Source organism: Pocillopora damicornis, chromosome 11 (assembly GCF_964200805.1).
Source record: "Pocillopora damicornis chromosome 11, jaPocDami1.2, whole genome shotgun sequence".
Taxonomy (NCBI): Eukaryota; Metazoa; Cnidaria; class Anthozoa; order Scleractinia; family Pocilloporidae; genus Pocillopora; species Pocillopora damicornis.
In genome coordinates, this window is record NC_142680.1 from 9693303 (window position 1) to 9764860 (window position 71558).

The window sequence follows — 71558 nt, forward strand, 5'->3', positions numbered from 1 at the left end:
AATAATATGTTTTCAAATTCGAATCTATTTTGTTATTGATAATCTGCTCCTGCAAGAACGGAGTGATATCTCCACTTCAGTGATGTCCATAATGTCTTTGGCCTCCGTATAATTTACACTTCTTAAAGCACTTTAAGCACCATCTCATTTCTTCGTATCTCTCTGCTTTAAGGACCTCATCAAGTTGTTAGCAACGTTTAAATAGAAAAAGGACAAGCGTGTATATTTTATATTTATCACTAAACGGCAACGTTTTTGAAAACGGTTTTATATACATACGAACAAGGCTATGTAAGACGACTTGAAGTGAAAGTGAAAGACAGAACTTCAAAACCACTTTCGACAATTATACAATATATATAAACTTTTGATATACAATACGTATACACTGGCGGCATACTGGATTTAAAACGACCATTTACATTAAAATTAAAATTAAAATTAAAAAAAAAAAAGAAATTTGATTGTGACTGTCGTTCTATTTTCTTAATCTACTGTTTTGTTGGCGAAGATCTGATATCAGGAATATACGATCCATCGCAACAGTTTGGTTTATATAACGAGCTTCCCGTTTCTTCCTATTCAAAACGATACCTGGCGAGCATTTATTGATAACAAACGAGTCTTAACGGGTCAGCTTTATATATACAAATATGATTTTACCTCGAGAACAATTTAACCCCATGGACAGCAAAATGCTTGTCTGATTGTCTGCTTTACTGCTTCTCTTACTTCTCTAATCTTCCAGCAGTAAAGAAATGGGTTTAGAGATGAGTTAAAGAACACTAAAGACGAAACTATTCCAAAAGTAACGTAAGAATGGGATGAATGTGTTTTGCTGTAAACTATATTAATTTGTATTACACTATATGGTAGGAAACAAACAACCAAGGCTAACTGAACCCACAGTGCACTGTACACTCCCTTTTTAAATCGCACCAAGTTCAGTACGTTTGGTTGCCTCGTTTTTTGTTGAAGATGATCTCCAACCTGAGCGTGATGTCGACGAAGAACGCGGAAAATCTTAACGTACGAGGCGACTGAAATTAATAAGCAGGGCGGCAGAACTATAACGCTACACCAAAATGAAATCTGGGGATCCAGAAAATAGCAAAAAGCAGCAACACCAGGTATAACCCAAAAAGTAGCTACAATGATATATGTGCGCCTCAAAGTTACAATTTGTTTGTATCTTAGCCCCAATAACAAGGCGAGAAGTCTGTCCACGCTTATGGCCATAATCGTCAACAAAGACGCTCCACATAATATATAGCCTGTTACGTACCCAGTGTCCCATGCGTATCGACAAAGACTCCAGTCTTCGTAAACTAACGTCATATAGTAAATAGCAGAAAGAGGCTGGCTAAGAAGTCCAACCAAAAGGTCAGTTGTTGCAAGACAACGATACAAAAATTTGGACGGCGGATGAAGTGAAGATTCCTTGTGAAGGGCAACAAGGATAAGAAAATTTCCAAGAAATGCAGTTATGGAAAGGAGAATATTGACAACTGCGAAACAAAAAGATTGTTTTTGTAATTCACCAACCAAAAGAGGGGAACATGCCAGTTCTTGAAAAGTTTTCGTCTGCGTTCCAACTACCGTTAAATTTGTTGCTGCAATCATCAGTTCTGCAGTCGTTTCGAATTTCTAACAGGATTTCTGTGATTAAAACCGCGTGTAGTTCATCTGTGAAGCACTCGTCCGCCCACGATCACTGAAACTTTAATTTTTAAAGGAATAATTTCATAAAGATTTCCATAACAGGTTTCATTATTTTTATATAATAAAACATATTTAAAAATACGCAAACAAACTGTATGAGGTGTCAAAAAGAAATGAAAATGTTCCCTCAAAATTCTTTCTTGTGTCTCTTGTGGACATAAAAAAGCGGTGTGATCTTACTGATATCTGTCTAATAGCAACTTGATAGCGCTAAAAATTGTCCGTATTTAGTCCAGATGAATTTTAATTCCTAGATGAAGTGATGAAGTATGTTTAAAACACCATTTGTGTGCAGTTGAGTATTGAACCATTCTCAGTCTCAAGAAATAGAAAATAACATTTTAAGCTGGCGACGTGAAATCGCTTCTCTCGGATTATTTTAATAGTTTTCTCCGTAGTCTCTCGCTAAATCATATATAGTACACATATTCTCAAATACTCACGTTGTAGTAACTCAGTGAGGCTGGAGAATCAAGATTATTGTCCTTACCGGCCACCCATGCCACAATCTTGAACCTTTCGCAGGGAAAAAGGAATGACTGATAAGATATTCGTGTATAAGAGGCGCTCAAGTATGATAATTCATAACGTAGCACAAGAACACAAGAAAGTCATTATCCTTAACTTGTTTAATTGTTTCTCTCATAATGATTTCATAATTATTTCCTGGTCTGAACTGTGAGTTTAGTAGTTTCCAGAAAAGCAAACGGAAAAAGAAACCTTTTTCACAATGCTATGATCATAATTAGGCAGTCTCCTTCATTGTCCCAATCAAATGTATCTCTATGCAACAATAACCTGAGTAATTATTTCTCTTCTGCCATCACTTTAATTGCCTACTTAATGTGAGAAAGTTTTTTAGAGTTTTAACGGAAAATTCAATATTATAGATAACCGGTGGTAATAAATCTCGTCATTTGCTTCGAAAAGCGACCATGGTATTTCCTTTTGTGCTGGTTTTAGGACACTCATCCTCAAGCTCTCTTGACTCATTATAGGTTTTCAACTTTTCGTACCGCTCCAATCAAAGGTATCGAAATACGACAAAGATATCTTTCATTTCCACTGTAAAAGATGATGATTTCTTAAGGAAATGAATTACGAGATTTATTTGCCAGCGGTTACCTAGAATATTGAGTTTTTTTAGTATTAAGTCTTGAAAGCTTTCTCATATTAAACAGGCAATTAAAGTACCGACAAAGGTTGAACGATTTCCAGTTTTTGCTTCAGAATAATTCATTTGGTCGAGAAAACGAATAAGACCGTTTACCCACGATCATAGAATGATGTAGAGTTAGGGTAACTCTTTAAATAGGTTAATTCTTTGTAATTTTCTTGCAATTACTGAACTCATTGTTCATCAGGAAATAAGTATTGAATCAGCTTGAAAGAAAGGATGAAATAATTCAAGCATATTGGCTTTCTTGCATTATAGTGTTCCGAAAGTCAGTCGAAGCAACAAAAACACAATTTGGAAAAACTCTTGACCAGGTTTCAACCGGAGCTTGATAGATACCTTGATATTTCTGCCTCCACGGGTTAAAAAAGAAAATTAGTTATTCTTTGAAATTAGAACAGACTCTTAGAAATTTGATTTTATATAAGTTTATTTCCTCTTTTTTTTTTTTTAAGAGGAAGAAGTTTGATGGGTTGGATATCTTCATTCTTTAACGAAGTCCTTGCATATTACATTTCATCATTGCTTCAAACGGATTAACCTTATCTATAGCATCTTTCGCAATTCAAATTGTCCTATGGATACATTCTTCATTTGTTACAGACTAGGATGTCCCAAGCAACTTTCCCAGATCCTCTTGGCCGCTCGAGGGCAGAAATTGTTATGGAGGTAGCAATTGCGATCCTGATTTGCCTCACCGCCATATTTGGTAATGTGCTGGTAGTTTACGTTATGAATAAATACTATGAGAGGCGAACCACCACCTTTCACAATCTTTCACTGACTGAAATCTTTACGGTGACCCTTTACACCGTAACTTGAAATTTGACCCAGGAATGGTGTCATGTCACCGCAACATCACGACTTACTATGGGTGTGGCCTCTATGTTAAATATCGCCTCAATTGTCATGAACAGACACATAAAAGTCGTCCATCGAGCCTTGTATATCAAGTTCTTCCCCAGAAAGAGTAGCTTGGTTGTACTGTGGTCTCGTCTGGCTGTGTTCTCTCATAATCGCCACGCCTCCGTTGTACGGATTGGGAAAGCTGTAGTTCGACTCGAGTTCCCTTCTTTGCAGCTTTGACTTATCTTATGTCCTAGCAACTACTGGAGGGACCTGGGTCATGTTAACATCTGCGATATTTTATTGCTATTGGGAAATTTACAGGCAAGTGAGAAAAAAGTTCTGATAACGTTAACACCAATGTCACACAAAATAAGGTTGGTACTCCCAGGCTTCATCATACCGACATTAAAGTTTTGAAGAGTTGTTTCACAGTGGTTTGTTTCTTTTTAATTACCTTGGCTCCTCCATGCTTAGGCGCTCTTTTAACCGCTGTTGGAGATTATCCACCTGCTGAGGTGCATAAGGTAGCTCCGTATTTTATTTTCTCCGGGAGCCTGGTTAATCCAATCATCTATGGGATCATGAATCCGCAGTTTAGAGATGCCTTCAAAACGGTATTCAATTGTTGTTCATGTGGCATCGATCATTCAAATCAGTCCCATGCAAGAATTTCAGCGGTAATGATACATACCAAGAGCAATGAAGGTCGATGACCAGTGAGAGGAAAATTACTACTGTAGAACCGAAGAGCAATAAAAGTAGGATACTGGCATGGTAACAAGCACACTGACTCTTGACTTTTCTCAATGATTGCCATACAATTTCGTCGTTTTTTCAATCGAGGTTTGACGGCACGCGCGATATCTTACTCCTACTGGAAAAATTGCCAAAAAGTGAAAGAAAGCACAAACAATATCAAAACAAATGACGAGCAAAATGGTGTCGGTACACCAATGATCTATCGTACCGATATCAAACTTTGAAGACTTGTTTCAAGGTGGTTTGCTCGCTGTTAACTACATGGGGTCCTCCATCCATAGTTTCTAATGTAGCCATTGCTGGAGATCATGCTCCCCATGTAGCACCTAGAAAAGCATTGTGTTTGAACTTCCATAGTAGTCTGTTAAATCCAATCATCTATTGGATTATGATTCCGCAGTTTAAAGAAGCTTTCAAAAAGGCACTGAGGTGTTGGTGTTATGGCAACTATGATGCACATCATAATCATGCTAGAGATGTAGCTGAAGTAATGTATACTTTTTTACTTTCAGTCGTGATTCTCAATTTCGTCTCAGAATTTTTTCTTTGTCCCACGCTCGTGACAAGACGAAAAAACAACTTTCTCTTTTTCTTTACCGAGCTCAAAACTTACCATCTCTCTTATTTCTATCTACAAACATTACGCTATCGACATATCTGAATCCTAGCAGTATGCAGGCGCGTGTCATATGAACTTCGGAATAGACCTCGCTCACCGTGGAGTCTCTGTGGCTCAGTGGTTAGAGCATTGGAGCGCTCGTAACAAGACGAAAAAACATCTTTCTCTATCTCCTTGGTAGTTCCAGTCGACTGAATCCCTTTAAATGAAAAACTTGTGTTAGTTTTTGAACATATTAGTAGAAGCTAACAGGTATAACAAGTTACCAGTTAGGCTTATTGGCAATCAAGCCATTGCAACATCTATCTTAGCAAGATAGGCGAGTATCTGAGAAACTGGCTGAGGGCTTTTTACTAGAATAGAGACCAATTCTGCTCAGTTGCAGAACTGAAAGAAATGTGTCGTATGTATTTTGACCAAATGTCTCTGTCTTTTTCATCCAGTGTTAATGTCACAACATGGACAGTTGGATATGCCATTTTCTATCATGCAAATTTGATGTTTACAAGGTATGAAGGGGGGGGGGGGGAGGCATTGTCTCTTAGCAGGCTAAAGAGGCCAAACATTCTGGAGTGAAGGAAGATTTGACCTTAACTAACGGTCAGATACCTCACACTACCAATCACGTTCTCCACCACACTGTTACCAATCAAATATTTGCAATTGTGGTAGAAATAAAAAATTTATTTGCTTAGTTGTCAAGATTGCGTGGTTGTGGTTGACTCTTGTGAGACAACCTGGTACTGAGAGCCTGAAAGCAAGCCACTTAAATCAGTAAAACATTCGCACATGCGCTGACGTTTAACCTATGGTTGGCGGAGTAAAAACTGCTTCGTGCGATCTGATTCAGAAGCGTACGATCCGAAACTTTCCTCCTAACAAAACAGTGTCCTAAAAAGCGTCATTCGTCTGCTATAAACGACCAGAGTCAATACAGCGGTTAACGATGTACTCCCAAGTTCGATCGTTTTCATCCATTCCACGTTCAGAATCTCAGTTATCCCTTCTTTTTTACTCTCTACTAAAACTCTCACCATTTTGACTCTAACAACTTGTTTTTATATGAAAGAGCGAATCTAAGGAATTTTCCTTTCTCCTTATCAGATTTCTAGTGTAAAATGTACTTATGTTGAAAAAAGAAATGCCTTCTTGGTCACTCTATTACTAATAAATTCGGATAAGCTATTCTGATCTGGACTTCATTTCATGTGTCATAGAGGAAGATGGTAAAAGCTTCAATTCTCGCCAAAGATCCCTGATACCAAATTGGTTTCGCACAAAAATTAAATTTTGCAATTCTCCACAATGCCTGATTGACATATATATAAAAATAACTTTTTTACTATTCCATAATTACATGAATTTCGTCTCGGTAGGCACTAACAAATTTAAAGATAACTTGATAAACCAACAGTTCGCTACAATTTGTCACTAATCTTTAGTTTGTTGTCATAATTAAGCGGTTTCCGCCTGTTCCTTTTTCATTAAAAGCCTTAGAAGCCGCTTCTTGTCAGCCACTATGCGACTTTCCAAATCTTCAATTTCCCTCTTAATAGCGTCATTACTGTGCGACACTGACTCCCTTACTTTGGATTCAGAGTTCGCTGTCGATATAGAAGAACTGCGCGAACGGGAAACGCTATGGTGCGTTTGCGATGACAGAGGCGTGCAAGCTCATGAGAAGTATCTTGATTGTGAATTAGACCGTAAGTTTCGAAAGTTTCGTGACTGGGAATGTGAATTTCGCGATGATCAGGATTTCTGTGACTGCGAACCTCGCGATCTTGATCGTGATCTGCGTGATCGTGAGTCCCTTGTCCGTAATTTCTGTGATCGTGAGTGTCGTGATCTGGAGTTTCGAGAGTAAGACCCCGATCTTGAACGAGATCGACCATACTCCTTTGTTCGTCTACTGTCAATTTTTCTCGCCGCGCGTTTTACTTTTGCAGTGAGTCTGGGATGGACTTAAAGAGGACTTTCCTATCTTTTCTTGACTGTGCTTGCCAGATTTTCTTGACGGAGATAAACGTTGACTATCATCTCTCAACCGTCTTTCCCTAGAGTTTGATCGCCATCGACGATGTTCTTCAATCGCACGCTCTTCAACCGAAAGTGAACGATCCCTTGAGCGCGTTTTAGCATTAACAGAGTAACTTCGCGAAGGTTTGTCTTCTTGAAAAACTCCCTTCCTTTAGACAGCAGTCGTAATCCAGATTTTGACCGCGATCCAGACCCTTCCTTCCTTCGTTGAAATTGCGTTGCATCGTTGCACGAAGGTCCTGGCCGAACAATGGAAGATACCGGAGAGGTAGAGGTATCCCTACTGATTACAATAAACTCCTGTGGAGATGAACAAAATTCTGAAGAAACAATAGAAAGATTTGTAGAAGAAGACGGGCCTAAACCATTATCAACATGATTAGTATCTCCACAAAGTTTGCCTCTGTCTCATTTCTCGCTCGATCTTTTAGACTCTTTCCTTTTATGTTTGTGTTTGTGTGAATTACGGTGATAGTGATGGTATTGATGCTTGTTCTCCGTTTCCACTTGTGTCTTCTCTCCAACAGTTTCCTTGGAAGACCTCTTTCTCTTACTACGCCCTATAGAGTCGGATGACGCATTGGACGCTTGATAATTTGTCGTGGGTTCAATGTCTACTAGAGTTGTTTGCGGACTAACTGATGAGTTCGATGAAGAGATGGTCACAGTCCTTTCCAAACCAGCTCGACCATTTAGTCCGGATGTGCCTGGTGATGAGCTTGGAGACCACCTGTTGTTTACAGTTTGCCGCGCTGGAGAATCTCTGTTCCAGTCTGTTTGCCACAGAGTTTCGCCAGAGGGGCCTGGAACAGGTGTATGCCCGCCTGATGTAGAAAGGGGACCGCTAGACATTAATATTGTGTTGAATACCTCAAAAATTAATTATTTTTAACCGATTCAAGTTCTTCCTTTTCCCTTCTCGATTTTTTTTTTAATTTTTCCCCAACCAAGTTGAGGATTTGAAGCTGTCATTACCCGGCCGAAATGTTAAGAAAAATTTCGCGTTATAGGCACTAACAATTTCTAATAATATTATTACATGCCAACATTGAGCAGTTTTGAGAATTCTACCTTAATGAGACGCTTTGGAGTGTTACACCACGGAAATTCACATGTAAACGTTGCCCAACTATTTTCCTTATACTACTCTCCTCTTTTCCCATTAAAGCGTGTATAATCCATTTTACAGTTGCCTGCTTGGTTGCCAAGCCTTTGAACAGGAGTGAAGCTAAGACTGATTGACCTTGGTTTGATACAAACGTTACTGCTTTTCAAATATAAATTACTTTGTTGGTCTTTATTATCATGCTAACTAGATGCTGGTCTCTATCACAGCATAGTCACCTTCAGCCTCGCTTCAAATCAAAGGCTTGGCGACTAAGTACACAACTGTAACATGGCTTTTTATGAAAACACTAGTCATGCGACGCTTCGAAGAGGTTTGCCTTGGATTATCCTACGAAAAATCCGTTGCTTTACTATTATACACCACGCCAACGTAAACTCATCGGCCAACACAATCCACAAAGCGAACAAGGGAGGGTTAGGTCTAATAACGTTGCATATACAACGGCTTTAATTCCTTTAATTCCGATATAAAATGGTTATAAACGGTTCAGACCTGAAGTTTGACTGTGAAACACAGTCGGCGTATCTCTGGGTTCCTGCTCTGACTCACTTGGCCAGCTGTACTGCGCACGCTCATCATAAGCAGTCATATCAAATGGCGAACGAGCAAAGCCTATAAACTCGTGGATAAAATGATCTGTTTTGTCAAATAGGAAAGGCTGCAGCTGGCGAGAAAACTCTTCAGAACTAAGCTCAACCCTGAAAATGTAATAGTACAGATTTAAAAACTCAGCCTATCTACATGAAAGGGTAATTTGGTGTTATCAATTAAGTTGATAACGTTTCAAGCGTTAGCCTGTCAAAGTTCGCTCTGACGAAGGGCTAACGCTCGAAACGATAGCTTTCACACTCTATGTTGGCCAATTTACTTTTTCAACTCAAATGATAATACTAAATTACCCTGTTACACTCACCCACCGACGCAGCACCACAGTTTCTTTAGAAACTTACCCCCTTTATCCACATAAAAGTTTTGGCTATCTTCTATCTTTTCTCGTAGCAGTGAAAAAGAAGAAAGGTTTAATTCTTAAACTGAGATTTTTCGTTGTTTTGGCCAAGGGGGTATAAGTTCTCTCTGCGCCGCAGTAAGCGTCAAAGAGCTCTTTTCGAACCAAAGTAAGGACAATGTCCAATCAGAAGAAAGGAAAATACTTCTAAGAGCCAATGAGACCTACAGTATAAGTAAAAACAACCAAACTGACTAAAGCGCGGGAAAACGCAGGCGACCGAGTGGTGATTTGTTTTAGTTTTACATTTGATTGGTTAATTAAGAGAGTGGCGCGAGTTTTCTGGACCAATAACAGAGCGAAGTAAAGCAAAACCAATACAATCTCGGATTACACGTTCTTCCGATCTTCAGTCGAAAATTTATCTAAATGGCAAGACGTAATTCTGATACAAACGGCATTGCTTACAACACAATCATGGAGTGATTCACATCTAAACATGACTTACTTGTTGATCAGAGACAAAATAAACTGAAGAACAAAACTGACATGATTCTCCACGTCATTCAACAACGCCCTTAAATCTCTTGTAAGCCATGGAATCAGTCGGTGGGTGGAAGCAGGATTGGAACGGAAAAATTCTGGTGCTACGAGAAAAAAAAACAAGTTTAGTCTCACCCAGGTACATGTTACTGCGGAGGCTTACATCAAGTCTTGTAGACTGAAGAAACCAATAATATTTCTTTTTCCCCCTAAGTGCAATGTTACCCTCTACCCTCTGGAATTCCTTCCTCCATGAACCCCTAACCCCACTGCCCACAGAGGTTGTATATTCACCAAGCAAAAAAGGCAAACCAAATATCTATCACCAGCCACCGACATAGAGGTGTATAATTGTTTTAGTATAGACTAGAACAATGACACAATATACTGAGCACATCAATATGAATTTAACCAATTTATTCCTGCAGCGATTGCAGCACTTTCAGGCGCAAATTTCGCATGTGTCGTTCGGAGGTCAATAGTGAGGGATATTTGGAGTTTAAGTAGTCAATCAGAGTATGTCTTCAACACTTTCCCCTGTTTTGTTATATATGACTAAAATATTCAGGCAATGAATACAAGTTAAGAGCTTGATATTGTATTGACTTTATATAGAAATTAATAAATAAATGCACTTGTTTTAATACCCTATCCCTTACACTCTCGTTTGTGAATATTGCATCCAAAACTTGGAAATAAGAATATCATCAAGTTTTTTATTACGTGATAATCTCAAAACTTATAAATTTCTTTCCGCCTAGGACGTCCTGTCTGAGTAACTCCTTGCACCCATAAGTTTTTTCGGTAGATGGTCCTGTGTTGAACAAAAGTATAACACTTAATTCATTGTACTGGTGTGTACCTAAGAGATTTCTAACATACAGCAACGCTCGCATGTACTACAGGACCCCATGAGCATCAGGTGTATGTAAATTGTGGCTACACGAGCTTCCAGTGCATGCAGTTACGTACGTAGGAAAAAAATTACATGTGCTGTGCTCTACACCCAAATGCGTGTATTTATTTCATCTTCTGTCATTCTCTGCATGCATTTGCATGCACAAATGCACCAAGGCTTGACCATGTAGTGATACTGCAAGGAAAAATTGCTCATTGATAACTCCTGAGGGGAGGGGGGGGGGGAAAGGGGGAAAGGGAGAAAAAGGTGGGGAAAGCCATTATCTTGACTTAAAGCTTAGTCATTGGTGCGTGTTAATTTCACATCTTGGTACAGGCCTGCACATGTAAACAGATACAAGTGAGTACCTTCTCCGTTGGGGATACACATGAGCCTGTCGTCTAGCTGGCTGCCCCCAAGGTTCAGTCACATTCCACTGGTTTGTTGGCACATTAGAGTCAGGTTTGGTGAGAACGTGCTGATACCAAAAGAAAGAGTTATTTGAAATGGTTTAAACCTACAGATTGTTACTTTTCTGTACATGGCATGATAACTGTAATCAAAATAAGTGGACAAGACAGTTGGAAATTCAGAGATGAACACTGCTTCTTTAAGTTACCAATTGCTGAATGAAATTTAGACATGTGTCAATTGGAAATAAAATTTAGGAGTGCAGGCACATCCTTGTAATCATAGCTTTTCCACAGATATAGTGTTCCATTCTCTTTCAAGTAGCTTTACCTCCACTTTCAAAATGAGAGAACATTTTCATTGTAGGGCAAAAGTTGCATTTATGAAATAACATTGCCCCACTATGTCTCCCTCAAGGCTTTTTCTATGCACCCCTCTGATTACTCATAATTTGAATCAAATATGGCAATGATCAAACATTCAAAAGTTTTGAATTTGCCTGTTTTGCTTTTGATTTTCATCAGCTACAATCCACAACAAAGTTGACACGTTGATCTTTTCAACCCTTCTGTCCTTTTCAAGTGAAACTAGCCCCTTCCCAACCCCCCCAAAATAATGTTGTATCTTGCTTACATGCACTTTAAGGGGCTAGTTTTTTAAATGATTTATAGTGCAGTGCAAACAAAAGTGTTATTCCTAAAAAAAATCAGTTTAAAAACTATGTGTTGACTAAGTTTGATGCTGGCTGTAGTCCAAGTACCTGAGATCATTCTTTTAAACCAAACTGATATACAATAAAAGTATAATAAACATCTTACTGATACTAGGTAATTTGGTGTTATCAACTGAGTTGATAATCTAAATTGGCCACCATAAAATGTTTCAAAGCTGACATTTCATGCGTTAGCCCTTCGTCGATCTTCACTCTGATGAAATGCTAATGCTTGAAACTCTTTATGGTGGCCAAATTAGGTCATCAACTCAGGTAATAATACTAAATTACCCTGTTATAATCTCCCACCAATGCAGCACCATAGTTTCTTTAGAAATGTACCCCCTTTTATTCAGTTATCTCTGATTGTCCAGATGAGGCTATTCAAGAATAGGACTGATATCTTTTGCAAAGGTTGCCACAGTGCAAGTCACCATCACTGACACCAGTCCTTCTAAAGATTTCTCTCAACTGGGTGATCAGACAAAAGCCTGTAGGACAATACTGAGCCGACTGTTGGCCAACCTCTGGCCAACTGTCTGCCTACTTTTGGCCTACAAGTTTTTCTCAGGGCAGTTCAAAAGGAGAAGATTACATTAGGCATAAAAAGCTTTTGGTTATAGGGTTAAATTATAAAGTGAACATCATGATTACCTGCTGGCAATTGTTCACAGATTTGACACTGTGAATAATTGATGTAAAGCTTGATTTGCACAGGGGACAGGTCCTGGCTATTTCTGACCATTGTAAAATACAGAAGTAACAGAAAGCATCTACAAGATAGGTTAAGGTTCAAGATTACCTTATAGCATCAACCCATTACACTCTAACATCAGTATGCACATTCTCTATACTGTTCTCTGTACAATTCTTGAGGTGCTGACAAGGAGAATTTGTTTGACAATCAAGAGCTTTTTTTAGTCGGTGATCATTTCCTTGCTTCTTGTGACCTCAATGTTTGATTCCAGGGAGACATTGTGAGGAGAAATTAGAAGCTGGTCACTCCTCAGGGTTAAAGGGTTAACCTCAAATAGGTGTACAACTTGCGTAGGTTCTCTATGAAAGGCAGAAATTGCAAGCATTTGAATTATACCATGAAGAGATCTGAATCATGCCTGACCTGCCTTTGAGATGAAAGGGAGAGATTTTTTTTAAGTTTTAAACTGCAGGAGAAACGAATAAAAAATATAATAACAAAATAAAAGATACGCAAAATGAAACACCCTACCCCTCAACCCACGTAAATTCCATGACAGCAATATCATTGCACAGTTTAACCAACACATACAAGGAGGGTAGATTTCTAATTTGCACATATGAAACCCTCATGAATCTGGGTGATTGTTACACTTTGCTGCTGGATTTCAGAGAAAACAATTTATTTTCATCGAATCTTTACCTCAAGCTCATTCATGCATCTAAACTTATATTTCACTCGTTAAAAGGATACGAAAGCACTTATCAAGGAATGCTTTGTTATCATATTCACTGAGACAAACCGAACATGTTGCATCTTTCGGACTAGTCCTTCCAGAAGAACATTGATCATCTGCTTGCAGATTTTTCTCGCATGATTTTCTTTTCACATCGATGATTTGAACTTCATCATCACTGCTGAGCTCCACTAAATCGCAAGAAACATTTTCTGTGTACAGTTCTGATTGCGTAGACTGAAGCCCAGAACTGGTGTTATCATCTTTTTCTATCTGGGGAATCGAAGATTTCCCACTACACATTTCATTTGTGTCGAGTTTGGCATTTTCTTCCGGTGGACTGTCTTTTCGATCCTCCATAAATAATATAAAGATTTAGGCAGGCCTAAAAGCGGAGCTCGCATTTTTTTCAACAATGTGCGTTGTAATATCAATGAATTTTCATTCGCAACTTCTCCGAGAGGGGGAAGAAGAAAAGATTGAAAAATGAGTGGTCAGCGGGAAACAAATTTAATACTTCATATAGAGACATATCAGTTATAGTTGCGGAAAACAATAGCGTTGTAAAGCCGAAATATGAACAGTATACTTCGCTAAATAAAATGTTAAGCAATTTTTCAAAAGTATTGATGGCACATATATCTTTTAATGCTGTAATAAACAATGAAGGCATCGGAAAAGGTATCGGTGGCATAAAAACTGTAATAAAACTCTTTAGCGCTACCTGAAGAAGAGTTTCTTCAATGGGATTAAGAGACCAGTTCGGGGAATGGGGGGGGAAGGGAAGAATTGGCGAAGTCTGGAGCCTGGGGACGACGTTCTCACAACTTACAATAAAAACGCATGCTAGTCAGCGGTATCTTAAAGCAGCTGAGGACCTTCATTGTAGTTCCTGATGTGATGAGCGAATTTTCGAAGATAGAGAATATTTTCTTCTTCAGAGGAAGTGTGCGATGTCAGAATCAGTGGAGATTATATTCATTTAAGCGTGCTTGATAATTTTGGTTTGGGAAAATGAGCCAAAATTGAAAGAAACGACGGTAAACTACTTCGAGTTTAGACATCAACAGTCGATTGAAGAGCATACACGTGATAACAGTAAATAAGTAAATCAAGACGCCAGAATCGTATGGGATTCTCATATACCTTCTCTTGAAGTTGCCAGGTATGACTGCTTGCCCCATCATTTTTCCCCGAACGTTTCAACCTCCTCTGTCTCGCGTAAAAATTAAAAAGAAAAGTCATTTTCAACTCGTGGTTGAACCTTAAAACTTTTCCTGTTTTGGCTGTTATTGTTTCATGATCGTCCTCTGGCTGGAAATACACGGCGTCTTTTTGAGATTCTTTCTGTTATTTGATTCGGTAACCTCTGCTGTAACTACTTATAATGTAGGTTTCTTTAAGCCAACTTCCCATGATCTTAGCAACTCTAGCTAGCGAAATTTGTCTTACGTGTTTCTTGCGCTGCAAAAGTTTGCTTTAAAAGATGACAAGCTAGAGCTAAAATGTCATGATTAAAACTTCATGACGAAGAGAGACTTAGGATTCGATCATGAAGACATTTGTGGAAAACTTGAGATAATACCTGGATTTCATTTTTACATCACAGTAATCAATTCCCAACATCAATCAAGTTTCCTGTTTAGTTTTAAAGTTGAGCTGATGTTGTTATTAGCTATATTAAATGGGTTGAAAAGTTTTAGATGGTACTTTCTCATGTTTGCAAATAGTTGAATTTACTGGAAGGTAGATTTATTGCAACGTGTTAACATGAAACACAATAATAAATTTTATTGATACATAAAAAGTTTTCATTTGACCACCTACTAGCAAGTAGCTGTACTATATTTCAACCCAACCATTTTCCACAGCTTGTAAACACCTTTATAAAATAATTAGTCAGAGAAACATACACCATGTTTGAAATGTCATGTCCATAGTAAGAAAACAGGATTGAGGAGGTTGTATGTGGGTATAGGCTCTCTTTTCTGTATTGTTAATTTACTAATCGCTCCTATTGGCAATGTTTTGATGAGGCTGGGCTGTCAAGGTAAAGGAACTGAGGACTTTAGTAGGCAGTGACTTTTTTCAAACCTGGAAACTTTCATTGTGAAAGCCATACTTGTGCCTGGTAACTCATTCTTATTCTGATAAACTAGTTTTAAGAAGGACACAATATTTTATTACAAATATTTAATTTAACTATAATTTTATAGCCAATACCAATCCCTACACATGATGAAATGTCAGTGGAAATATGTGCCAAACATCTGCAAGATTTGATGTAATTATTTTAATTACATGAATATTATCTGATACTGGGAGATTTAAGAATATTCAAAAGAATGTAAACTTTGTTTGAAAAATTAGAACTCAGCATAGACCAAATAAACAAGATTCTTAGATAAAGAGATGTATACTAATGGAAAAAGCTAAGCAACCTTTTTACCAGTTTTATATGTTGAAAACACACACACACATGCAGATTTCTTAGAAACCTGTAGTTCAAGCCTACCATGACTTCAAAATTTTCATGCACACCTCAAAAGGAAAAGAAATAAATTTCAAGTTTCCATTTATTCAGTTTAGGTTTGTCAGGTAAAATTGAGTCAAACAAAGAAATTTTCACAACTAATTTATTAGGTTTGCCTACCTAGAACAATCAACTTCATGTACAAATAAGACTAGGTATATATGAATGTTGTGCCGCGTAGCACTGGGAACACAAATGGTGAAACAGAGAATTAACTCTGAAGTGTAAATTAAAGTGCTACTTAAACCCATGATTTAATTCCCACCGAGGTCAAAAGATTTTTTCTTTGCCTCGTGTGGTTCCCTGTTTCCCTTTATTAGGGCTAACGCCCTGTGGGTTATTCATGGGTTTAAGTAGCACTTTAATTTACACTTCAGAGTAAATTCTCTGTTTCACCATTTGTGTTCCCAGTGCTACGCGGCACAACATTCATATGTACCCTTACTTTCTCTTCACCGCGATTCACCATCCTAAAATTGTCCCCGACTTTCTCTGTGCGACCTCGTAGCTCAGTCGGCAGAGTAACGGTAGATCTAATCCGGAGGTCGTGGGTTCGATTCCCACCGAGGTCAAAAGATTTTTTCTTTGCCTCGTGTGGTTCCCTGTTTCCCTTTATTAGGGTTAACGCCCTGTGGGTTATTCATGGGTTTAAGTAGCACTTTAATTTACACTTCAGAGTTAATTCTCTGTTTCACCATAAGACTAGGTATACACTGATGATGCACAAAAGAACTATCTGTGGTAAGAGGGCAGGCTTTCCTTTCTTCATTTAAAAAAGTACTGAGGTTATCATCTTTCCACAAGCTCAGTGGAAAGTGAGAGTGAGAGGGACTGATAGTGACTATGTCATTTGAATAAATATTCAGAGAAGGATAAAAGACAAGATATGGTCTGCACTACTTTCTTATTTTAATTTTATAACCTATTAAGCTAAGTCATGTATATTCTTGCTTTGTGCATTATGTGGATGCCAATTAATTTAACTTTCATGCAGGTTAAAATAAAAACATGAATTAAAATAGCAGAGCCCACTTTAATTTCAGTCCTACTTAAAGGGGAATCTTTGCTTTTCCAGTTTCCCACCCTTTAAAACTCGCATATCTTGAGACCAATTCCTTATATCGACGTTTAGTTTGGGTATAAGTATTGTTAAGAAACACCATGCATTAATGAAAGCTTGAGCAAGAGTATTTAATGCAATTTAAATAATAATATTACATGTTACAATGTAGAAACTTACACAGCAAAATTATGTAGTCACACAATTCCAAACAAAGAAAGTCAGGTAATTAACTAACCTGCTTCAACTTTTGAGGGCTTGAGGTAGAAAGAAATAATTATGGTAAACAGTTACAATTAATACAAAGTTGAAAGTTTAAAGCTAAGAGATATACATCACAATCATCAAATCCTATGCATTTTAGCAAAAAAGGGTCAGTTACCACTATAAATTCTCCCAAACATTCATACTTACAGGAAATCATTAATTTTTGTCACTAGGTGGTACCGTACTTATAGTTCTATTTTTTCTAAAGTTATCTCATAGCTTTTGATTGTACAGGTCCTGTGGATGGTTCTTGCTCGGGAACTGACATTTCAATTACCTCAGCAAACTGTAATCATCAGAATTGCAAGCCAAGGTGTTTTTACCAAGTGCTCAAGTTTCAAAAGTAGTGACCTGATTGTTACAGTCAAGTTCACTCCTTTTTGAAGCCATCTTAAGCTTGATCATCCTGTTACACGAGAAAACATCAAATGTCACTCACATATCCAAATACTTGCTTGAATCAAAGTTATAATTTTTTTAATGACCTGCCTCCTTTAACACTTTAATTCCTGATAGTGACTAGCATTTAATTTCCCCCTTCAATATCACCCCTGAATCAAACATTACGGTTATGAGAACAAAGGTAATAGTAATTAACTGAAAAACCTCTTGATTGCTAAACAAATTCTCTCTGCCAGCACACAAAGAAATGTATTGAGACCAGTATGGAGAATAGTCATACTGATGTCAGGGTGTAAAGGGTTAATAGTGCTCCAAAAATATTAAATAGTATTGGAGAAAAAGATCATTGCAAGCTCAGATATGAATCTCTGTATTTTTCAGAACTTTTTGAACAAGTTTCAGCGGGCAGAGGATGCTATGGAGTATACCAGAAAAACTGCAGCTGAGTCAGCCAGTGCAATAGTGAGTCAAAGCCAATCAGAATCCCTGTTAGAATGGTTCAAATTATCTGATTGGCTGTACAAGACAAAAGCTGTCAAAAGTGTTAAACCATTAGAGTTCACAATCTGCGATAGTTTACAAACTAAAATAGTTCGGCAAGTCGAATTTAATAGCTTTGCCTGAAGTTTCTAAGTCTCTAATACAGAATCTTGAAGTGAAAATGTTCAGTGAACTTCAGCCGAATAAAAAACATAAAAATAAAAAAAAACTTCAGCTCATAAAATCACGCGAGTTTTTTCACATGAGAAGGTAGAAAACAAACTGTGCAAGAAAAGTGTTTTTTGAATGAACGACAGCCGAATTCACTATAATTCATTATAATTCGTTGTGTTGTACATGTACTGTGGTTTGACTTTGTTATATAAGCCTGCAATCCCCTTGGTCACAGTTGGCCGCCATGTTTTGTGTTAGTAAGAGTTTTGGTGATTAAAGCCTAATATTCTCCAGGCAAACGTCGTCTTTATTTAGTACAATTTAATCACCACTCTCAGTGGACAAAGCACTCCGTCCGGAGCGACTAGAAACGGATCCTAACAGCGGCGGAACTTCGAAAGCATGGCTTCATTAGCAACTAACGTTCGATGAGTTTGTGGCTGTCCTACCACAAAGAGACCTTGACAAGCTCTCGGTATTGGCGAATTACGTCTCTCCCTCAATCTTTCAACACATCGAGGATTGCACCGACTATGGAGCAGCCGTAGGAATATTACAAGCACTTTTTGTGAAACCTCAAAATGAAATCTTTGCCCGCCATATCCTTGCTACGATTTACCAACAACCTCACGAAACGCTGGATGAATTCCTTCAAGCTCTGAAAACACTTAGCAAGGGTTGCAACTTCCGAAGTGTAACTGGCTCTAAATATCGCGAAGAAAGCATCCGGGACGCTTTTATCACTGGTTTACGGTCACCTTCGATCCCCCAGAGGTTGTTGGAGAATAATACGCAAGATCTGAAGGCCATATTTGATCAAGCTCGTTCTCTGGAGTTGGCTGTGCGTAATTCCGAATCCTACTCCAATCCTCCTTCATCTGTCAATGCAGCAGTTCCACTCGCCGCTACGGTGGATCAGGAGCAGACAGATCCCGGCACACTAGCTGCAGTAGGATCAAATGCCTCTACTTGTTTCTTCTGTGAAAACAGTAACCACCCTCGTTCAAAATGCCCTGCCTGTGATGCAGTATATTCTAATTGTCAGAAAAAGGGGCATTTTGCAAAAGTTTGCTGTGGAAGGAAGATAAGCGAGAGTAAAGTTTCAGTTGCAGCCTGGTCTCCTACACGTGCCACAGTGGGTGCCCTTGAATCCCTCTCAAAGTCACTAGGAACTGTTATCATTGAAGGATTGGAAGTCAAAGCCCTCTTTGATAGTGGTAGCACTGAAAGCTTCATTCATCCAAGGTTGGTGGAGAGGGTAGTTCTTACCGTTCATCCTTCATCTGGCACAGTGTCCATGGCTACATCAGTATCCAGTACAGTTAGTATCACTGGTACCTATGTCGCCACTCTCTCCTACCAAGGACGTAAATATGCAGGTTACAAACTGTCCGTCTAGCCTGGACTTTGTGCTGACCTAATCCTTGATCTTGATTTCTGGTCCCAGCATTCGAGCGTCACTTTCCACTACGGGGGATCTGAACCACCTTTGGCTGTCTGTGGTTTAAGTAAACTGAATATAGATCCACCAGAGCCGTTTGCGAATCTAACTGCAAACTGCCATCCAATTGCCTCCAAGTATCGAAGATACAGCCAAGAGGATTCCGTCTTTATTGATGAGGAAGTGAAAAGATTACTCAAAGAAGGCATCATAGAACCAAGCCTTTCACCATGGTGGGCACAGGTCGTTGTGACTAAGGATGAAAATCACAAGAAGAGGTTAGCGATCGACTACTCACAAACAATTAACAGATTCACACTTCTAGATGCTTTCCCTTTGCCCAGAATAAGCGACATGGTAAACAAGATCGTCCAGTACAGAGACTTCAGCACTATTGATCTTCGAAGTGCATATCATCAAGTGCCACTTAAGGACGAAGAAAAGCCTTACACAGCCTTTGAAGCTCGAGGCAATCTCTATCAGTTCACCCGCCTGCCCTTCGGGGTCACCAATGGCGTAGCCTGTTTCCAGAGAGAGATGATGAAGTTTGTAGATGAGAATGATCTTGAGGCGAGCTTCCCTTACCTTGACAGTGTTACTATTTGCGGCAAGGACCAAGAGAACCCTGACACTAACATGGAACACTTTCTTGAAGCTGCTAAACGCAAGAACCTCTGTTATAACACTGAAAAGTGTATTTTCTCAACCCGGCGTCTCCCCGTCTTCGGATACATCATTGAGGAGGGTACCATACGGCCGGATCCTGATCGTTAACGACCTCTGTGTGAACTCCCCGTTCAACACGACTCGAGGTCCATGAGCAGGTGTCTCGGATTATTCTCCTATTATTCCCAATGGATCCCAAGGTTCTCGGATCGGATCGGATCAAGCCAATTGCCTCTTGCAAGTCATTCCCTCCGCCTCCGCCAGCTGTTGAAGCCTTTGAAAGTCTCAAGAAGACAATTGAAGATGCTGTTGTCACCGCTATTGACGAGACCTTTTCCTCCGAGGTCGAGACAGATGCGTCCGAAGTAGCGCTAGCAGCCACTCTCAATCAGAATGGAAGACCTGTTCTCACGAACCCTTCAAGGCAGTGAGCTGAAGCATGCATCCATAGAGAGGGAAGCCCAGGCCATAATAGAAGTGGAGAGACATTGGAGATACTTCCTTACTGGAAGACACTTCATCCTGAAAACTGACCAGAAATCAGTGTCCTACATGTTTGAAAAGCATTACACAGGGAAGATAAAGAACGAGAAGTTCTTACGTCAGAGACTTGAACTCTCCTGCTTCAGTTTTGATATCATCTATCGCCCTGGTAGAGATAACGTCCCAGCTGACACACTGTCCAGGCTACGTGCGCCATGGCCACCGAAGATTCCCTCTTCAAGCTTCACGAGGCTCTCTGCCATCCAGGAGTCATCAGAATAAACCACTTTATGCAAACCAAGAACTTACCTTATTCCCTCGATGAGATTCAGAAGATGACAAGCCGTTGCCCTGTTTGTTGTGAATTTAAACCTCAGTTTCATCGCCCAGAGAAGGTTCCCCTTGTCAAAGCCACTCAGCCATTCGAGAGGATCAACATCGACTTCAAAGGCCCTCTCCCGACGAATAATGGAAACAAACACTTCCTTATGGTTGTTGATGAGTACTCCAGGTTCTTATTTGTGATGTTTTGTGGGACAGTTGAAATTATTTCCTGAGGTTCGTACGAATCGAGTAGAAAGTATGAAAACATAGCGCTGAAAAGTACCATGACTGAACAATGAAGTTCACTCATTCGGCAGTAGAACTAATTCCATTTTACCCGTGGGTTTGTTCGCACCACACATTGCGGTCCGCAATTTAATTGACGGGTTCTCACATGACCATATTGTCAAAGTCAAATTACCGCGTCAGACTCAATGTAAACATGGACATCGCTGACTCAATCTCATTTTATTTCAATTTTGGGAAAGGCTACCACTTCGTTCTTAGGCTAAAACAACACTTCTTCGAGAAAGTGCGATTTTTTTAAATGGATAGAGTAAATCCTGTGATAGTTGACCGAACAGAGAAAAAGGTATAAAAACTTGCGCTCGCCGTTTGCTATCATTTGAAAGCTTTTCAGGCAAAACAAGATCCGTAAGATAACTTCTTTTCCATTAACATCACGACTGTATATAACATTCCAAACGACAGGACAATAAATACCTTGAAGAATACGAACACTTTGAAATGTTATTCGAGCGATGAACCGGCGCGAGGGTTTTTAGGCGATGAAGGCCAAAGTCATTGTTTTACTGAAGCGTGATTTTAATTATAAACTGAAGCTAGTATCAAACGACGGTTGATAAAAAAGGTTTGAATTTTTCTGGGCCTTAGCGTTAGAGAAAACCCAGATAGGACACGACTTACCTCTTTGTCTTTCTCGGATCCCTTGTAGTTCGCTTCTCTTTGTTGGTGACCTCTTCTCAGTCTCTTTTCAGGAGCGTCTTTGTATTTCCTTCTCGCATTGCTCTTCGCTAGATATTTGCCTTTTTACTTGTGTCTTTTCTTGTTCTCTTTCGCGTTCCTTTAACTGTATTCTGCCTATTTTGGTTTCCTCTCTAACTTTGTTACGGGTTTTTCTCGACTCGCTTTACTTCTTTTACTTCTTGTTTTTTTTGGTCGCTCAGTCGCTTTCTTTTCATCCCATTTCCCACTCAAAACCCTCTCTCCACAAACTTGAATCATAACGATTTCCTACCGTTGACAAAGTTTTAGCTCTGCCGGTATTGTTCACTTGCTTTGCGAGTTGATTAGAAATTACAAAATACTGAGAATTACTATTCAACTTCAACCTCACCAGGTTGATTTCCGCTCAAAACGCGGGTTGCAAATTATTTGTTTACGCGGCTTCACATCCACTAGCCCACGTGAAGCCCACGTGAAGCCCTCGTGCCATATCAAACTTTGCCTATTGTTATGGTTGGGATTTTTTAATACAATGGGCCTTTTGTTATCCATCCTTCAGAACTTTACACAGCCGACAGCCCGCTCTCCATGTAACAAATTTACCCTTTCGTCCCCCGGCAAGTTTGCCGTTGCTCTAGACACCTTCTCCCTAAGCCCAACCCGAGAAAGAAAGATTTTGTCACATTCAGGTCATTAACGAAGTTTTTGAATCTCGCGCTCGGAAATCGGATACGCGTCGGTTCTTTCAAACCTTTGTTCTTATAACATGCTCAATCGTGTGCCCGCGGTACGGTAGACTGAAGCTCGACACTCGAGTATGCGCACTTCAATGTCATCTGCCAGTGTTTCCTGGCGCACACTAATAGGGTATCCAAGTTACGCGCGCAATCGCGTCTGCGCATTACCTTCTCCCTCGCCCTTCCATTACGTAATGGCTAAGATAATGCCCGTGGTACAGTTGGCCGCGTATGCTAAAAGTAGAACCTTGTACGGTCTGTCATACGGCTTTAAGTCAAAATTTTTCGGCTTGATATGTTACTACTATTTCGTATAATTGTGGGGCTAAGCAGGTCACTCATTCCAAAAAATGATCAAAAGCTGGTCATGTATTTGCACCAATTTATCTTTACTGGCCCCAATCTCGAATGGTCGCCCAAGCATGACAGGACGGATAATGCATGCACTGTAAGTACCTCCCGTTGTTCCATACAAAGCCTTAGAAAAGTTTTCTAAGGCTTTGTATGGGACAACGGTAGGTACTTACAGTCCACGCGTTTTTCCGTCCTGTCATGAATAGTTATTTGGCGACCATATAACTGTTTAATTCTAATTATGTATTGTTTAGTTTGTAATGAAGCTTTGGACGCGAAGCGTTAAAGAAATGGTATATATTCTATGCGTGAAAGAAAGAGAAAATGTACTCACGTTTTGTGAACAAGACGAAATTCGCAAAATTGTACATTCCAGTCCACCGATATGACAATTGAAGTTCAATTTGTGCATGCGTATACCGTTTTTGGAAAAGAACGCCTCTTGGTTGAAGTTGTCAGGAAGTCTAGTTATTAAAAAGTACATTATATAGAAGCGGTTATCACAGATAGCCTAAAGGCAAGCTACGTATTCAATCCAACATTCGCACATGCGCAGACGTTTGACCAGAAAGTACGATCCGAAACTTCCCTCCTAACAGATAGTTGTCTAAGGCATAATTCGTGTGCTATAAATGACTAAAGTCAATACAGTGGTCAACGATTTACTCCTAACTTTCGATCGTTTTCACCCCATCCACGCTCAGGCTCTCAGTTATCCCTTCTTTCTTACTGTCTTACTTACTAAAACTCTCACCATTTTGACTCTGACTGCTTGCTTTTACATGAGAGAATAAGTCTCAGGAATTTTTCTTTCTACTTATCACATTTCCAGTGGTAAATGTACTGATGTTGAAAAAAGAAACTGATCTGAACTCATTTCATGTGTCACAGGGAAAGATGGAAAAAGCTTCAATTCTCGTTTAAAGTCCCTGATACCAAATTGGTTTAACACAAAAATCAAATTTTGCAATTCAATTCAATACCTGATTGACATATATATATATATATAAAATAACCTTTTTACTTTTCCAAAATTACATGAATTTCGTCTCGGTAGGCACTTACAAATTTAAAGATAACTTATAGACAAACAGTTCGCTACAGTTTGTCACTAATCTTTAGTTTGTTGTCATAATTAAGCAGTTTCCGCCTGTTCCTTTTTCATTAAAAGCCTTAGAAGCCGCTTCTTGTCAGCTACTATGCGACTTTCCAAATCTTCAATTTCCCTCTTAATAGCATCGTTACTGTGCGACGCTGACTCCCTTACATTGGGTTCAGAGTTCGCTGTTGATAAAGAAGAACTACGCGAACGGGAAACGCTATGGTGCGTTCGCGATGGCAGAGAAGTGCAAGCTCGTGAGAAGTATCTTGATTGTGAATTAGACCGTGAGTTTCGAGAGTCTCGTGACTGAGAATGTGAATTTCGCGATCTTGCTTCGCGTGATCGGGATTTCTGTGACTGCGAACCTCTCGATCTTGATCGTGATTCGCGTGATCGCGAGTCCCTTGTCCGTGATTTCTGTGATCGTGAGTGTCGTGATCTGGAGTTTCGAGAAGAAGGCCCCGATCTTACACAAGATCGACCATACTTCTCCGTTCGTCTACTGTCAATTTTCTTGCCGCGCGTTTTACGTTTGCAGTGAGTCTTGGATGGACTTAAAGAGGACTTTCTTATCTTTTCTTGACTGAGCTTACCAGATTTTCTTGACGGAGATAAACGTTGACTTTCATCTCTCAACCGTCTTTCGCCAGAATCTGATCGTCATCGACGATGTTCTTCAGTCGCACACTCTTCAACTGAAAGTGAACGATCCCTTGAGCGCGATCCCTTGTCTTCTTGAAAAACTCCCTTTCCTTTAGACAGCGGTCGTAATCCAGATTTTGACAGCGATCCAGACCCTTCCTTACTTCGTTGAAATTGCGTTGGATCGTTGCACGCAGATCCTGGCCGAGCAATGGAAGATACCGGAGAGGTAGAGGGATCACTACTGATTACAATAAACTCCTGCAGAAGGTGAACAAAATTCTGAAGAAACAATAGAAGGATCTGTAGAACAAGACGGGCCTGAACCATTATCAACATGATTAGTATCTCCACAAAGTTTGCCGCTGGTATGTTTCTCGCTCGATCTTTTAGACTCTTTCCTTTTACGTTTGTGTTTGTGTGAATTACGATGATAATGATGGTATGGATGCTTCTTCTCCGTTTCTACTCGTGTCTTCTCTACAATAGTTACTTTGGAAGATCTCTTCCTGTTACTACGCCCTATAGAGTCGGATGACGCATTGGACGCTTGATAATTTGTCGTGGGTTCAATGTCTACTAGAGTTGTTTGCGGACTAACTGATGAGTTCGATGAAGAGATGGTCACAGTCCTTTCCAAACCAGCTCTACCATTTAGTCCGGATGTGCCTGGTGATGAGCTTGGAGACCACCTGTTGTTTACAGTTTGCCGCGCTGGAGAATCTCTGTTCCAGTCTGTTTGCCACAGAGTTTCGCCAGAGGGGCCTGGAACAGGTGTATGCCAGCCTGATGTAGGAAGGGGACCGCTAGACATTAATATTGTGTTGAATACCTCAAAAATTAATTTAACCGACTCAAGTTCTTCCTTTTCCCTTCTTGATTTTTTAAAAAAATTTTCCCCAAGCAAGTTGAGGATTTGAAGCTGTCATTACCCGGCCGAACTGTTAAGAAAAATTTCGCGTTGTAGACACTAACAATTTCTAATAATATTATTACATGCCAACATTGAGCAGTTTTGAGAATTCTACCTTTATGAGACGCTTTGGAGTGTTACACCACGGAAATTCACATGTAAACGTTGCCCAACTATTTTCCTTATACTACTCTCCTCTTTTCCCATTTAAGCGTGTATAATCCATTTTACAGTTGCCTGCTTGGTTGCCAAGCCTTTGAACAGGAGTGAAGCTAAGACTGATTGACCTTGGTTTGATACAAAAGTTACTGCTTTTCAAATATAAATTACTTTGTTGGTCTTTATTATCATGCTAACTAGATGCTGGTCTCTATCACAGCATAGTCACCTTCAGCCTCGCTTTAAATCAAAGGCTTGGCGACTAAGTACACAACTGTAACATGGCTTTTTATGAAAACACTAGTCATGCGACGCTTTGGAGAAGTTTACCTTGGATTATCCTACGAAAAATCCGTTGTTTTACTATTATACACCACGCCAACGTAAAGTCATTGGCCAACACAATCCACAAAGCGAACAAGGGAGGGTTAGGTCTAAGAACGTTGCATATACAAGGGCTTTAATTCCTTTAATTCCGATATAAAATGGTTATAAACGGTTCAGACCTGAAGTTTGACTGTGAAACACAGTCGGCGTATCTCTGGGTTCCTGCTCTGACTCACTTGGCCAGCTGTACTGTGCACGCTCATCATAAGCAGTCATATCAAATGGCGAACGAGCAAAGCCTATAAACTCGTGGATAAAATGATCTGTTTTGTCAAATAGGAAAGGCTGCAGCTGGCGAGAAAACTCTTCAGAACTAAGCTCAACCCTGAAAATGTAATAGTACAGATTTAAAAACAGCCTATCTACATGAAAGGGTAATTTGGTGTTATCAATTGAGTTGATAACGTTTCAAGCGTTAGCCTGTCTAAGGTTGCTCTGACGAGAGGCTAACGCTCGAAACGATAGTTTTCACACCCCTTACGTTGGCCAATTTACTTTTTCAACTCAAATGATAATGCTAAATTACCCTGTTACACTCTCCCACCGACGCTGCACCACAGTTTCTTTAAAAACTTACCCCCTTTATCCACATAAAAGTTTTGGCTATCTTCTATCTTTTCTCGTTTCAGTGAAAAAAAAAGAAAGGTTTAATTCTTAAACTGAGATGTTTAGTTGTTTTGATCAAGGGGGTATAAGTTCTCTATGCGCCGTAGTAAGCGTCAAAGAGCTCTTTTCGAACCAAAGTAAGGACAATGTCCAATCAGAAGAAAGGAAAATACTTCTAAGAGCCAATGAGACCTGCAGTATAAGTAAAAACAACCAAACTGACTAAAGCGCGGGAAAACGCAGGCGACCGAGTCGTGATTTGTTTTAGTTTTTCATTTCATTGGTTAATTAAGAGAGCGGCGCGAGTTTTCTGGACCAATAACAGAGCGAAGTAAAGCAAAACCAATACAATCTCGGATTACACGTTCTTCCGATATTCAGTCGAAAATTTATCTAAATGGCAAGAAGTAATTCTGATACAGACGGCATTCCTTACAACACAATCATGGAGTGATTCACATCTAAACATGACTTACTTGCTGATCAGAGACAAAATAATCTGAAGAACAAAACTGACATGACTCTCCACGTCATTCAACAACGCCCTTAAATCTCTTGTAAGCCATGGAATCAGTCGGTGGGTGCAAGCAGGATTGGAACGGAAAAATTCTGGTGCTACGAGAAACAAAAACAAGTTTAGTCTCACCCACGTACATGCGAAGGCTTACATCAAGTCTTGTAGCATGAAGGAACCAATAATATTCTTTTTCCCCCAAAGTGCAACGTTACCCTCTACCCCCTAGAATTCCTTCCCCCATGAACCCTTTACCCCCTTGCCCTCAGAGGTTGTAACTGATATCTGATATTAACAACTATTCACGTGGATATTCACTAAGCAAAAAAGGCAAACTAAATATCCACCACCAGCCACCGACACAGAGGTGTATAACTGTTTTAGTATAAACTAGAACAATGACTTAATATACTGAGCGCATCAATATGAATTTAACCAATTTATTCCTGCAGCGATTACAGCATTTTCAGGCGCAAATTTCGCATGTATCGTTCGGAGGTCAATAGTGAGGGATATTTGGAGTTTAAGTAGTCAATCAGAGTATGTCTTCAACACTTTCCCCCTGTTTAAGTATATATGACTAAAATATTCAGGCACTAAATACAAGTTAAGAGCTTGATATTGTATTGACTTTATATAGTAATAAATAAATGCACTTGTTTAATATCCTATCCCTTACTCTCTCGTTTGTGAATATTGTATCCAAAACTTGGAAATAAGAATAACATCAAGTCTTTTATTATGTGATAATCTCAAAACTTACAAATTTCTCTCTGCCTCGGACGTCCTGTCTGAGTAACTCTTTGCACCCATAAGTTATTTCTGTAGATGGTCCTGTGTTGAACAAAAGAATAACACTTAATTCATTGTACTGGTGTGTATTTGAGAAAGTTCTAATATACAGCAACGCCCACATGTTCTGCAGGACCCTATGAGCATAAGGTGCATGTAAATTGTGGTTATACAAGCTTCCAGTGCATGCAGTTACGTTCGTGCCGTAAGAAAAAATTACATGTGTAGTGCTTTACACTTAGATGTATGTATTTATTTCATCTTTTGTCATTCCCTACATGCATTTGCATGTACAAATGCACCAAGGCTTGGTCAAAATTCCTGGACAAGACAGTTTGGAAAATCAAAGATGAACACTGCTTCTTGAAGTTACCAATTGCCGAATGAAATTTAGAGATGCGTCAATTCGAAATAAAATTTAGGAGTGCCGGCACATCCTTGCAATCATAGCTCTTCCTCAGATACAGTGTTCCATTCTCTTTCAAGTAGCTTTACCATTACTTTTAAAATGAAAGAACATTTTCATTGTAAGGCAAAAATTGCATTTGTGAGATAACATTGCTGCACTGCATCTTCCTCAACGCTTTTTCTATGCATCCCTCTCATTACTCATAATTTGAATCAAATATGCTGATGATCAAACATTCAAAATTTTTGAATTTGTCTTTTTTGCTTTTGATTTTCATCAGCTACAATCCGCCAAAAACTTGATACATTGATCTTTTCAACCCTTAAAGTGAAACTAATCAGCCCCTTCCCTAACCCCCCCAAAACAATGTTATATCTTGCTTACATGAACTTTAAGGGGCTAGTTTTGTACATGATTTATGGTGTGGTGCAAACAAAAGTGTTATTCTTCACGTAAAAAAAAAAAATCTGTTTAAACGCTGTGTCGACTAAGTTTGATGCTGGCTGTAGTCTGAGTACCTGAGATCATTCTTTTAAACCAAACTGATATACAGTAAAAGTATAATAAACATCTTACCGATTCTAGGTAATTTATTATTATCAACTAAGTTGATAACCTAAATTGGCCACCATAGCATGTTTCAAAGTTGACGTTTTGAGCATTAGCCCTTGATCTTTGCTCTGACAAAGGGCTAGTGCTTGAAACTTCAGCTATGAAATTCTTTATGGCGGCCAAATTACGTTATCAACTCAGTTGATAATGCTTAATTATCCTGTTATACTCTCACCAATGCAGCATTGATACAGTAAATGTCTTCTTATCACATAGTCTGATTGTCTAGACGAGGCTATTCAAGAATAGGATTGATGTCTTTTACAAAGGTTGCCACAGTGTAAGTCACCATCACTGACACCAGTCCTTCTCAAGATTTCTCTCGTTGAGTGATCAGACAAAAGCCTGAAGGACAATACTCAGCTGACTGTTGGCCAACTTCTGGCCGACTTTCAGCCTACTTTTGGCTTACAGGGTTTTTTTTTATGGCAGTTCAAAATGGCAGTTACAGATGTTCATGATTTTATACCTTTCCATTCATGGTCCTTGAGCTATGCACTTTAGCTCTAGACCAAAGTGGGGCAAATTTGGCTTTTAACTTGTTACATCAGGGAACTCAAACTCAGGTAGTATTGGAGGTTCAGGTACTGGGTTATGAGGTTAAATTTCAAAGTGTACATTACGATTACCTGCTGGTAATTGTCCATAAATTTGACACTTTGAATGGTTGATGTAAGGCGCGATTTGCACAGGGGACAGGTCTTCTTTTTCTTCTGACCATCGTAAAATACAGTTGTAACAAAAAGCATCTACAAGATAGGTTAAGGTTCAAGATTGCTTTATAGCATTAACCCGTTACACCCTAACATCAGTATGAACATTCTCCATACTGTTCTCTGTACAATTCCTGAGGTGCTGACAAGGAGAATTTGTTTAACAATCATCATGGATACTTGTGGCCTTAATGTTTGATTCAGGGGTGATATTGTAATGAGAAATTAGAAGCTGGTCACTCTTAGGAGTTAAAGGGTTAACTTGGAATAGGTGTCCAACTTGCATAGGTTCTCTGTTAAAGGCAGACGTCACAAACATTTGAATTATACCATGAAGGGATGGGACTAAAAAAGTCTGAATCATGCCTGACCTGGCTTTGAGATGAAAGGGGGGGATTTTTTAGTTTTAAACTGCAGGAGAAACGAGTAAAAAATATAGTAATATAAAAAAAGGATACACAAAATGAAACACCCTACCTCTCAACCCACGTAAATTCCATGAAAGCAATATCATTGTACAGTTTACCCAACACATTCAAGGAGGGTAATGTCTAATTTGCACAAATCAAACCCTCATGAAACTGGGCGAATGTTACACTTCGCTGCTGGATTTCATAGAAAGCAATTTATTTTCATCGAATCTTTACCTCAAGCTCATTCACGTATCTAAACTCATATTTCACTCGTTAAAAGGATACGACAGCACTTATCAAGGTCTGCTTTGTTATTATATTCAAAGAGACAAATCGAACATGTTGCATCTTCCGGACTAGTCCCTCCAGAAGAACATTGATCATCTGCTTGCAGATTTTTCTCGGATGATTTTCTTTTCACATCGATGAATTGAACTTTATCATCACTGCTGAGCTCTACTAAATCGCAAGAAACATCTCCTCTATACAGTTCTGATTGCGTAGACCGAAGCCCAGAACTGATGTTATCATCTTTTTCTATATGGGGAATCGAAGATTTCCCCCTACACATTCCATTTGTGTCGAGTTTGGCATTTTCTTCCGGTGGATTGTCTTTTCGATCCTCCATAAATACTAAGAAGCTATTTCCTAGTAGGTAAATAGTAGGTGGATTTCTTCCTAAGTCAACACCTTCAAGAGCCGATTGACTTTTAAGCCTGCTTACTGAATATTAGTCGGGCGACCGACTACAGATTTACCCTCAGGTTTTTCCACAAAGCTCAGCCACGTGCAATAGGGAATACCGCACATACGTAATAGAGGCGCAACCTTCTTTCCACCATGTCGAACATGGCGGATTTGTCGAATATACAAGCGACTAAATACAGGAATGGCTCCGACCTGTGATTGAATGATAAAAATAGTAAAAGTTAATTAGTTATATCTTAACTCCTTGCTCGTGAGTATTGTTAACCGCGTGTCTCAAAGCAGAACAATGAAATATCAATGCGAGTGAAAACACCGATGTGTGAAACAAGAAATGGTTACTTACGTAGCGAAGGAAAGGCAGCCTTTCTTATTCGGCGAGGTCGTTCAGCGATGAAAAAGTCATCTGCTGATTAGCTCCGCTGACAAAACTCGTTTAGTCAGTTCAAGCGGACGACCAGAGACTGAAGCCATTCCTGTATTTCACCGCTGACAAGAATAGCTCCGACTCAAATGTTTAATTTTGTTTTTCAATAATTTTTAAATTATTTTTTATACTAGTGAGCAGCGCTGTGCAAACAGTAGTTCTAAAACTTCTTTATTCTCTGACGCGTTTCCTCTAACTGTCGTAAACTTCTTCAAGGAGTTTTACAAGTTAACACTAAACGCCTATATTTATAAGCCATTGTTAGCGGCTATTGCGGGGGCCAATGACCATAAAGCCTTGGCTTGACCTACGAGCGGGAATATGCAAAGTTGTGAAAATTTTGAAATTTTCTTTTGAAAATTTTTAGGCGAGGTGAGAAATACTTTTGGGAGCCACGGTTTTAGCTAAAATTTTCAAATTTGAAAAATTGAAGCGGTTTTTTACAGATGTTGCCTGGAAAGTAGTTGGCAAGTTAGGTTAGGATGTGGTTAATGTTATACTCATTCTTTCTTAAATTTAAGAGGTATAAATACCTTGTCTAAAACAGTAGTGTGATACAATAGCAAACGAGATATACTCGTTCCAATACAGCGTCATGTGATGAACAGCCCTCATAAATTTTAGAACAAGTTTCATAAAATCATTTTACTCTTTCTTGTTATTGCCGAAAGCTGTTCGAAGATTGGTTGTACCATCACAGCAAACAGTACTTCGTCATGATTCAGTGCGAGAGCTATTGCCACTGGTTTGACTGGTAAGACGGGTTTTTGGTGTGTTTTGTTTTCTCCTTTTTTAGGTCTAGTGGAGTTGTTAGAAATTACCAAGCAAAATTAATCCGCGACTTTCTTCCTTTAGGTGTTGTGCAAAAACAGATGAAGTGTCCGATGAACGGATTTGTCTTTCATGTGAACAATAACCTAGAAAATCAGTTTTCCACGAAAAAGACTCCCTCGATTGCGGCTAAGCCATATTTCTCCAGCAGAGCATACTGTAAATTAAAAACATTGGTCGCAGCGTCACGCAACATTGCGTGATTATTTTCCAAACGTGACACGCAGTTGCTGCATTATTTTCAAACTTAGAAACTACATGGCCCTGTCGTAATAAAAGATGGCTTTATTTGCAAGCATTGTAGACTTCAACATAAGAAGAACCTAATAAGTCGCTCTTTCAGTTTTTATCTCAGTGTATAAATTATTTAGCCAGAACGAAAAAAAAAATTAGTATACGCACGAGTTGGAGCCATTCCTGTCTGCAATGAAATACACGAATGCATCTAGTCTCTGGTCGTCCGCCTAAACTGACTAAATGAGTTCTGTCAGCGGATGACTTTTTCATCGCCGGAATATCGCTGAACGACCTCGCTGAACAAGATGGACGCTGCCTTTTCTTCATTATGTAAATAGCCATTTCTTGTGTGACTCATCGGTGTTTTCACATTGATATTTCATTGTTCCGCTTCGAGACACGCAGTTCACAATACTCACGAGCAAGGAGTCAAGATATAACTTATTAACTTTTACTATTTTTATCATCCAATCACAGGTCGGAGCCATTCCTGTATTTAGTCGTTAGTTCGAATATCTTAGCGAATGGAGTCATCTTTTCTACGCTCAAGCATACAGACCTACACACCGTTCGCGGTAGACCCACTATAAAAGATGGCTTGTGTAATGAGCGTAAATTTTCGAAACGGGTCGTTCCGCGAACCCAAAATAGCAAAAGAATCAAATAATTTGGCAAAGGTCTCACTAGAATCAAACCGGAAATCAAATGAGTTATCAGTGAACAGAAAATGTGGACAGAGTGACCGAAGAACATTTGCTGATAACGACAAGGTGCCTCGTTATCAAACTTTAGGAAACGACGACAAAGATGTCATGTTGGACTTTCATCAGAGTGAGGATAAACATAATTGTTATATACTGAGCTCTATCGTGATTATTAAGCTTCCATTCGTTATGTTTTTGCTCAAACAGAGTACATTATCAGCTGTTATTTTTCCATTTGTTTCATTAGTTTTGTCGCTTCTGTGCGTATATTATATTCGCATATTGTTGAGCAGGAATGTTTGTTTGGTACCAAACGAATTGGTGTTAAGTGAATGTGATGATATATTGGACAATGTAGCGCTATGTCTAGAACAAAAGTGTGGCCAATCAGCGTTGTGTATACAACAAAATGATGTTGCAAAAGAAATAAAATATGCAAAAGAATTCAGGTCTCGTGCGATGTTTGTTAATCATTGTAATATTAACAATGGTGATTACCATGTGCGAAGACGATTCGATCATGAGCCTAACAGAATACCTGTAAAAAAAAACCTAGAAAAGTTCTCATGTAAAAACAAGCAAATAAAGAAGTTAGTGTGCAGGCGAATTCTTAAAAACATTCCAGTCTCGTCAAAAATGTATCGCTACGTCAAATGCAGACTTAGAACAAGGAGCAATAATGACAGTATCAAGTTTGTACAAAAGATGAGAAAAAAATGGCATTCTACACGGTCAACACTGAATCGAAAATCGTCGAGTTGTCGAGAGTCTTTGGGCAAATATCTATCTTTGTATAGCTGTAATACATTATTAAGTGTGTACAAGAATGCGAGCCACAGAGGTCATTGTGCTACACTGAAACTGTGTAATGACATTGAAACAAATCCTGGGCCTCCTATATATGGTATTGATCTTACTCTAACAATCAAGGCACCTTATAGTCAAGGTGATATTATGTACTTTGGTGAAAATGCTGGAAAACAACGTGTTTGCTATGAGTTTGATTGCTTTGATTTATTATAAGATAAAAGGAATACATATCTGTGATGACCTGGTACAAATTTTGGAGATGGGTAATCAACTGTATTCAGTCACAATGTACAGGGCAAGTGTATTTAATGCAAACTGAATTACCGTCAATGAATGCTCTGTCTGAGGAAAACTACCAGCTTAATTAATAGTGAAAGCTACACTGGTAATCTACATCATTGTAATTCAATAATTGAGGGATATCAGTACAGTATGTCTAGAGACAGGGCTTTTGAATCACTCCTATCACAAAATTACTCTTCATTTATTCTGACAATAGAATGTATCGGTGTCAGTATCTATCACACTGATAATGGGAGTTATAAGATATTTGACTCTCGTTCAAGGGACAAATATGGTAGAAGCCATTCCTCAGGTACATGTGTATTATTAGAAGTACCATCTATTCAGGGCTTAGTACAGTGTTTCCAGACTATACACTCCCTCAGTGACAATTATGAACTTAGAGGAGTGCAGATTAGTACATATGAAGTAACTAGTATAGAGACAACAGTTTGAGAGAAGAACACAACTGCTCCTGCAAACAATGTTCTGCTGTGGGGCTTTATGCAATGTGTTACTCCAGAACCCTTTGTTGCATAGCTGACCAAGGAAATAAATTATATCATGAGTCTTGATATCAGTTCAACTTAAAGCTCAAAGCTATGTGATGTTATCCACTAGTTTAAACAATACAAAAACAAGTTGGAAAACTTAATTTTCAACAACTACAGAGGAAATACAGGTTTCTTATTGTGGCTTGCAAGTTACTTGTATTTTTCAACAAACAGTCAGAGCAAATTACATGTTCTCCTTATTGAACTATGAAGATACTTGTGAACCTGCAATACAACAAATAAAAATAAGTGGTATACCATTAGTACAAGCTATTTCTAGCACTGTTACAAAGAAACTTAAAACAGATATTGTTCACTATGAAATGCAATTTTTGTCTTGCACATCGAACATGGACCTTCATCAAACCAAACACATCATGGAAAAGCAAAGACAAAAATTTAATTATGACAACATGGAACCTGCTCCAAAAAAGAAGTATATTTGTAACACATGTAACTCAAAAGTTAAACAAGGTAAAGTTCCTTGTCAAGCTATGATAAACAACATGTCTGTTGTGGATACACCAGTTAAGCTTGCCTCTTTTGAAAAACTAGAGCAGATATTAATAGCTCAGAGAATAGTATTTAAAAAGATTATTTTTATGCCCAAAGGTCAACAGAGGAAAGTAAAAGGTGCAATTTGTAATGTACCGGTTGAATATGATCAGACAAGAAGTCTTTTGCCACGCCCTCCTGAGAGATCTGGTATAATCCTGCTAAAACTCAAAAGAAAGTTACAATTCAGAGGTCATGTATACTTTCAAGCAGTAAGGCCTCACTTTGTCTTACAAGCCTTGCAATGGCTTAAGGCAAATAATACATTGTATAAAGACATACAAATTGATGTTAATGATATTGATACAAATCTGACTGTACTACATGAGAGAGATAATTCTATAACAGTAAATGAAGCAACAGGTTCTAAAAACAATTCAGTTACAGATGATTGTGTAGAGTACACTGAAGATTCAATACCAGTAAACCAGGAAAAATCCTCATTCCAAAATCAAATTAATGACTTAAATGACTCAAACGATAATAATAAGAAATTGAAAACCCTTTAAATGAGCATAGAATTCCAATCAATCAAACATGCTTGCAGTCCATTATCCCTAACTATCCGGTGATGGTAGATAATAATAATGAACAGTCATCAGGAAAAGAAATTTATAGCATTGCACCAGGAGAGAACAAACATTTGTTTTCCGCCAAATCCTGTTTAATTTCGTCTGTATAGCCTTCTCTCGCGTTCAAATTAAAGTCGGTGCTTGGCAGTACGGATTTTCCATAATTGTAAATGATGAAGCGCGACAGTTTGTCTAGACAAACTTGAATATTTCACGCTTGAACAAACACAGAAAAATCGACCCGTTCTGACTACGCTTTGTTAGGAAGGGACTGAGGTGATCATCATAGCTTTTAGAGGTTAAAAAGGGCAGGTTTGTACCTCTTGGGCTGTTCAGCCTCAAAAGGTCCACAGCAGCAGCCTCTGTGATACCTGTCAAGGTATTGCACCAAAAATATGTGACAGTGTGTTGTTGTAGAATTGGTGCCTCTCAGGAGTGAAAAAATTTTACGCCACGCCCACAAACCAGGACCATGGTACCTCTGTATTTCTTTTAGAACCACTGCGCACTGTGAATGATCAACACTTGTAACAGCGCGTCTACTTGTAGCCCGACTTACGATCTTAGATCGTCTTGTTTGCAATTATTTCCACTGTAAACAAAAATGCTTTTTGGAACAGTTGCAAACAACTGAAAAACTCATTTCAATTTCTGCTGCAATTTTTTTGTCCTCAAGTTATTATAATTTTTTTTTTTTTTTTTACTGTTAGTCTCTTACCTGTAGTGATCACATTCCAATAAATCACTTCAAATCAGCTGAGAATAATGTGCCGAATAATTTCTCTTTTATTCTGCAGTTCAAAATTACCTGTTTATGATATATTTTTTACGTTTATGTAGCCATAACTGCAAATTTTTATTTACCCTGCGTAAAGTGCATGTCGCCCAATAAAACCCAAGTTTCTCGTTTTATGGACCGAGGCTAGTCTCGCGTCCGATCTCAAATACGTAAAAACAGAACGAAGCCAGTATTCGCCTATCTTCCACAAACAAATTTGATTAATAAAAGGTTTCAAATGAAAGGAAATATTGCACTTAAGAATTAAGTGAGAGATCATCGTGTTTTACTTTTGCTAGACTGTCTAGAAGACGTTTTAGCGTTTTTCATTGCAAGTAAATTCGGAAAACATGTTCTTTCTAAATCGTGAGTTTCTGCATCAGAGTACGGGTGTCAGTAAGCTGGCCATGATTTCTCATGAAGATATGTTTTCCTCCATAGGATGCAAGATTGACTAATCTTAAGTGTTCTAGTAATCAATCATTTTTTTCTCATCTTTTATGGGGGGTGTGTGGAGTGAGATACTTGGCTTCAAGAGTAAAAGAACATATTAGTGATGAAGCTAACAGGTATTCCTATTTAAACTCACGACCCATACACAAGAGTGGTTGTGCAGCTCGAACTAGGAGCTCAAGTATTTAATGCCTTCCGACAAAGTTACACAGAAGAGTAAGAAGTTAGTCATCATCTCTCGGGCTAAACGTTTCTGTGCCGCCGCCTGATACGAAAACCCACAAAACCCAATGGGAAAAATGGGAACGTATTCCCCATCCAAATGCAGGCGCACCAACCTCTGGGGGTTAGAGGTAAAACAGCTTAATTACATACAAGATAAAATTTAATGTAAAACTAGATAAGTTCGAGAAGTGAGATGAATACATTACAAACGACAAAACTTAAATAGCTTTACTTTACAACTAAAGACTCAATTAACGCCATAGCGGCCCACGAGCTAACATATCAGTAGGAAAATATTTACATTCTTTGCCACTATCACTTACAGTTTAGTCCACCGAATGTAAATACATTAACAAGCTACCAGTTGGGCTTACTGGCAATCAAACCATTGTAACACCTATCTTAGCAAGATAAGTGAGTATCTGAGGATTGCTTGGGTAGTTACTGTTAGGGGGCAACGGGGTAATAACAAAGCGTTCATATTAATCTGTAGAAGGAAACGAAAGTTAAGAGAAGGAAAACTCTAAGCTTTTCTAACACAAAGCTTACTAAATTATGGGTATCCTGTTGATTTATCATTTGTTCGTTTTGGTAATAACATGATTTCGAGTGCAATTTGGTGTCTATAAGCACTAGTAACCTTTTCAAAGTCAACAAAATTGCACGCGCCCGTTAGGAAAGAAGAAGTGCTTATTACACCAAATTGCAAGAGAAATCATGTTATTACTTGTTGTACTAAGATACATGAAAAAAAAAAATTAAATTCTGATTCTGAAGAAATAATAGAAGTATCCATAGCATAAGACGGGCCTAAACCATTATCAACATGAGTAGTATCTCCACAAAGTTAGCCACTGTCACGTTTCTCGCTAGACTCTATTCTTCTATGTTTGTGTTTGTGTGAATTACCATGATCATGATGGTATTGATGGTTCTTCTCCGCTTCCACTTGTGTCTTCTCTACAACAGTTTCGTTGGAAGATCTCTTTCTTTTACTACGCCCTATAGAGTCGCATGACGCATTGGACGCTTGATAATTTATCGTGGGTACAATGTCGACTAAAGTTGTTAGCGGAGTAACTGATGAGTTTGATGAAGAGATGTTCACAGTCCTTTTCAAACCAGCTCCACCATTTAGTCCGGATATGCCTGGTGATGAGCTTGAAGACCACTCGTTGTTTACAGTTTGGCACACCGGAGAATCTCTGTTCCAGTCTGTTGGCGACAGAGTTTCGCCAGAGGGGCCTGGAACAGGTGTATGCCTGCCTGATGTAGAAAGGGGACCGCTAAACATTAATCTTGATCGTGATTCTCGTGATCGTGAGTCCCTTGTCCGTGATTTCGGTGATCGTGAGTGCCGTGATCTGGAGTTTCGAGAGGAAGACTCCGATCTTGAACTAGATTGACCATACTCCTTTGTTCGTCTCCTGTCAATTTTCTCGTCGCGCGTTTTACGTTTGCAGTGAGTCTGGGATGGACTTAAAGGGGACTTTCTTGTCTTTTCTTGACTGTGCTTACCAGATTTTCTTGACGGGGATAAGCGTTGAATATCATCCCTCCACCGTCCCTTGCTAGATTTTGATGAGTGACTTCGCGAACGTTTATCTCCTTGAAAAACTCCCTTTCCTTTAGACAGCAGTTGTAATCCAGATTTTGACGGCGATCCAGACCCTTCCTTCCTTCGTGCAAATTGCCTTGGAATGTCGAGTACCGGACTAACTGATGAGTTCGACGAAGAGATGGTCGCAGACCTTTTCAAACCAGCTCCACCATTTAGTCCGGATATGCCTGGTGATGAGCTTGGACACCACGTGTTGTCTGCAGTTTGCAACGCTGGAGAATCTCTGTTCAAGTGTGTTCGCGACAGAGTTTCGCCAGAGGGGCCTGGAACAGGTGTATGACAGCCTGATGTAGAAAGGGGATCGTTAGACATTAATCTTGATCGTGATTCTCGTGATCGTGAGTCCCTTGTCCGTGATTTCGGTGATCGTGAGTGCCGTGATCTGGAGTTTCGAGAGGAAGACTCCGATCTTGAACTAGATTGACCATACACCTTTGTTCGTCTCCTGTCAATGTTCTCGTCGCGCGTTTTACGTTTGCAGTGAGTCTGGGATGGACTTAAAGGGGACTTTCTTGTCTTTTCTTGACTGTGCTTACCAGACTTTCTTGACGGGGATAAGCGTTGAATATCATCTCTCCGCCGTCTTTCGCTAGATTTTGATGAGTGACTTCGCGAACGTTTATCTCCTTGAAAAACTCCCTTTCCTTTAGACAGCAGTTGTAATCCAGATTTTGACGGCGATCCAGACCCTTCCTTCCTTCGTGCAAATTGCCTTGGAATGTCGAGTACCGGACTAACTGATGAGTTCGACGAAGAGATGGTCGCAGACCTTTTCAAACCAGCTCCACCATTTAGTCCGGATATGCCTGGTGATGAGCTTGGACACCACGTGTTGTTTGCAGTTTGCAACGCTGGAGAATCTCTGTTCAAGTGTGTTCGCGACAGAGTTTCGCCAGAGGGGCCTGGAACAGGTGTATGACAGCCTGATGTAAAAAGGGGACCGTTAGACATTAATATTGTGTTAATGCCTCTAAAAATTATTTTTTCTTTAACTGATTCAAGTTCTCCCTTTACCCTTCTTGATTTTTTTAACATTTTTCCCCAACCAAGTTGAGGATTTGAAGCTGTCATTGCACGGCCGAACTGTTTAGAACAATTTCGCGTTGTAAGCACTAACAATTTCTAATAATATTATTTCGTGTCAGCATTGAGTAGTTTTGAGAATTCTACCTTAACGAGAGGTTTAGAGCGTTACACCACGGAAGTCCAATGTAAACATTCCTAACTATTTTCCTTATACTACTCTCCTCTTTTCTCATTTAAGCGTGTATAATCCATTTTACAGTTGCCTGCTTGGTTGCCAAGCCTTTGAATAGGAGTGAAGCTAAGATTGACCTTGATTTGATACAAACGTTTACAGCTTCTCACATGTAAATTACTTAGTTGGTCTTTGTTATCATGCAAACTATTTGCTGGTCTCTATCACAGCATGGTCACCTTCAGTCTTGCTTCAAATCGAATGCTTGGCGACTAAGTACACGATTTTTATGGAAACACTAGTCATGCAACGCTTCGGAGAGTTATACCTTGGATTATCCTCCGAAAAAACCGTTGTTTTAATATTATACACCAAGCCAACGTAAACTCATTGGCCAACACAATCCACAAAGCGAACAAGGGAATGTTAGGTCTAATAACGTTGCATTTACAACGGATTTAACTCCCTGAATTCTGATTGGCTGTATGGCATGACATAAAAAATGTTTGTGAAAATGTTTTAGTGAAGTACCTCTGGGTTCCTGCTCTGACTCACTCGGCCAGCTGTACTGCGCATGCTCATCATAATCAGTGATCTCAAAAAATGGCGAACGAGCAAAGCTTAGAAACTCGTAGATAAAGTGTTCTGTTTTGTCACCTAAGAAAGGATGCAGCTGGCTAGAAAACTCTTCAGAACCAAGCTCAACCCTGAAAATGTAATCGTATAGATTTAAAAAACTCAGCCTATCTACATGAAAGGGTAATTTGGTCTCATCAACTGAGTTGATAACGTTTCGAGCGTAAGCCCTTCTACGTTCGCTCTGACGAATGGCTAACGCTCGAAACGATAGCTTTCACACTCTTTACGTTGGCCAATTTACTTTTTAAACTCAGTTGACCCACCCACGTAGCACCACGCAGCACCACGCTGCACACGTAGCACCACCCAGCACCACGCAGCACCACGCAGCACCACAGTTTCTTTACAAACTTACAAAGTTACCCCCTTTATCTATATGAAAGTTTTGGCTTCAAGCTCGTTTCAGTGGGAAAAAAAAAGAAAGGTTTAATTCTTAAACTGAGTTGTTTAGTTGTTTTGACTAAGGGGGTATAAGTTCTCTATGCGCCGTAGTAAGCGTCAAAGAGCTCTTTTCGAACCAAAGTAAGGACAATGTCCAATCAGAAGAAAGGAAAATACTTCTAAGAGCCAATGAGACCTACAGTATAAGTAAAAACAACCAAACTGACTAAAGCGCGGGAAAACGCAGGCGACCGAGTCGTGATTTGTTTTAGTTTTACATTTCATTGGTTAATTGAGAGAGTGGCACGAGTTTTCTGGACCAATAACAGAGCGAAGTAAAGCAAAACCAATACAATCTCGGATTACATGTACTTCCGATATTCAGTTGAAAATTTCTCTAAATTACAAGAAGTAATTCTGATACAGACGGCATTCCTTACACCACAATCATAGAGTACCTCACATCTAAACATGACTTACTTGTTGATCAGAGGCCAAATATTCTCAAGAACAGAACTAGCACGACTCTCCTCGTCATTCAACAACGCCCTTAAATCTCTTGCAAGCCATCGAACCAGTCGGTGGGTGCAAGCAGGATTAGAACGTAAAAATTCTAGTGCTAAGAGAAACAAAAACAAGTTTAGTCTCAACCACGAACATGTTACATCGTCTTGTAGCATGAAGAAACCAATAGTATTTCTTTTTACCCTAAAATGCAATGTTACCCCCTAGACTTTCTTCCCCCATGAACCCCTTACCCCCCTCCCCACAGACCTGTCGTAACTGATATCTGATATTAACAACTATTCACGTGGATATTCACCAAGCAAAAGAGGCAAACTAAATATCTACCACCAGCCACCGACACAGAGGTGTATAATTGTTTAAGTGTTGACTAAAACAATGATATAATATACTGAGCAAACCAATATGAATTTAACCAATTTATTCCTGCAGCGATTACAGTATTTTCAGACGCATGTGTCGTTCAGAGGTCAATAGTGAGGGATATTTGGAGTTTAAGTTGTCAATCAGAGTGTGTCTTCAACAATTTCCCCTGTTTTAGTATATATGACTAAAATATTCAGATAATGAATACAAGTTAAGAACTTGATATTGTATTGACTTTATTTAGTCATAAATAGATGTCCTTGTTTTAATATCCTATCCCTTACCCTATCGTTTGTGAATATTGTATCCAAAACTTGGAAATAAAAATAACATCAAGCCTTATATTGTGTGATAATCTCAAAACTTACAAATATCTCTCTGCTTTGGAGGTCCTGTCTGAGTAACTCTTTGCACCCGTAAGTTATTTCTGTATATGGTCCTGTGTTGAACAAAAGTATAACACTTAATTCATTGTACTGGTGTGTATTTGAGAAAATTCTAATATACAGCAACGCCCACATGTACTGCAGGACCCCATGAGCATAAGGTGCATGTAAATTGTGGTTGCACAAGCTTCCAGTGCATGCAGTTACCTACATGCCATAAGAAAAAAATTACATGTTACTCCCTGATGATGCCGTAGAACGGCGAAAGCTCGGAGTGAATAAAGAAAGAACCACAGTAGCACTTAAAGGCTTCATTTGATCAATATCCTACATGAGTAGTACTTTACACTAAAATGTGTGTATTTATTTCATCTTTTTTCATTCTCTACATGCATTTGCATGCACAAATACACTAAGGCTTGACCATGTAGTGGTACTGCAAGGAGAAATTACTCTTTGATGACCCCTAAGGGGTGGGGGGGGGGGAGGAAGAGGAGGGAAAAGCCATTATCTTGACTCAAAGCTTAGTCTTTAGTGTGTATCAATTCCACATCTAGGTACAGGCCTGCACATGTAAACAGATACAAGAGAGTACCTTCTCCTTTCAAAACTCCGTGTATTTCTATCTCTTTGTGCTGCGGCACGAGTCGCCCGTCGTCTAGCTAGCTGCCCCCTGATGCTAGTCTCATTCCACTGGTGTCGTTGACTCTGCATCTGCTGTTGCTGCTGTTGTCTGTGTCGTTCAGTTAGTATTGTTCTGTAGCGGAAACCTCTCCCATCACTTTTGGAGAGAAAATGCTGAGACCAAAAGAAAGAGTTATTTGAAATGGCTTAAACCTACAGAACACCCTTCTGTGGTTGTTACTTTTCTGTGCATGGCATGATAATTGTAATCAAAATACCTGGAAAAGACAGTTGGAAATTGAAAGATGAACACTGCCTCTTGAAGTTCCCAATTGCAGAATGAAATTCAGAGATGTGTCAATTGGAAATAATTCAAGAGTGCAGGTACATCCTTGTAATCTTTAAGTAGCTTTACCTTTACTTTCAAAATGAAAGGACATTTTCATTGTAAGGCAAAAGTTGCATTTTATGAGATAACATTGCCTTACTGTGTCTCCCTCATGGCTTTTTCTATGCACTCCTCTGATTACTCATAATTTGAATCAAATATGCTGATGATCAAACATTCAAAAATTTTGAATTTGCCTGTTTTGCTTTTGATTTTCTTCAGGTACAGTCCACAACAAAATTGACACATTGATCTTTTCAACCCTTCTGTCCTTTTCAAGTGAAACTAATCAGCCCCTTCCCTACCCCCCCAAAAAAAGTTGTATCTTGCTTACATGAACTTTAAGGGACTACTTTTGTAAATGATTTATAGCGTGGTGCAAACAAAAGTGTTATTCTTCTCATTAAAAAAAAAATCTGTTTAAACACTGTGTCGACTAAGTTTGATGCTGGCTGTAGTCTGAGTACCTGAGATCATTCTTTTAAACCAAACTGATATACAACAAAAGTACAATAACATCTTACTGGTTCTAGGTAATTTATCATTATCAACTGAGTTGATAACCTAAATTAGCCACCATAACATGTTTCAAAGTTGACATTCCAAGTGTTAGCCCTTGATCTATGCTCTGACAAAGGGCTAATGCTTGAAACTTCAGATATGAAACTCTTTATGGTGGCCAAATTACGTTATCAACTCAGTTGATAATACTAAATTATCCTGTTATACTCTCCCACCAATGCAGCACCATAGTTTCTTTGGAAACGTTCTCCCTTTTATTCAGATATCTCACTGATACAGTTTGTCTTCTGATCGCGTAGTCTGATTGTTCAGAAGAGGCTATTCAAGAATAGGATTGATGTCTTTTACAAAGGTTGCCAAAGTGTAAGTCACCATCACTGACACCAGTCCTTCTCAAGATTTCTCTCGACTGAGTGATCAGACAAAAGCCTGTAGGAAAATACTCAGCTGACTGTTGGCCAACTTCTGGCCGACTTTCAGCCTACTTTTGGCCTACAGGGTTTTTTTAAGGGCAGTTCAAAATGGCAGTTACAACTGTTCGTCATTTTATACCTTTCCATTCATGGTCCTTGAGCTATGCACTTTAGCTCTAGACCAAAGTGGGGCAAATTTGGCTTTTAACTTGTTACATCAGGGAACTCAAACTCAGGTATTATTGGAGGTTCAGGTATTGGGTTATAAGGTTAAATTTCAAAGTGTACATCATGATTACCTGCTGGTAATTGTCCATAGATTTGACACTGTGAATAATTGATGTAAAGCTCGATTTGCACAGGGGACAGGTCCTGACTATTTCTGACCATTGTAAAATACAGAAGTAACAAAAAGCATCTGCAAGATAGGTTAAGGTTCAACATTGTTTTATAGCATTAACCCATTACACCCTAAAGATCAGTAAGCACATTCTCCATACTGTTCTCTTTACAATTCCTGAGGTGCTGACAAGGAGAATTTTTTTAACAATCAAGAGCTTTTTTAGTAAGTGATCATTCCCTTGATCATGGATTCTTGTGACCTTAATGTTTGATTCAGGGGTGATATTGTAATGAGAAATTAGAAGCTGGTCACTCTTGGGGGTTAAAGGGTTACCTTGGAATAGGTGTCCAACTTGCATAGGTTCTCTGTTAAAGGCAGACGTCGCAAACATTTGAATTATACCATGAAGGGATGGGAATACAAAAATCTGAATCATGCCTGACCTGACTTTGAGATGAAAGGGGGGGTTTTTATTAGTTTTAAACTGCAGGAGAAACGAGTAAAAAATATAGTAATATAAAAAAAGGATACACAAAATGAAACACCCGACCCCTCAACCCACGTAAATTCCATGAAAGCAATATCATTGTACAGTTTACCCAACACATACAAGGAGGGTAAATGTCTAATTTGCACAAATCAAACCCTCATGAAACTGGGTGATTGTTACACTTTGCTACTGGATTTCATAGAAAGCAGTTTATTTTCATCGAATCTATACCTCAAGCTCATTCACGCATCTAAACTCATACTTCACTCGTTAAAAGGATACGACAGCACTTATCAAGGTGTGCTTTGTTCTCATATTCCGAGAGACAAATCGAACATGTTTCATCTTCCGGACTAGTCCTTCCAGAAGAACATTGATCATCTGCTTGCAGATTTTTCTCGGATGATTTTCTTTTCACATTGATTTGAACTTCATCATCACTGCTGAGCTCTACTAAATCGGAAGAAACATCTCCTGTATACTGTTCTGATTGCGTAGACCGAAGCCCAGAATTGGTGTTATCATCTTTTTCTACATGGAGAATCGAAGATCTCCCCCTACACATTCCATTTGTGTCGAGTTTGGCATTTTCTTCCGGTGGATTGTCTTTTCGATCCTCCATAAATACTAAGAAGCTATTTCCTAGTAAGTAAATAGTGATGGATTTCTTCCTATGACAGCACCTTCAAAAGCCGATTGACTTTTAAGCCTGCTTACTGAATATTAGGAGTAAGTTTCTAAAGAAACTGTGGTGCTGCGTCGGTGGGAGAGTACAGCAGGTAATTTAGTGTTAACAACTGGGTTGAAAACGTAAATTAGCCACCGTAAAGGGTCAAAAAATATTAGTCGGGCGACCGATTCTCGATTTACCCTCAGGTCTTTCTACAAGGCTCAGTCACGTGCAATGGGGAATACCGCAGATACGTAATGAAGGCGCAACTTTCTTTCCAGCATTGGATTGGTCGAGAGGGACCGAGATGGAATGATGGACAACTCATGACTTGTTATACTAAGTGAAAATTACGAAGCTACGACAGCGTGCCGACTTCAGTATTCCGACGACCTAAGTGTATTATTTGTTTGGGAAATTGCGTCAAAACTTTTTACTCAAGAAATGGTAAGTATTAATTTATTGTTCGATTGTAGTATTATAAAACATTTTAAGCAATTTTATGCAGATATTTCACGTATTTAAAAGGTGCCCAGATGTTACGTAGTTTTGGTGGATGTCATTAGGGAACATCCACCAAAACTTTGACCAAAACTTTGACCAAAACCATCAACAATATATTTTTTTAATTTTATCTATAGCCACTGTTAGATGTTCAGGGAGACAAAAGGTTTATACCACTAATTGACAGTTAGTGCTCTGGCTAATTATTTTTTACGGTGCACAATTGTTGACCGACGAAACGTTCATAATGATTATCATAACTCATAACACATAGAATAAAGTGGTTTTGGTGGATGTTTCTCTCCATCCACCAAAACCACCATGGAAATTTCTGCTACTTCCTTTACAGAAGACTGATGTGACCTGCTATTTGGAGTACATAACCACAATCTATTTCTTTGTATGTAGAGATATTTTGCAAAGTTCCCAGGTCAGCACCTTTTATTATTGAAACCATAATCATAACATGGTGCCCAATATAGAATACAAAAGGTTCTGGTGTGGCAATCATGTAATCTTGAAACAGGAGAGTTTTTAACTGACATAAATTGACTTAAACAGACATTTGCAACAAAATTCCAGGTCCAAAGTTTCTTCCACTATTTCCGCTAAAATCATAACCTTTAAGTACAACAAATCAGCACATCAGTAATTGTTATCAGGGGTCTGAAAATCCTATAAATCTTTCACATTTATTTCAAGTAACCTTTAATTTCACATGGATGAATAAGTATATACTCAAGATGCAGAATGTCTTACATTTTACAAATTATTTCCCTTCTTATGGATAGACAGTCAAAGGCCTTTGCCACATTGGTGAATCAAACCATTGTATACCATGCATTTTGTGATAATTGTTCGTTTTTGCTCACAATATCCAGAAAAATGGAGGGGATAAATTTAAATAGCAAATTCTATTAATGGTTAAAATTAAATAACATTGGAAGATCAAATTAACTTTGTACTGTTTAAAATTCAGTTTTGGTTTCTTGCTTATTCCAACCTCTTAATATTCAAAAGCACTCCTTGTCATTTTTGTGTTCTTCTGTGTAACATAACTTGAAAAATAAACACAGAGAAAGGAAACCACAAAGGATTAAACTTGAAGCTAAACCAAAGTTTAAGTTGAGCCAGAGCTGATCCGAATACCGAGCACTTTATATCGTAACCCATTTAGCAGTAAAGTTTATCTATATGTCTGTCAGCTTGTCAAAAGTCTTACACCTCTCCTTCAAAAGTCTCTATAAATAAATTTTTCTTTGTGGTCCCTAATTGATGATAAGTATATTACAGCTCCTCAATTTCCCTCTCTCAAGACAAGGTTACTCTAAATTTAGCAAAGTAATGGACTTGATAAAACTCAAGCTATAACTCAGCTGGCTGCTACTTGCGACCTTAATTTCTTGATATCAGTATACAATAATCAATATGTTATAAAAAAGAAACCCAATGCTCAATTTTGCAGTGATCACCTTCCTCCTTTTCATTTGCAGACCAGACTGGAACCTCCATAGGTGTGTTTGCTTGTTTTGAGTGGGGATGGAAGAAAAGGAGTCATGCCACATATCTGATTTATTAAACCGGATTTGTTCTGTTTATACATGGGTAGAATTACCTTGTTCTCTGAAAAAAATAAAATTTCTCGCATTTTTATCTGTGCAGTCAAACTTCCTTGTGTCTAGGACAAGAAATCTTATTTTCTTGAAAACAAAATCTTTGTTTCTGGCCTTCTGTAATAGGTAAATATAACATTATAAGATGAGTGACAGTGTATTTCTCAAGTTATTTTTTGGAATGTGACAAAACGGAAGTGTCATAGCGTGATAAGGAGCCAACATATGATTGCTTGATAGAAAGCAAAAAATGCAGAATTGCATATATTTTCTCCTTTATCAGCAGCATATGTTAGTGAAAAGTTCTTATAATTGTTAACTTCTAAACCATCTTCAATTTAGCCAAGATTGAACTGTTATCACATTTGTCATAAAAGTATTCTGAGATCAATGTCATATGACCCATTCATGTATTTGACCTTTTGAATTAGCAAGCCATAGTTGACAGTAACAGAAAGGTTGAGGATAAAAAGAAATTATTATATACAGTACTTCTTCTTCATCTTTTCGTTTCCTTTTCTCTCCAGCTGTTCTATCTATGCCATGCTGGCAATTGAACACTTTCCTTCCCAAAACTAGGAAAGGCACACCAATAAAAAACGAATTTTTGCTCCTTAAATATCTCATGCATCTTCCTAGAGTATTTTGTGACTTCTGTCCGAGGGAGGAGGTGTAAGCATTAAGTTAACCCGAATGATTCCACAATTGTGGTATCATCCAAGCCATGCCAGAGGACTTGAACTAGATAAACTAGTGAGAATGCACAATAGCAATAGCAAAGCTTTGTAATGCCAAAGAGCTATATCAATATATATTCAACAAATAGATTCCAAGTTTCTGTGCATCTGTTCAGTAATAGATCACAGATGACGTCAAAATGTGGTAAGAACAAAAAAGTGGCACACGAGGCGCAGCCGAGTGTGTCACTGATGTTCTTACCACATTTTGACCTCCTCTGTAATCTATTACTGAACAGATGCATGGCAACTTGGAATCTATTTGTTTTATATAATAAAGAATTAAAAAAAGTTTTATCGATGACGTCATCTATACGTCTGTCCTCCAATAGATCATAAGTGAGAACCAATCAGAATGCGTGCATAACTGAGCTTATTATATAAATATATATATATATATATATATATATATACACACCAGTATTCCCGAAACCTTTGTCAGCTTTAAAGAAAGAAAACTTAATCTCCTTTGTTTCAAAGTATGCTAAAGAATACAAAGGAAAATTAAAACCAAACTGGTTTACACATTTTGCACCAAAGATAATTTAAACACAACATAGACAACATGGTCTTTACAGACAGAAAAGAAGTCGCTCAACTATGAGGCAAACCTAACAATAAATAGTCAGAACAGAGGGGAAAATGTTGTCTTTATCTTAATGCCCAATTTGTAGCCCCTTACAATCTAGGGAGAGAAGAGATTTGTAGACAATTTATGGGTTAAGTAATTCATTCATGCCTGTGATATTCACATTGATACAATGTTAGGTTGTGCATTACAACAGAATTCACACACTGCCCACATCTGGTTTACAATTCCCATATGATGTAGTAGAACAACTCTGTCCCAGATGTGAAAATTCTTAATCTTGTTAAAGGCAGGTTGCAGGTAAACTTGCAATTCCCTGTGTTTTTACCACATCTTCTACAGCCATCTGAGAAGATGCTCCAAGGAAGGGTGGCAAATTTAAACTGACTCCCAAAGGCAACAAATCCTAAACTATGAATCCCTTATCTGCCATAATGGAGTCTTTGTCATCAAATGGTAGATTTAAGAATCCACTCCATCTGACAATTTCTCAATTGGAGATAGAACCTGTATACAGGCGGCATAAAGGTTGCTTCGCATCGAAACGAAAAATCCAATCGATACGAAATCTCGCGACGGCAAAAAAAGAGTGAACTCAAGTGAAAGAAAATCTGCCTGAAGAAGAAAAAGACTGCGAATCTCCAAGGAAAATAAAAACGAGGTCACAACGGGTAAGTTATGTGTGTTTCATCGCTGTTGCATTTCGGCTGGTTCGACTGGGATTTGTTACGTTTTCTTCCTTCCTTTTCTTCTTTTGATTCTTGATAATCAAATACCCGAAATCAAATAGCTAAGCAAAAATTTTATCGTTACAGCACACCAAAGATGTGGTTGATATTTGTGGTACAAGACTGATTGAACTTCCAGTTCTTCGAAATGAGTTGAAATCTTGCTCAAGCTGCAAAAGAGGTAAGTTCCTGTAGGAGTCTTAGAAAACACAAAAAACAAAATAAGTCAGTAAAAATAATAGATCTTTTTATAAATCTCATATGAGAATATTAAAACGTTTGTCTCTGGTATTGTTGTGTAAGTGACGATAAGTTCCCAACCATAAGGTGGGTAAAATAATTTTTAGGTAAAATAAAATATTTTAAAATATTACAAGTATTGTTTAACACAGTGCAGGAAACTTTTTTCAGCTATTGAATATAGGCATTTAGACAGGCTCAAATATGACAACTCTTGCTGGTCAAATTTCAGAGTACAATAATGTGTTTGCTTTCCTCTAACCATTTGCTTCAATCTATGCATAAATAAATGACTTTAATCGCTAGGCCATTTATTGCACCCACAGGTCCATTATCCCTTGTAAACATTGTGGAAGAAAAACAAAGTGGTCTCAGTAGTATCTTCAGCATTAAAAGTGCAGCTTCCGTGGTCACCTAAATGAAGTAAAATCCTCTGCTCAACACAGAGCTGGAAGCCATGGTCATCTTGTTAGCAATATCAACACAAGGGCAGTATTGGGATCCCTACATGCTGGCATAGGGAATACCCACCTAAATAATTTGCTCTCTACAAGGAATGTACCAACAATGAATCATAACCTGTTTAAAAGAAGAGAAAGAGAGGTTGGAAATGCTCAAGAGATGGTTGCTACAGATAGCTGTAAATTTAATTTAAATTTAGAAAAAAAAAATTGCTGAGAAATCTTCTGGTCTATCTGCAGACCATTTCTCTGGAGTAGCTGTGTCTCATGATATGGGTTGGCAAAAAAGGGGAAGGGGACACAACTCTGCAACTGGTCATGGGACTGCTGTGGGTCTTGCTACTGGAAAAGTTGTGAGTTACTCCACAAGATGCAAGATGTGTTGAGTATGTAGCCATAACAAATTAACTGGGAAAGAAAAAAAGGATGATTGTCGAAAAAATCACAATGGATCATCATAATAAATAAATGGAAAGGGATGTTGTCTGTGGACTGTAGAGAAAAGCTCCTCAATCTGGAGTCAAATTTTCAATTTATGTAGGGGATGATGACTCAACAACCCTTGCAGGCAAAGAACAAAGTCCCTTATGGTGTTGAGAAATGGTCTGATGTTGTTCATGCCAAGAGATCCCTTAATACTAGACTATACAGTCTTAGAGACCACTTCAAAGGATCAAATTGCTCAGTTAATTACATCACCAAGTGCTTCAGTTTTTGTGGCAGCCAAAATGTGGGAGATCCTGAATCTTTAAAGCAAGGTCTCAAAAACATTATTCCCCATGCCTTTGGGGAGCATACTTGTTGTAATGTTTCATGGTGTGGTTTCAAGCAAAATCCTGTTGCCTACAAACACACAGACTTGCCAAATGGCAAAAATCTCTCTGGAGATTCCCTAAAAAAAGCCTTAAGTGACGTTCTGGACAAATAATCTACTGACACTGTCGTGAATTAACTGACCCCATGTGCTAATTCACAGAGAAATGAAAGTCTTAATGGCACCATTGGTTCTAAGAACCGCAAAACTTGTTTTTATGGAGTTAGTGAAAGGAATGATTTTTGAGTACCATGTGGGGTGGCACAAACCAATATTGGACATTGTGCCAAGGAAACATTCCTGTCGAAAGTATAGCCATAGAGGAAGCACTTCGTGACTTCCCGACTTTTATAACTAAAATCAAGTCTTCTGAGCGACATGAAAATCAAATAATTGTTTTAATTGGTCATAATTCTGCAACGTTCGATGTCCCTATTCTCCTAAGAAATAGTGATAAAAACTTCAAGGATGGTATTACTGACATGAATGTCTACTATGCGGATAGTCCACATCTAATGAAAAAACTGATTAAAAACAAACACAAAGCACTGGAGCTCGATTCTGGTGGATACTGCAAACCAAACCAAAGCAGCATTTATAACCATTTGTTCAAGGAACAATTTGACGCCTATGATGCTTTAGAAGATGTCAGGGCGCTGAAGAAATACTTTTTTTGAATTGTCATTAAGCCTCTCCAGGAAAAACATCGTTGAGAATTCGAGTGTCATCAGTGCTCCCCACGCAGTGGCAAACATGCTCTACCTAGATCAACGCCTCGAACTTCTTCTCAGTGACAACTTGTTCAACGTAACCGACACCGGACCAATTAAAAGATCAATGGCACAAAGCATCGCTGACAGTGGTCTCTCTTACGATGACCTTCACAAACTGTACACAAGGTTTGGTAAGAGAGGACTAGTCGAGAGCACACGCAATTGTCAACGTTGAAAGGAATCGTCAGAAAAAAACTAGGAAACTCTACGGAAGGACATTTGTGATGCGTGAAAATTGCCTTTTCCAAAATTTTCTGAAATTCCGCTCCGTAGAACTTTTTTAAAAATCTTTGCGTATTTTCCTATTCAAGTGCCAAAAGCAATCACTAAGAAAAATCACGGGGTCACCGAGTTAGTTTTCAAATTATTTGAGCCCTAAGCTAAAAAATGCGTCTGAATAATCCTATGAAAGCGTTTCCATGGAAACTGCTAGTGACGAAATGACACCTATTTTTGGATAACAAATGATTATATAATTCAACCCTGTAAAAGTTTTCAACTGGCTTTAGTGAGTCTTTTTGTTATATTTATGTGACCTCTATCGTGATTTTTAAGCTCACATTCGTTATGATTTTGCTCAAACAGAGTACATTATTAGCTGTTATTTTTCCATTTGTTCCATTAGTTTTGTCGCTTTTGTGCGTATCTTTCATTCTCATATTGTTGATGTAGTGTATTGCGTTACCTAAGCGTTACTATAATCACGCTTTATCCTGTAAGACACGATCGGTACATGATTGTAAAAGTACATTCCTATGTAAAAGTAGTATTACTGATTCCTAGTATTGTATTGTGAATATAGCTTGTTGATTCTTTAATAAAATTCAGTTGAGCAATAGCAATGAAAGGAGTAACTTGACTGAGTCTAGACGACACAACATACTGGCGACGAGGATTAAAAGCCAATAACGTACTCCTTGAGCTAGATGGAACGGACGGGACTTTCTACGCCACAGCCGTTCAACATCGACGCAGCCGACTTGTATTGCGAATGGCAGCACTGGGTGAGTTCCTTTGATATATACTCAGTGGCTTCCGAGCTCTCCGACAAGGACGACAAAGTCCAGCGAGCGACCTTCCTGCCTGCACGGCCCGCTGTGCAAAGGATCTTCAGAACCCTGCCTGGCAAACATAAAAAACTTGAAGATGCGAAACTAGCTCTTCAAAACTACTTTGCGCCAAAACGAAACGTGGTGTCTGAAAGGTACAAGTTCCGATCCAGGGAACAGAGGCCAGACGAGCCGATAGATAGCTACCTTGCAGCACTCAGAGAACTTGCGAAATCGTGCGAGTTTGGCACACTCGAAGAAGAGATGATAAGGAACCAGATCGTTGAAAAGTGCGCGTCGAAAAGCCTTCGACAAAAGTTACTGACTCAAGACGATCTGGACCTGACGAAAACGATGAAAGTGGCCAGGAGCGAAGAATCGTCAAGGAAAGATGCCAGCATGATTACAAAGGGCACCAAGGAAGACCCCATACCAGTCGACAAAGTCAACGCCAAAAAGCCTACCGATGGAGCGGACGAAAAAAGGTTCATCTGTTACAGATGTGGCGGATTGGATGGTCACAGTCCTAACGAATGCGGTGCGATCAACTCGAGATGCAATTCCTGCAAGAAAGTGGGTCATCTTGCCCGGGTCTGCAAATCAAGCAAGCAAGATCAGAAAGCAAACCGGAAACAAGGAAAAAGTCACGAAAGAACCCCAAGAAGACGGACAGGAAAGTTCGAAACCTCAAAGCGGCAGAATGGTTTTGTGAGGAAAGAACGGACGAGAATGAGCCTGTATTCTCAATGAACAATGAGGACAGTTCAGTCCAAGTGAAAATGGACGGACAAAAGATCCGCATGATAGTAGACACCGGATGTAAGTACAATATTATCTCGTCACAATTGTACAATGCTAAATTTAAGTCTCATGAACTCAGACCAAGCAAAAAGCGATTTATTGATTATGGACAGAAAGATCCATTAAATTGCAAAGGCTATTTTACTGCCACTATCAAAGTAGGAAAGAAAGAAATAAGAGTAAATGTATATGTTATACAAGGGCATTCAGAGTCACTCCTTGGGAGGGATTCAAGTTTCAATTTAGAGATAATTAGTGTAAACCTCGTTCAAGACAAGCCAAGTTTTCCTAAGACTAGTGAAAATAGTGAATTAGATTCTTTACTACGTGAATTTGACGAAATATTTCATGGGATAGGTAAAGTGGCCAGCTTTGAGCACAAAATTTCTATTGACTCTAGCGTCAAACCTGTTAGTCAACGATCAAGGCGTATACCATTTAGCCAAATTGAAGCAGTTAACAACGAGCTAGACAAGATGGTCGAAAATAACATCATTGAGGAGGTCACAGAGGCCAGCCCATGGGTCTCTAACTTAGTAATCGTCCCAAAGAAATCGGGGGAAATAAGAGTGTGTTGTGACCTCAGGGAAGTAAATAAGGCTGTAATTAGGGAACGACACCTATTACCTAAGGTAGATGACACTTTACAAGCTATGCACGGTTCGAAGTATTTTGCAAAAATCGATGCGAAGAGTGGTTTTTTTCAGCTTACGCTAGCTAAAGAGTCGCGGTACATCACTACCTTCATCACGCCTCGTGGTTGTTTTAGGTTTAAGCGTACTCCCTTCGGTCTTAGTGATGCAAGCGAAGCTTTCCAAAAGATGATGGAACAAATTTTGTTCGGAATCGACGGAGTTAAAATCTCTATCGACGATGTCATCGTGCACGCTGTGACAATGGAAGAACTCATTAACCGGCTCCGTAAAGTTTTCGAGAGATGTCGTGCGAACAACTTAAGGCTAAATCAAAGCAAGTGTGAATTCGGCGTTACCAAGATTTCGGTGTTAGGCCATGTAGTATCTGCCGATGGTATTAAGCCGGATCCGAAAAAGTGCAAAGCAATAAAAGCTACACCACCGCCAAAGAATGTATCAGATCTTAGGTCATTTCTTGGAACGTGCGGTTATGTTTCCAAATTCATACCGAATTACGCGAACATCGTGGAACCTTTGCGAAAGTTAATTCGGAGCGAAGTAAAATTTTCGTGGGAAAAGGAGCAAAAAGAGGCACTCGAAGCCCTTAAGGAAGTGTTGTCTTGCGAGCCCGTTCTCGCATGTTTTCGCTTAAACTCTCCTACGTATTTGATCACCGATGCTAGTCCAGTAGGTTTAGGAGCAATCCTGCTTCAAGACCAAACTAACGGCGAGCGAAAACCAATCGCCCACATAAGTCGATCACTTACGCCTACCGAACGAAGATATTCGCAAATCGAACGCGAAGCGCTTGGATGCGTATGGGCAGTCGAACGCCTGCACAATTATTTGTTCGGAATCAATTTTACGCTACTTACTGACAACAATCCTCTGTCCAGCATGTTTGATCCGCAGTCCAGCAAAGTCCTGCCACCACGAATTCAACGTTTGGCCTGGAGATTGCATCAGTACAATTTCCATATACAACATGTATCGGGAAAGGACAACACTGCAGATTCACTGTCTCGACTTCCTTCGAAGTGTGAAAACTACACCGATAGCGGAACTGTTTGCGAGAATTATGTTAGGGTTGTTTATGACACCAACATGTTAGACCTGCAAGCTGTCACTCTTGCCGAAATGAGCCGCGAAACACGCAGAGATGACACTTTGTCCAAATTAATCGAGCATATTCAAGATGGCAAGTGGTCGCGCGACGAAAAACTGAAACCGTTTAAAGCGGTTAAGGATGAATTATCTGCTTATGAAGGAGTTATTCTCAGAGGAAATCGAATTGTTGTTCCTTCGTCACTGCAAAAGAAAATTCTTAAGCTCTCGCATGAGACGCACCAGGAATTGTCAAAACTAAACAGTTTCTCAGGTCACGATTCTTTTGGCCTGGAATGGACAGCGCAGCAGAGGCAATGATTAAAAATTGTCGTGCATGTGTTTTAAATCAACCGTTAAACAAGTACACGCCTCTCCTGCCCGCATCGTTACCTCGTGGTCCTTGGGTAAAGGGCGCAGTAGATATCGTTGGTCCAGTAAACGGGAAATTTATTTTGACATACATCGATTATTATTCGTCATATCCGGAGGCGCACATACTGCGACAAATCACCTCTCGTGAGGTCATTCGAGTTCTGACAGATATTTTTGCCAGATTTGGTTTTCCAGAAGAGTTGGTTTCTGACAATGGTAAACAATTTGTAAGCGCAGAATTTGAAAACTTTCTGAAAACGTGCGGTATTAAGCATACTCGCGCTTCGCCGTATTTTGCTAGAAGCAATGGAAAATTAGAGCGATTTCATCGGTACCTTAAAAAAATTTTCGCGCTGCAATATCGGAAGGCAAATCATGGGAAAAGGAATTACCCAAAATTCTTATGTCTTATCGAGCGAGCGAGCAATTTCACCCGGCTAAGCATGTTATCATTCAGTCCCAGGGGAGAGACACTTTTACCTTGGTCAACGCAGCAACTGGTACCACTATTAGCAGGAATGTTTGTTTGGTACCAAACGAAGTGGTGTCAAATGAATGTGATGATGTATTGGACAATGTAGCGCCATGTATAGAACAAAAGTGTGGCGAATCAGCGTTGTGTATACAACAAAATGATGTTGCAAAGGAAATAAAATATGCAAAAGAATTCAGTTCTCGTTATGCGATGTTTGTTAATCATTGTAATATTAACAATGGTGATTTCCATGTGCGAAGACGATTCGATCGTGAGCCTAGCAGAATACCTGTAAAGAAACTAGAAAAGTTCTCACGTAAAAACAAGCAAATAAAAGAAGTTAGTGTGCAGGCGAATTCTTAAAAACATTCCTGTCTCGTCAAAAATGTATCGCTACGTCAAATTCAGACTTAGAACAAGGAGCAATAATGACAGTATCAAGTTTGTACAAAAGATGAGAAAAAAATGGCATTCTACACGGTCAACACTGAATCGAAAATCGTCGAGTTGTCGAGAGTCTTTGGGCAAATATCTATCTTTGTATAGCTGTAATACATTATTAAGCGTGTACAAGAATGCGAGCCACAGAGGTCATTGTGCTACACTGAATCTGTGTAATGACATTGAAACAAATCCTGGGCCTCCTATATATGGTATTGATCCTACTCTAACAATCAAGGCACCTTATAGTCAAGGTGATATTATGTACTTTGGTGAAAATGCTGGAAAACAACGTGTTTGCTATGAGTTTGATTGCTTTGATTTATTATAAGATAAAAGGAATACATACCTGTGGTGACCTGGTACAAATTTTGGAGATGGGTAATCAATTATATTCAACACTGTCACAATGTACAGGGCAAGTGTATTTAATGCAAACTGAATTACCGTCAATGATTGCATTGCCTGAGGAAAACTACCAACTTAATTAATAGTGAAAGCTACACTGGTAATCTACATCATTGTAATTCAATAATTGAGGGATATCAGTACAGTATATCTAGAGACAGGGCTTTTGAATCACTCCTATCACAAAATTACTCTTCATTTATACTGGCAATAGAATGTATCCGTGTCAGTATCTATCATACTGATAATGGGAGTTATAAGATATTTGACTCTCGTGCAAGAGACGAATATGGTAGAAGCCATTCCTCAGGTACATGTGTACTATTAGAAGTACCATCTATTCAGGGCTTAGTACAGTGTTTCCAGACTATTATACACTCCTTCAGTGACAATTATGAACTTAGAAGAGTGCAGATTAGTACATATGAAGTAACTAGAGTGAACAATTTGAGAGAAGAACACAACTGCTCCTGCAAACAATGTTCTGCTGTGGGGCTTTATGCAATGTATTAATCAGTGGCAAAGTCTTGTAGTTATTGGAATTCCAGAACCCTTTGTTGCATAGCTGACCAAGGAAATAAATTATATCATAACATGGGCATCAACAGGTGTCTAAAAATGGCAGATTTATACACGAGTCTTGATATTTGTGGAGTTGAGATATCAGTTCAACTTAAAGCTCAAAGCTATGGGATGTTATCCACTAGTTTAAACAATACAAAAAACAAGTTGGAAAACTTAATTTTCAACAACTACAGAGGAAATACAGGTTTCTTATTGTGGCTTGCAAGTTACTGTATTACTTGTATTTTTCAACAAACAGTCAGAGCAAAGTACATGTTCTCCTTATTGACCTATGAAGATACTTGTGAACCTGCAATACAACAAATAAAAATAAGTGGTATACCACCATGAGTACAAGCTATTTCTAACATTGTTACAAAGAAACTTATAACAGATATTGTTCACTATGAAATGCAATTTTTGTCGTGCACATCTAATATGGACCTTCATCAAATCAAACACATCATGGAAAAGCACAGACAAACATGTAATTAAGACAACATGAAACCTGCTCCAAAAAAGAAAAGACTGCAGCAGATAGGTTCTAAAAAATAAAATCAAATACAAAGTTAGACAACAGCATGAGAGTGAGACAATCCCAACTATTGATGTCTGCATTAAAGAATTCAAAGAGAAAATCAGAGAGGTCCTTATTATGTATGCTGTGTATGCAATAGAATGCTGTATAAGAAATCAGTTAAAAACTTCTTAAGTACTAAATACTCCAATCAACACTATTTTAGCATTCAGACTTCATTTGATGGTAAGGAGTATATTTGTAACACATGTAACTCAAAAGTTAAACAAGGTAAAGTTCCTTTTCAAGCTATGATAAACAACATGTTTGTTGAAGATACACCAGTCGAGCTTGCCTCCTCCTGAGAGATCTGGTATAATCCTGTTAAAACTCAAAAGAAAGTTACAATTCAGAGGTCATGTATATATGCGCCCATGTAAAAAAATTCAGTTACAGATGATTGTGTAGAAGACACTGAAGATTCAATACCAGTAAATCAGGAAAAATCCTCATTCCAAAATCAAATTAATGACTTAAATGACTCAAACGATAATAATGAAGAAACTGAAGACCCTTTAAATGAGCATAGAATTCCAATCAATCAGGCATGCTTGCAATCCATTATCCTTAACTATCCTGTGATGGTAGATGATAATAATGAACAGTCATCAGGAAATGAAATTTATAGCATTGTAGCAGGAGAGAACAAACATTTATTTTCCGCCAAATCCTGTTTAATGTCGTTTGTATAGCCTTATCACGCGTTCAAATTAAAGTCGGTGCTTGGCAGTACGGATTTTCCATAATTGTAAATGATGAAACGCGACAGTTTGTCTAGACAAAGTTGAATATTTCACGCTTGAACAAACAGAAAAATTGACCCGTTCTGACGACGCTTTGTTAGAAAGGGACTGAGGTGCTCATCGTAGCTTTTAGAGGTTAAAAAGGGCGGGTTTGTACCTCTTGGGCTGTTCAGCCTCAAAAGGTCTAAAGCAGCAGCCTCTGTGATACCTGTCAGGGTATTGCAGCAGAAGTATGTGACAGTGTGTTGTTGTAGAATTGGTGCCTCTCTGAGGTGAACAAATTTTACGTTACGCCCACAAACCAGGACCATGGTACCTCCGTATTTCTTTTAGAACCACTGCGCACCGTGAATGGTCAACACTTGTAACAGCGCGTCTACCTGTAGCCCGACTTACGATCTTAGATCGTCTTGTTTGCAATTATTTCCACTGTAAACAAAAATGCTTTTTGGAACAGATGCAAACAACTGAAAAACTCATTTCAATTTCTGCTGCAATTTTTTTGTCCTCAAGTTATTATAATTTTTTTTTTTACTGTTAGTCTATTACCTGTAGTGATCACATTCCAATAAATCACTTCAAATAAGCTGAGAATAATGTGCCGAATAATTTCTCTTTTATTCTGCAGTTCAAAATTACCTGTTTATGATATATTTTTTAAGTTTATGTGGCCATAACTGCAAATTTTTATTTACCCTGCGTAAAGTGCATGTCGCCCAATAAAACCCAATTTCGTCCGGTTTTTCGTTTTATGGACCGAGGCTAGTCTCGCGTCCGACCTCAAATACGTAAAAACAGAACGAAGCCAGTATTCGCCTATCTTCCACAAACAGATTTGATTACTAAAAGGTTTCAAATGAAAGGAAATATTGCACTTAAGAATTAAATGAGAGATCATCGTGTTTTACTTTTGTTAGACTGTCTAGAAGACATTTTAGCGTTTTTCATTGCAAGTAAATTCGGAAAACATGTTCTTTCTAAATCGTGAGTTTCTGCATCAGAGTACGGGTGTCAGTAAGCTGGCCATGATTTCTCATGAAGATATGTTTTCCTCCATAGGATGCAAGATTGACTAATCTTAAGCGTTCTAGTAATCAATCAAAAGTCAATGTTTGTTTGACCTTTTTTCCTTTTTTTTTTTTCTCTTCATTGCTTTTCTTACGTTGTGTTCAAAAGGGCAGGGGCGATTATTTGTTCTCTGAAGTGTTTAAACGCAACGGGTTGCAATTCGCAAAACGTCCACGACACACAGTAAACAACTCATTTCAAGGCCTTAGGCGTTAGGAAACCCACATTTGTCTCTTTCATGGCTCACACGTTTTTAGCCAGGAAAGACTTTGAGACATGAAAATTATCCAGAGAGAAGCTTTTTCAAAGTAAAGACATGAAATGGTCATGGCTTTGTAAGATTAAGCTGCTCCGTATGGATTCTTTTGATTTCCTTTAAAGATTGTTCATTCCGAGTGCCAATCCATACAGACTGTATCCAGATTTTGAGCCCAATCAATGATTTCCAAGTAAACAGTACCTCAGGAACTTCAATTGCTAACGATTATCTGATCCATTTTTTAAATTTTTTTTGGTTGAATTTAAAACTAGCATAACAGGGAAAAGGAAAATGATTCGGCACATTGATGCATTCAGTATTTGAAAATATGTATCCTCTCTTCTCATTTATTTATAACAAAAGCAATCAGTACGTTGCCAAGTGCGGAAGTCAGGCGAATCAGAATGACGAGGGTTACCTTCAAAGAAGTTTCTGCGTTTAAGCGATTAAGAGAATGTTGCGAAATTGTTAGAGATATCTTTGAATGTTATTCAAGTTGCAGTAAACATGAAAAACAAAACTAAACATTAAATTGAATTCAGATATATAATGCAATAAGATTATTAAAATTATTGCTGCCGGTGAATCATTTGATCCTTTTCCTCCTTTTAAAACCTTTTTATTTCAGAAAATGGATAATTAGAAAGATGGGCTTGCAATATTCAAGCATCAATCTTATTACTATCTTGGAAAAGGAAAAAATAAAATTGACAACATTAATTTTTTCTTTAAGTCTGAACAAAAACTCAGCAAAGCTTCCAGGCCATTGCCGTCGCTTCTTTCAGTACACTATTAAGAAAGTCATGATTGCATGATGGTGATGTTAGTTTTTGTCCAAAGTTTCTACTTAACTGCATATTCAATAAACATATTTATCACATAAACTGCGATGTTATACAGGGATGTCCGGCTCTGAGAAAAGCCGTAACTACACGTATTTTTTCACGTGTGTTGATATAGCCAATCAGCTGCTGACACATCACTCGCCTTTGGCGCCACCAGGTCAGGTTGATGAATGAACAGCAAAGCCTTCACGATTATCAATACAAGTTGTTTGTCGGAGCTTTCTCGAATTGTGGCGGCTAAAACACTAAAAAAATCAGTATCGCTGACAGACTGTGTGGTTGTAACTTTCTTAGAAGGGGAAGGAAATCAATACACTGAAAGAAAAACCGAAAGTTACATATTCAGTGGCTTTGGTGTTAGTATTTCTCTCAGCTGAGAATGAAAATCGACAACTTGAAGATTTATCACAGGTCGATTTTGGCAGTTTATCTAAAAGACTTCTTCTTTCGGTGAGGAGAAAGTCAATAAATGAGAATTTTGTTAATTCAAAATTACGACCATTGTTGTTTTTGTAATCATGATTCAAAGCATTTTTCCATCTTTAGAGTTAGCGCCACTGCACTTCACGATTGTTACTCGGGGATTGTCGATTCATTTATTTTCATTCATTAATGAAGTCAGTTTTTCTTCTCAGTAGAGGGCTATTGTGTTTATATGATAAACAAAATAATACATGGTTGCTTGTAGATATGGAATTTTTCTTCTCGTGATCAACTCGACATCTCACTCATTCGCTGCGCTCGCTCGTGAGCTATCGAGTTAAACACTCAAAGGGAAATTCCATATCTAAGCGCTTTACTTGAAACTACTTAACCAGCTGTTCAGACCGGGAAGTAACTTGCGAATCATTAGAAAAGAAACGATGGAATAAATCAAGGATTATGGCTTTCTTCAGTTTTCGTGTTACAGTATCAATAAAATTGGATCTTTACGACACTTGCACGGAAATTTTAGCAATAATTCTCTTTCGCTGCATCATCTCCAAAATTGTGGTGTCGTTGGATGCAGAGACGATGGAATTAAGATGAAAACGGCCTCGACCAGGCTTCAACCTGAGTTTGATGTATATTTTGATAATTCTGCTTCAATGAGCCGAAAACAACGTGAGTATTTTGAAAATATGCGTGGACTCTATGAAGTATGTTTATTACGTATGCTTCAGCGGAAAACTATGAACAAAATCCACTCTCAAATCAATACTGAGATTTTACTGGGTTTGTGCAGTGAAGAGAGGATGATGGCCGGCTACCTCAGCTTTATATCAGTTCTGAAAAAAGAAAACAACAACAAAGCAATAATTTTTCTTTCATCATTCTGTAGTTCAACTAGAACAAATCATATTATCCTTAGAATTATAACACACATAAAAAGAATGATCAGGAATACGCATTTCGTATTGTTATAGGGTTTTGTTTGCCATTGATAAGTCAGTAGCGAGGCCAAAGGCTTCATATGTTGCAAGACATGGGTCCCATTTATCCGGCGCTTGAAGGGAGAATATCTAAAAGTGGAAAAATTATCAAATTTTTATTCTTTTCATTCTTATTGTTTCATTTTTTTCCATTTTTTTTAAGAGAAAGAAACTTGGTCGGATAACTTGAACTTTGTCACCCTAAACGATTGCATACTCAATTTATCAATATGACTCTCGGGTAAAGAACCCAGTAGCATTTTAAAGAATTCAAATTCTGGTTTGCTTTTATGTTTTGAGTTTACAAGGATGTCTCCAGCAAGTTGCTCAGACCCTCTTAGTCTTAATCTTTCACTGACTGATATCTTCATGGGAACCCTCAACATGCCGTTCTGGGCAGCTAGCTTGTGCACAGGACGTGGAATTTCAGACAAGAACAGAGTGATATTTCCGCCTCAGTGATGTCCATAATGTCTTTGGCCTCAATATAATTTACACTTCTTAAAGCACTTTAGGCACCATCTCATTTCTCTTTTTAACAACCATTTGAGTGTTAGGCTGGTCACTTTTCTTCAAGAGTTCGTATCTCTCTGCTTTAAGGACCTCATCAAGTTGTCTGTCCACCAACTTGGTACTACAACTTTATGATCTAAGGTACTATACGTAAATTGCAAAAAGGAGATGCACATAAGGATCAGTACCTTTTTGGTTATTTTGAAAGAAGGTGTCACACTTTCCTTTTGAAAAATTGTCACTACGATCTATTCTGTTAGCAACGTTTAAATAGAAAAAGGACAAGCGTTTATATTTTATATTTATCACTAAACGGCAACGTTTTTGAAAACGGTTTCATATACGTACGAACAAGGCTTTGTAAGATGACTAGAAGTGAAAGTGAAAAACAGAACTTCAAAACCACTTTCGATACGTATACAATACGTATACACTAGCGGCATACTGAATTACTGGATTTAAAACGAACATTTACATTAAAAATTAAAATTAACAAAAAAAAAGAAAAGAAATTTGATCGGTGACTGTCGTTCGATTTTCTTAATCTACTTTTTTGTTGGCGAAGATCTGATATCAGGAATATACGATCCATCGCAACAGTTTGGTTTATATAACGAGCTTCCCGTTTCTTCCTATTCAAAACGATACCTGGCGAGCATTTATTAATAACAAACGAGTCTTAACGGGTCAGCTTTATATGTACAAATATGATTTTACCTCGAGAACAATTTAACCCCATGGACAGAAAAATGCTTGTCTGATTGTCTGCTTTACTGCTTCTCTTACTTCTCTAATCTTCCAGCAGTAAAGAAATGGGTTTAGAGATGAGTTAAAGAACACTAAAGACGAAACTATTCCAAAAGTAACGTAAGAATGGGATGAATATGTTTTGCTGTAAACTATATTAATTTGTATTACACTATATGGTAGGAAACAAACAACCAAGGCTAACTGAACCACAGTGCACTGTACACTCCCTTTTAAATCGCACCAAGTTCAGTACGTTTGGTTGCCTCGTTTTTTGTTGAAGATGATCTCCAACCTGAGCGTGATGTCGACGAAGAACGCGGAAAATCTTAACGTACGAGGCGACTGAAATTAATAAGCAGGGCGGCAGAACTATAACGCTACACCAAAATGAAATCTGGGGATCCAGAAAATAGCAAAAAGCAGCAACACCAGGTATAACCCAAAAAGTAGCTACAATGATATATGTGCGCCTCAAAGTTACAATTTGTTTGTATCTTAGCCCCAATAACAAGGCGAGAAGTCTGTCCACGCTTATGGCCATAATCGTCAACAAAGACGCTCCACATAATATATAGCCTGTTACGTACCCAGTGTCCCATGCGTATCGACAAAGACTCCAGTCTTCGCAAACTAACGTCATATAGTAAATAGCAGAAAGAGGCTGGCTAAGAAGTCCAACCAAAAGGTCAGTTGTTGCAAGACAACGATACAGAAATTTGGACGGCGGATGAAGTGAAGATTCCTTGTGAAGGGCAACAAGGATAAGAAAATTTCCAAAAAATGCAGTTATGGAGAGGAGAATATTGACAACTGCGAAACAAAAAGATTGTTTTTGTAATTCACCAACCAAAAGAGGGGAACATGCCAGTTCTTGAAAAGTTTTCGTCTGCGTTCCAACTACCGTTAAATTTGTTGCTGCAATCATCAGTTCTGCAGTCGTTTCGAATTTCTAACAGGTCTTCTGTGATTAAAACCGCGTGTAGTTCATCTGTAAAGCACTCGTCCGCCCACGATCACTGAAACTTTAATTTTTAAAGGAATAATTTCATAAAGACTTCCATAACAGGTTTCATTATTTTTATATAATAAAACATATTTAAAAATGCGCAAACAAACTGTATGAGGTGTCAAAAAGAAATGAAAATGTGACCTCAAAATTCTTTCTTGTGTCTCTTGTGGACATAAAAAAGCGGTGTGATCTTACCGATATCTGTCTAATAGCAACTTGATAGCGCTACAAAAATTGTCCGTATTTAGTCCAGATGAATTTTAATTCTTAGATGAAGTGTGTTTAAAACACCATTTGTGTGCAGTTGAGTATTGAACCATTCTCAGTCTCAAGAAATAGAAAATAACATTTTAAGCTGGCGACGTGAAATCGCTTCTCTCGGATTATTTTAATAGTTTTCTCCGTTTTTGTAGTCTGTCGCTAAATCATATATAGTACACATATTCTCAAATACTCACGTTTGTAGTAACTCAGTGAGGCTGGAGAATCAAGATTATTGTCCTTACCGGCCACCCATACCACAATCTTGAACCTTTCGCAGGGGAAAAGGAATGACTGATAAGATATTCGTGTAAGAGGCGCTCAACTATAATAATTCATAACGTAGCACAAGAACACAAGAAAGTCATTATCCTTAACTTGTTTAATTGTTTCTCTCATAATGATTTCATAATCATTTCCTGGTCTGAACAGTGAGTTTAGTAGTTTCCAGAAAAGCAAACGGAAAAAGAAACCTTTTTCACAATGCTATGATCATAATTAGGCAGTCTCCTTCATTGTCCCAATCAAATGCATCTCTATGCAACAATAACCTGAGTAATTATTTCTCATCTGCCATCACTTTAATTGCCTACTTAATGTGAGAAAGCTTTTTAGAGTTTTAACGGAAAATCCAATATTATAGATGACCGGTGGTAATAAACCTCGTCATTTGCTTCGAAAAGCGACCATGGTATTTCCTTTTGTGCTGGTTTTAGGACACTCATCCTCAAGCTCTCTTGACTCATTATAGGTTTTCAACTTTTCGTACCGCTCCAATCAAAGGTATCGAAATACGACAAAGATATCTTTCATTTCCACTGTAAAAGATGATGACCTCACCAGAGAATAGAAAACTACCCCTGTCCCTTAAGGAAATGAATTACGAGATTTATTTGCCAGCGGTTACCTAGAATATTGAGTTTTTTTAGTATTAAGTCTTGAAAGCTTTCTCATATTAAACAGGCAATTAAAGTACCGACAAAGGTTGAACGATTCCGCAGTTTTTGTTTCAGAATAATTCATTTGGTCGAGAAAACGAATAAGACCGTTTACCCACGATCATAGAACAATATATGTAGAGTTAGGGTAACTCTCTAAATAGGTTAATTCTTTGTAATTTTCTTGCAGTTACTGAACTCATTGTTCATCAGGAAATAAGTATTGAATCAGCTTGAAAGAAAGGATGAAATAATTCAAGCATATTGGCTTCCTTGCATTATAGTGTTCCGAAAGTCAGTCGACGCAAGAAAAACACAATTTGGAAAAAGTCTTGACCAGGTTTCGACCGGAGCTTGATAGATACCTTGATATTTCTGCCTCCACGGGTTAAAAAAGAAAATTAGTTATTCTTTGAAATTAGACCAGACTCTTAGAAATTTGATTTTATATAAGTTTATTTCCTCTTTTTTTTTTTAAAAGGAAGAAGTTTGATGGGTTGGATATCTTCATTCCTTAACGAAGTCCTTGCATAATACATTTCATCATTGTTTCAAACGGATTAACCTTATCTATAGCATCTTTAGCAATTCAAATTTTCCTATGGATACATTCTTCATTTGTTACAGACTAGGATGTCCCAAGCAACTTTCCCAGATCCTCTTGGCCGCTCGAGGGCAGAAATTGTTATGGAGGTAGCAATTGCGAACCTGATTTGCCTCACCGCCATACTTAGTAATGTGCTGGTAGTTTACGTTATGAATAAATACTATGAGAGGCTAACCACCACCAAAATGTTTATTCACAATCTTTCACTGACTGAAATCTTTACGGTGACCCTTTACACGGTAACTTGAAATTTGACCCAGGAATGGTGTCATGTCACCGCAACATCACGACTTACTATGGGTGTGGCCTCTATGTTAAATTTAACAAATAGAGAAGCCTTGACTGTGCTCTGTTCTGTCATAAAGCACGCAGGAAGTGGCTAGAGCACGAAAGAAGTGTAGGGAGAAACACGAGACGTAGTCGAGTGTTTCTTCCCACTTCTTGAGTGCTCTAGCCGCTTCCTAAGTGCTTTATAACAGAACAGAGCACAGTCAAGGCTTCTCTATTTGTTTTATAATAAAGAATCCGTTAAATTCCCCATGTATTACTTTCAATTTTCAAAACAAACTTTATTTCCAAAGCGAAGAACAGTGTCGTCAGCATGCTCTATACTCTCATAGAGCACGCTGCAATAAGCCAATCAGAACCCCTGTTAGAATGGTTCAAATAATCTGATTGGCTGTACAAGACAAAAGCTGTCAAAAGTGTCAAACCATCAAAGTTAAAAAACCATCAAAGTGCAAAAACCATCAAAGTTCAAAAACCATCAAAGTTCACACCTGCGATAGTTTGCAAACTAAAATAATTCGGCAGGTCGAATTTAACACTTTTGCCTGAAGTTTTTAATTCAGAATCTTGAAGTGAAATGTTAAGTGAACTTCAGCCGAATTATGGTTCATAAAAACACGCGGGTTTTTTCACATGACAAGGTAGAAAACAAACTGTTCAAGGCGAGTGTTTTTTAAATGAACGACAGCCGAATTCACCGGAACATGAAGATCGCTCGGGATGACAGCACTACAAAACTCGGCTGCAGTGACTGAAGTGACTTTCCACTCAACACATTGGAAAGGATATCAGAGCGAGCTCTTATTTTTTCACTCGAAGGGCGGCCGATGTAGTTTCTGAGGCTTACTTTACTGTGATGACCGGAGATCGCCATGATGAGCGAGCCGCGATGAACTTCGGCATGATCATATTCGCTCAGACACCGTCATGATTAGTATGAATTTTAACAATTATGCCAGTTTGGTTATAATTTTCATCATTTCTGTTTTGTTCTGTTTTGTTTTTGAACACTGAACTTTATATACTATACGAGTGTTAGCCGTGTTTGATTTTTATTACCGTACGTAAGCTTGCAATCTAACTGAGCATGAAAATCTTTAAAACTCGGAATGTTTATTTTGTTTTTCCTTTGAGGATTTTCGTATCTGCTCACGTTTTAATAACGTAAATTACGGCGCATGGTATGTTTACAAACCTTTGTTTGATTCTTCTGTTGCTATTTGCCGGCTCGCTTCAGTTCCGAAATTTCACTTTCAATTATCAGGAAAAAGCTAAAAAGAAGTCCCGGAAAAGGTCGAACATAGTACAATTGGCAGATGGCGTGACAGCTTTAGCTCAGTTCTATGCTCTATACTCTCATAGAGCACGCTCTTTCAACCAATGACAGCGCGCGTAATATCCGAACTTTATTATAAATTGCCTTAATTGCCATGAACAGATACATAAAAGTCGTCCAGCGAGCCTTGTATATCAAGTTCTTCCCCGGCAAAAGAGTTGCTTGGTTGTACTGTGGTCTCGTCTGGCTGTGTTCTCTCATAATCGCCACGCCTCCGTTGTACGGATTGGGAAAGCTGTAGTTCGACTCGAGTTCCCTTCTTTGCAGCTTTGACTTATCTTATGTCCTAGCAACTACTGGTGGGACCTGGGTCATGTTAACATCTGCGATATTTTATTGCTATTGGGAAATTTACAGGCAAGTGAAAAAAAAGTGCTGATAACGTTAACACCAATGTCACACAAAATAAGGTTGGTACTCCCAGGCTTCATCATACCGACATTAAAGTTTTGAAGAGTTGTTTCACAGTGGTTTGTTTCTTTTTAATTACCTGGGCTCCTCCATGCTTAGGCGCTCTTTTAACCGCTGTTGGAGATTATCCACCTGCTGAGGTGCATAAGGTAACTCCGTATTTTATTTTCTCCGGGAGCCTGGTTAATCCAATCATCTATGGGATCATGAATCCGCAGTTTAGAGATGCCTTCAAAAAGGTATTCAGTTGTTGTTCATGTGGCAACGATCATTCAAATCAGACCCATGCAAGAATTACAGCGGTAATGATGCATACCAAGAGCAATGAAGGTCGATGACCAGTGAGAGGAAAATAACTACTGTAGAACCGAAGAGCAATAAAAGTAGGATACTGGCATAGTAACAAGCACACTGACTCTTGACCTTTCTAAAATGATTGCCATACAATTTCGTTGTTTTTTCAATCGAGGTTTGACGGCACGCGCGATATCTTACTCTTACTGGAAAAATTGCCAAAAAGTGAAAGAAAGCACAAACAATATCAAAACAAATGACGAGCAAAATGGTGTCGGTACACCAATGATCCATCGTACCGATATCAAACTTTGAAGACTTGTTTCAAGGTGGTTTGCTCGCTGTTAACTACATGGGGTCCTCCATCCATAGTTTCTAATGTAGCCATTGCTGGAGATCATGCTCCCCATGTAGCACCTAGAAAAGCATTGTGTTTGAAGTTCCCTAGTAGTCCGTTAAATCCAATCATCTATTGGATTATGAATCCGCAGTTTAAAGAAGCTTTCAAAAAGGCACTAAGGTGTTGGTGTTATGGCAACCATGATGCAGATCATAATCATGCTAGAGATGTAGCTGAAGTAATGTATACTTTTTTACTTTCAGTCGTGATTCTCAATTTCGTCTCAGAAAGTTTTCTTTGTCCCACGCTCGTGACAAGACGAAAAAACAACTTTCTCTTTTTCTTTACCGAGCTCAAAACTTACCATCTCTCTTATTTCTATCTACAAACATTACGCTATCGACATTGCTGATCCTAGCAGTTTGCAGACGCGTGTCGTATGAACTTCGGAATAGACCTCGCTCACCGTGGAGTCTCTGTGGCTCAGTGGTTAGAGCACTGAAGCGCTCGTAAAAAGACGAAAAAACATCTTTCTCTATCTCCTTGGTAGTTCCAGTCGACTGAATCCCTTTAATGAAAAACTTGTTTTAGTTTTTGATGTTTTTATAACTTTGGTTCTGGTTCTTGCTTTGATATTCTCCTAAAGAGAAAAAATGTATGCATAAAAACCTTTCAGAAATCAAAGTGCTCTGTGAGCAAACTCGTGAATTGACACATGATTTTTGAGATTATGTTTAATGTTATCTGGTTTAGGGAATTTTGTGGTTGATTGTCATCTAGAGTACGAGCAGTAGTTCAGTGTTCGCTAATGTAGCAAAGAAACAAAGTAACGTTGGGACAAGAAGGCATTACAATTGAAATGATCATGCTATTACATTTAACAAGGTGGATGATGTCATGTGTTTTAAACGTCTATCATTTTTGTTTCTGGTTCAAAAGAAAAGGTTGGAAGTAAATGTGGGTGAAAAGTGAAATTTACTGTCTTTCGTTGTAAATATTAGAAAATCAAGGCAATACTGTCTTAATGAAAACATTAACGATTCCCTCTTTATCAAATGAGACAAACGGGAACGAGTTTTGAGTGATATAACTAAGCCAAGCCTGCCACCGTCATTTTAGATCTCCGCCTGGGTAGATTTAAGTCACGTGCTAGGCAACGTATAATCAATAACAAGATAGAATTTCATTTCAGGCCTATTTATCAGTTTTGTGGTGTGTAACTTTCGCATTTTAGTACGTTGTATGTATGTTGAATCTTCAAATTGTCTTGAAACTTACAAGAAAATTGTTCTTTAAAAATTCACTGAAAATCGGTAGCTAAACTTGTTTGTCTAAGTGTTATTTGATTTTCGTGTTAACTTGTTATTTAGTCAGTCGCCGGCATCTTCTGTTGCTTCACACAGGAAAAACACACGCGACGAAACGTAATGATCAATTTTGTCCTCAATCTCACGCTATAACCGAAAAAGCTTTTGAACATCTGTAAACTCCGAGCGCTTCGCAGTAAGTG

The 71558-nt window shown here is 38.6% G+C and overlaps 5 protein-coding genes and 4 pseudogenes across 7 annotated transcripts; 4 read left to right on the plus strand and 5 right to left on the minus strand.

Annotated features, from left to right (window-relative positions):
- Positions 1 to 428: 428 nt before the first annotated feature.
- On the minus strand, positions 429 to 2202 carry LOC149037380 (melanocortin receptor 4-like). Its single transcript, XM_089186492.1, has one exon. The coding sequence runs from the start codon at positions 1621 to 1623 to the stop codon at positions 676 to 678; it is 948 nt and encodes a 315-aa protein (XP_089042618.1). The 5' UTR covers positions 1624 to 2202; the 3' UTR covers positions 429 to 675.
- Positions 2203 to 6121: 3919 nt separating this feature from the next.
- LOC149037381 (uncharacterized) lies at positions 6122 to 13600 on the minus strand (annotated as a pseudogene). The gene is made up of 7 exons (XR_016181381.1): positions 13256 to 13600; positions 12460 to 12578; positions 11051 to 11160; positions 10444 to 10472; positions 9750 to 9888; positions 8788 to 8993; positions 6122 to 7990 (listed from the first exon to the last, which is right to left on the minus strand). The product of XR_016181381.1 is annotated as an uncharacterized LOC149037381 (transcript).
- A 4069-nt stretch (positions 13601 to 17669) lies between these two features.
- On the plus strand, positions 17670 to 20369 carry LOC149037382 (uncharacterized). The gene is made up of 4 exons (XM_089188442.1): positions 17670 to 17681; positions 17882 to 17962; positions 18570 to 19475; positions 19602 to 20369. The coding sequence occupies exons 1-4, from the start codon at positions 17670 to 17672 to the stop codon at positions 20367 to 20369; spliced, it is 1767 nt and encodes a 588-aa protein (XP_089044568.1).
- A 3891-nt stretch (positions 20370 to 24260) lies between these two features.
- On the minus strand, positions 24261 to 31015 carry LOC149037383 (uncharacterized; annotated as a pseudogene). The gene is made up of 8 exons (XR_016181382.1): positions 30673 to 31015; positions 29880 to 30010; positions 28212 to 28282; positions 27411 to 27549; positions 26448 to 26653; positions 24916 to 25655; positions 24511 to 24666; positions 24261 to 24426 (listed from the first exon to the last, which is right to left on the minus strand). The product of XR_016181382.1 is annotated as an uncharacterized LOC149037383 (transcript).
- Positions 31016 to 38367: 7352 nt separating this feature from the next.
- LOC149037384 (uncharacterized) lies at positions 38368 to 46038 on the minus strand. The gene is made up of 7 exons (XM_089188443.1): positions 45699 to 46038; positions 44883 to 45001; positions 43232 to 43434; positions 42619 to 42689; positions 41840 to 41978; positions 40871 to 41046; positions 38368 to 40109 (listed from the first exon to the last, which is right to left on the minus strand). Exons 1-7 carry the CDS (start codon positions 46036 to 46038, stop codon positions 38368 to 38370), a joined length of 2790 nt encoding a protein of 929 aa, XP_089044569.1.
- A 3925-nt stretch (positions 46039 to 49963) lies between these two features.
- Positions 49964 to 52066, plus strand: LOC149037385 (uncharacterized; annotated as a pseudogene).
- Positions 52067 to 52068: 2 nt separating this feature from the next.
- LOC149037386 (uncharacterized) lies at positions 52069 to 52720 on the plus strand (annotated as a pseudogene).
- Positions 52721 to 53471: 751 nt separating this feature from the next.
- On the plus strand, positions 53472 to 54344 carry LOC149037387 (uncharacterized). The gene has a single exon (XM_089188444.1). The coding sequence runs from the start codon at positions 53472 to 53474 to the stop codon at positions 54342 to 54344; it is 873 nt and encodes a 290-aa protein (XP_089044570.1).
- Positions 54345 to 64360: 10016 nt separating this feature from the next.
- Positions 64361 to 65724, minus strand: LOC113666753 (melanocortin receptor 4). The gene is made up of 2 exons (XM_089186316.1): positions 64828 to 65724; positions 64361 to 64733 (listed from the first exon to the last, which is right to left on the minus strand). The coding sequence occupies exons 1-2, from the start codon at positions 65487 to 65489 to the stop codon at positions 64544 to 64546; spliced, it is 852 nt and encodes a 283-aa protein (XP_089042442.1). The 5' UTR covers positions 65490 to 65724; the 3' UTR covers positions 64361 to 64543.
- Positions 65725 to 71558: the final 5834 nt, after the last annotated feature.

What these genes read in the sequence shown, in the direction of transcription:
- LOC149037382 (XM_089188442.1), top strand. An exon ending in CTGAGTCAGCCAGTGCAATA is followed by an intron (nt 17,963 to 18,569) that starts GTGAGTCAAAGC and finishes TGGCTTCATTAG; the next exon opens with CAACTAACGTTCGATGAGTT. An exon ending in CTACATCAGTATCCAGTACA is followed by an intron (nt 19,476 to 19,601) that starts GTTAGTATCACT and finishes TTCTGGTCCCAG; the next exon opens with CATTCGAGCGTCACTTTCCA.
- LOC113666753 (XM_089186316.1), bottom strand. Translation starts at nt 65,489, where the DNA reads ATGATTGCAGCAACAAATTTAACGGTAGTTGGAACGCAGACGAAAACT. An exon ending in CATCTTCAACAAAAAACGAG is followed by an intron (nt 64,734 to 64,827) that starts GCAACCAAACGT and finishes CCTACCATATAG; the next exon opens with TGTAATACAAATTAATATAG.
- LOC149037387 (XM_089188444.1), top strand. Translation starts at nt 53,472, where the DNA reads ATGGAACGGACGGGACTTTCTACGCCACAGCCGTTCAACATCGACGCA.
- LOC149037384 (XM_089188443.1), bottom strand. Translation starts at nt 46,038, where the DNA reads ATGGAGGATCGAAAAGACAATCCACCGGAAGAAAATGCCAAACTCGAC. An exon ending in CTATGGACAATTACCAGCAG is followed by an intron (nt 43,435 to 44,882) that starts GTAATCATGATG and finishes TTTTGGTCTCAG; the next exon opens with CATTTTCTCTCCAAAAGTGA. An exon ending in ATTTGGCCTCTGATCAACAA is followed by an intron (nt 41,047 to 41,839) that starts GTAAGTCATGTT and finishes TTACATTTTCAG; the next exon opens with GGTTGAGCTTGGTTCTGAAG.
- LOC149037380 (XM_089186492.1), bottom strand. Translation starts at nt 1,623, where the DNA reads ATGATTGCAGCAACAAATTTAACGGTAGTTGGAACGCAGACGAAAACT.